The sequence below is a fragment of the Ostrinia furnacalis genome, unplaced genomic scaffold (assembly GCF_004193835.3).
Source record: "Ostrinia furnacalis isolate ACB-3 unplaced genomic scaffold, ASM419383v2 OfSCF4239, whole genome shotgun sequence".
In the NCBI taxonomy this organism is placed as follows: domain Eukaryota; kingdom Metazoa; phylum Arthropoda; class Insecta; order Lepidoptera; family Crambidae; genus Ostrinia; species Ostrinia furnacalis.
In genome coordinates this window covers 214,517-286,605 of record NW_021134478.1, presented here as the reverse complement: position 1 = coordinate 286,605, position 72,089 = coordinate 214,517, and the positions used below count along the sequence as shown (strand labels likewise).

The window sequence follows — 72,089 nt, the reverse complement described above, 5'->3', positions numbered from 1 at the left end:
TAAGGTTCGACTTCCCTCCGTTGCAAAGCGGATGACAGGTGACAAACAATTAACTCTTCGTAGGAAGTAAAGAGATCAGCAATATCTATAGGAAGTTTATCAGAAAACAAAAATACCGTTTATCCGTAAAAAAGTATAATTACTCGTAAATCGTATTCAACTTGACCAAGGAGTTAGCGGGAAACTTTTCACTTATCTTCCTTTAGTAGGAAAAGTTTGCTGTCAGTGATAGCAGTCGAATCGGGATTGCACGAGCCGCGACTGTGCTGCTGGGGTGTCCTTGCGGCCTTGGAATTTAAGAACTTATCCGAATACTAGCTTTTGCCCGCGGCTTCACCCGCGTAAAATTTAGTTTGTCTCAGATCGTCATAAATTATAGCCTATATGTTATTCTGAGTTAGAAACAATAACACTGTAAAGTTTCATTAAAATCCATTCAGTAGTTTTTGCGTGAAAGAGTAACAAACATCCAGACATCCATACAAACTTTCGCATTTATAATATTAGTAGGAAGTAGGATACCAATAAAAGCTTCGACCATTTAACTTTATGGGTACCACACATAAATTATTACCATAACTAGTATTGACACAGAGAGTGTCTACTATCTGCTGCCAACTAAAGAGTGGAATTCTCTGTAAGTCCCTGTATTTCTGAACTCTCCGAAACAACTGATGGTCAATCTTGGGTAAGGTTGTTAAGAGCAAGCCCATTCATACAAAGGGGGTATATCTACATAATTTTCTATCTTGAATTATTTAGCTTGAATACAAACATATTTCAATGTTTTATTCTCTATTTGTTATCAACTGCGTGAGCAACCGATGTTTTTTATTAAATCAAAACGGTGAAATAACTAAAAATAAGTCCTATCAAATTCATAATAGAATTGTACCCTACTCCAGAGCAGTCTCAGTGACAGTCAATTAGATGGCGCTAGCGATAGCTTGGCACCATTGAACAGGACATACTATACACCTTAAAAGTATTCGTGAATAACAACAATATTATTTTAGTATCCAATTCATACTGAATGATTTTCTACGTAAGGTTTTGAGTAATAATTACTCGTACTATGGTACTCGTAACGCAAGTGTATATCCTACTTATCATCAGTTTTATAGGTCTACTGGCCTGCCTCATGCTTCACTTAGAAAATCATCATCATCATCATCATTTCAGCCATAGGACGCCCACTGCTGAACATAGGCCTCCCCCAATGCTTTCCATGTTACCCGTCGTCGTGGTCGTGGTCATGGACATCCACCCACAAGGTGGACCGACGACATCATAAAGGTCGCAGGAAAGCTCTGGACGCAGGCCACTACCAACCGGGTAACTTAGAAAATATTTGGTCATATATCACGCCAATGCCAATTGGTAGCAAGACGTGTAAGTAAACTAAGCAATCAATCTTGCTTCGGAACTTATTCGCGTTATAAATAACTTAAAGAATTGATTTCCCATATTCTGTGACATGGATTAAAATGTTTAAAAGATGACGAAAATGATAAAATTAGCCTAGCCTAGCCTAGAAATTAGCACGGCACTAAAGAAATATATTCAAAACTGCCACGCGGTCTCGTGCTAGATGGGCGTCTTAAAGGCCACCTTCTATCAACGGGAGCGGGTGGTAAGTAACTTGCTTCTGAATTTATTGTAACTTCCAACTTTTTTATATTTTTAAACCGGCAGACAGTGGTGACTGAGTTTGTTGCGGCGCTTCTTCTCAGCACTTGCCAAATGTTTGTCTTGAAGCGCTGGTAGGGCAAAAAAAGAATGAGACATGTATAGGCTCCTTAAAAGTATTTGACGATTTGCAAGTACTAATTTAATTAGTCTAAACAAATAGAGAAAATTTTGAATTTGATGTTGATTTAAAAAAAAGTCTATAACAACGTATCATTCGGATTACACCAGTTCTAACCTTTTTAGGGCTGATTTTTCAATCGTCGGATAACTTTTAATTGAAGAATAAGTTTGGCACATTGACAGTTTTAGTATGGGAAATATGTCAAAATGACAATTTTATTCTTCAGATAAAAGTTATCTGACGATTGAAAAATCAGCCCTTAATGATATAACATGTAACCTTACTGGTTTCTTCAGACCCGTATACTAAAACCTTGGCAAAATAAATTAAGACTGAAACATAATTTACTTCCACGAAGAATTTCGACCGATCGCATCTTAAACCGTCTGTTCAAACATTTATTTGTTTAACCCCTCGACTGTAATGCTAGTATGTCTGGTATGACGTCGGACGCGAGCATTCGCGGGTTAATTTAGCCAATACCCGCGCCGCTTTCATTTATAACATTCCGAGCATTCTATCGATTTCAATTTCGTTGAAGAGCTACGAACAAAGGATAACCTTTCTAAATTGTTTTTCATATAAAGTTAAGTTTTCTGGTGTAGAGATAATAATTTTGTGACATTTTGAGACCAGGAAAACCATGTTGAAGTATATTTCCTCTTTTCGTTACAAATAGGCTCTTTCCTTCCTACGAATTGAATCGACGGAAAACTACTCTAGGCTTTTACCCTTACGCGTTGCTAGGCACCTCACATTTTTATAACACCCCTTTTTTCTCAAGTTTTAATCTAACAGTACGGAGTAGTAATCAAAATTCTGTTTACGAGTACGTTCTTAATTAATTCTGTGTAAGTTTCCAAAATAACCTACACTGACTACGAAAATTTACTTCTATACTACGAGTTTTCGTAGTCATCCAAGTTTCGTAGCTCTTCGTAGCACGAACGCTACAGCCATTGTACCGCAGAGTAGCATCGATGGCTCGCGCATTCCGGCGACACGAGGCTGGCCGATGTATTTTGTGCATTATTGGCCTAAGTATGGATGGTAACATTAAGGTCAATGCTACGACACGAAACCTTAAAATTATACGATGTTTTTAAACAAAACAAAATAAAATTGCTTGTAAAAAATGTTGAATGTTGACATGTTTTTGTTGATTGTGTAACATTAAAACACGCGCTGGAAACCCGGCTTAAAATAGGGACAATATTATTTGATCCTCTAAAAACTAATTGATCTTTTTTGTATGTGCACTTTTAAAAATAAATGATGTTTTTTATTATATTTTATCTTTATATTAATTATTGGGTCTATATTAGTTGATCTACGGATAAATTATGAATGATCTTCATTAAAGGTAACATAATATTCATGTTCAATATACTCTTTTAATATTTGGTAAACATAAATAATATTTGATCCTCTTTTTTAGTTATTGATCTTTAATTTTGTTAATTTGATGATTTTTATATCAAGTTTGCCTTTTAATATTGACTAGCGGCCGCCCGCGACTTCGTACGCGTGGATCCCGTTTTACCCCCTTCATCTATCTTACGCGGGTTAGATTTTTTCATACAAATGTTTTTTCCCGTTAACTCCCGTTCCCGTGGGAATTTCGCAATATCCTGTTGTAACTAAGCTTTAAGTTTACTAAGGGACCTGCATGCCAAATTTCAAGCGTCTAACTTAAGCGGTTTAGATTTTTTTATACAAATGTTTATTCCCGCTTACTCCCGTTCCTGTAGGAATTTCTGGAATTCCTTGTTATAACTAAGCTTTAAGTTTACTAAGGTACCTACATGCCAAATTTCAAGCGTCTAACTTAAGCGGTTTAGATTTTTCATACAAAAGGATTTTCCCGCTAATTCCGGTTCCCGTGGGAATTCCTAAGTATACTATAACCTGCCCAGGAGTATGAAGACTAATTGTACCAAGTTTCGTTAAAATCCGTCGAGTAGTTTTTGTTTCTATAAAGAACATACAGACAGATAGACAGACAGACAGACAGACAGACAGACAGACAGACAGACAGACAGACAAAAATTTTACTGATTGCATTTTTGGCATCAGTATCGATCACTAATCACCCCCTGATAGTTATTTTGAAAAGATATTTCATGTACAGAATTGACCTCTCTACAGATTTATTATAAGTATAGATCACCTAATAAATACATTTCGATCTATGTATAACTTAACTTTAAAATATATTTGATCTAACAAAAAATATTTTTGGTTAATATTTTTTATTAAAAAATATCTTTTAATTATTAATTTACGCGGTACTTTGTGGTTGAGTGACAATCGTCCGTCATTGGTTACTGAGATGGCCAAGGGCTTAGCGGCCAATAAGCAAGCAGAATGGTACATTGCCATGTTTGTTTAAATTACAAGCTTTGCTTAGTTTGGGAATAATTTCTTACTTCTGACATCCCTGAACCCGATATCATATTTTTTGCCTCTTTATTTTTTTCAAATCGCAAGGTTAATTTTCTCTTAGTATACCGATCTCGACCGTGATCAGTGACCATAAAGTCATCTGTCAACGGGTCGATTAGACACGATAAAAGCACTAAACGATATTTGTTTACTTTTAGTGCGACATCGGGTCGTAAGGACCTGATAAGTTTTTTTTTCCAAATATTTACTGTGTTTGACGAAACAATTGCAAAACAATATTTATATTTCGTACTACTGAAAAGACCGAATATATCATCCCGCACCAACGCATCCAGCACCTAAGGTCAATTCGACCCGATAACGCAGTGTGAACGTGTTAAGTATGCTTTTTTAATAAAAAAAAATCTTTAAACATCAAGTGCCTTTAAAAAGTTTCCATCCTTTGACTAAAACTTAATAAAAATAAGTACCATAATATAATTATTTTGATGATTATTTGATATAGACAAAAAATAATTTATACAAATCGAATTATTTAAAAAAGTATCACAATATTGAATATTTGGTGCTCATTTCTTTTATTTTTGAGGAACAACAAGTAACGATCAGATATAATTTTTACATCTCAAATTTTTTTTGCGTAGTTCAAAAGAGGTTAAAATATCGATCGATTTCATTTATTTTATGTCTCAAAGAAAGAGGATCAATCATTAAAATAGATGACCATTTAGATTTTTTTATTCGCCGTTTTTGCTAATTTAAAAAGATCATTTAAATACATGCCCTTAAAATATTCAATGTTTCTCAAAACACAGTCTTTCACTTTGGTTCTCCTACGGATCTACTCATTTCTGATTCGATCACGCAGGGAAACCGAGCATAGCATGCTTCATCGCCCTTTGGGTGACCTTGAGCCTTCTTATTATAAGGCGATAGTAAGCGACCACGTCTCAGATCCGTATGTCATCACTGGCATATGACATACTGATCAAAGTCCCCCACTAGGTGGACTGATGATATGGTGAGGGAGATGACTGGATGCGGCCGGCACAGGACCGGTCGTTGTGTAAATCTTTGGGGAAGGCCTTTGTCCTGCAGTGGACGTCATTTGGCTGAAACGATCGAACAAACAGGTCTTTCAGGAAATGAGCCCTCACACACAACCCGCAATAGCGAATTCTATGCGTCATTTCCCTTGGCATTTGTCTTAATTTTACGTGTCACTGGCTAGAGGTTACGTATGAGTCGTTGGACTAACTGTTGTGTTTTTATTATGGAGGAATTATTAAGCAATAACATTGTCAACACTAATAAGTATATTGTAAAGGCTACAATTTGCTTTATGCGAATTTCGTAAAGTGAAATGAGCCAGCATATTGAGGATTTTTCCTACGAACAAAATTGCGAAAGTCTATTGACGAATTATACTTAAACAAACTGTTTTTGCCTAAACGAAAAAAGGACCCGACTTCATTGAATAAAATGAATAGGTATTATCTAAAGGGGGACAAAGAGAAATGAAAAAATAAATTACCTATCACCTGAACTCGATTATAAGAATCGATTCTGATCAAACGCGCCGATCCATCACGGCCGAGCAAACAATCGGGTAGCTGTCTTTATATCTTTCCTCCTATGTAAGTACCCTCATTTATTATGGCTTTGTTGAAATGAAACTAGTTAATCTATTTAGACAATATTGCAAACAATCTATTAGTTTATTAGCCAACGATTTCTATAATACCATCAAACTCACAAGCGGTTTTTTTTACTTTTCATAACTTTCGCATTTATTATTATGAAGGAATATTAAATCTATCTATCTATCTATATAAATAAAAATAAATTGATGTTCGTTAGTCTGATTAAAACTCGAGAACGGCTGGGCCGATTGAGCTGATTTTGGTTTTCAAATGTTTGTCGTAGTCCAGGGTAGGTCTAAACGGTGAGCAAATACGCGCGCGATATTGTTTTTCTGTGACAGACAAAATTCCACGCGGGCGAAGCCGCGGGCGGATGCTAGTATTAAATAAATAAATAAATATCCTTGGACATTTTACACTGCGCCTCTAGTTAGTCCCAAACTAACTAATTACATCTTATAGTTTAAGTTCTACAACATACAACTTTAGCCTCCAAGTAAAAGACCTATGCAATTTTACTAACGTGGGGTACTTACCTAAACGTGCTGTTAAAAAGCGTTCTGTTATTATGATACCCATAGTTTGTGGCATTAATATGGCATTATACTACCTAGATCTATCTCAGTGACGGCAGTGTAACCACGTACGGTTTGTCATGTACAGAGATGAGCAACAATATCTAGCTACATAACATGGCAGAAGCGTCGAAATAACGAAAACAAATCGACAACGAACCAAAGCTAAATTGCAAAAGGCACCGGACACCATAGCTTAATATAAATATCGTCAATTCCCCCCACATTCAATTTGTGGGAATATAAAAACGAGCAATTAGCACCTCTGACCGCGCCGTAAAAGGGAGCGTAAATCAAAACTCGAGTTTTCGCGGAATCGTTTCGCCGCTCTTTATGACTCTTTTAATATGTTATCAGCCGTGGTTTATGTACTTTTACGTATTTCGATACGAAATTTGAAATGAGATAAGATGAGACTTTTTATTGATTTCTTTAACGGCGCTACGACGAATAGTGTTTAATAGGTATTTCTTGGCTGATTAGTACTAGACTATAGAAAAGTTTCTTACTTATCCCTTCAAGCCAAGCATATCGCGACACAATAGAAATCAATTGTTACGCGGTCCTAAGCGATCGCTTGGAGTTTGATAAGCTAACTATGGACTTTTTCCCCCCACTGTAAGCGCAGACCACCGATTTTTCGTCGGCCGAGAGTTTAGTCGGGCAGTTAATCAGTATGAACCTGTATGGAAGTGCGCAAGGTGGACCGACGACATCATAAAGGTAGCAGGAAGGCACTGGGTGCAGGCCGCTACCAACCGGGCAACATAGAAAGCATTGGGGGAGGCCTAATATGTTACCTATGTTCAGCAGTGGAGGTCCTATGGCTGAGATGATGATTATGAGTTACTTACCTATTATTTTAGACTGTTGCCCCATCCTGAGCACAAAGCTGGCTACGCTCATGCGCACATATTATTACGCTGATTTGATTTTCATACAAATTGAAATCGAGCGCAACTATCGTCCAACTAAAAGTCGCGCCTAGGCTAACACCTGCATAGTGAGAGTCTAAAACTTGGCCTCCGATGAAAACCAACCACTAGTGAATATCTAAATTTGCTCTCTAGGTAGTTTTCTAAGCCTCGCTGTTCCGAGTTCTAACTGCGCCTAATGCAAGCCGCTATTTGTATTTATTAAATAGATGCAGCAGCCGTAGATATAATGTGGAGAGTCTTTAAAAACTCATTAGACATCAACGATGCTAACGACATTCAAACGCAGGCTCTCCCGGTGCCGGTACACAAACTACAGCCAGATCTTTCAGTTTCATGAAATTATCCATGGAATCCAGAAATGGTCAACTAGCAGGTACCTATACTTATACTTACCTACGTAAATAATAATACAAAATCCTAAATAAATCTCTGAACAAGATTTAGAAAATGTAGGCACAACGACTGAGAGCTTGCAACATCATCATGCAATATTATCTTTTAGCAGTTGACTGCCATAATTTTTATTACTACTATGGATAGCTTACCTTGCTGGCAATTTCTTCTGTACTTCAGTCCGTTCATGAGTTCACAACACAGTCACAACCACAGTTCACTTCACACATAGGGATCACCGGTTTCTAGCTTTCTTCTTACGATTTATGCAATATCAATAAACGTAAATAATTTAACGCAGCTAAGTAAATCAAGACAAATAGGTTAGGTTATCCTCACTGCTTTACTTTCAAACTAGATTTTTTTTTCACTAAGTAAACTATAACTTTCATCAAGGCAAACTACCCTACAAAACTTTTATTTATTTTTACCTACATAAGGATAATAATATCACGTATGTAATAACTAGCATATTTTAAGAATGCAACAGCAAACTGTAAACAAAATATTTCCTATGATTACATGCCTTATTTTATTAAAATCAACAGAAATCTAGCGGCCAACGGGCTGAAGCAACCAGCGGAGGATTCCGTCAACTGGGACCGCAATTAACTGGGACCGCGGTCCCAGTCGCCGGATGCGTAAAAATTAAATAATTTTCTTCCGGCAACTGGGACCACTCATGGATTTTAGTACTGTACCGATTTTGGATTGAATAATATTTTCTTTAAAGTTATCTATGAGTGGTCCCAGTCGCCGGAAGAAAATTATTTAATTTTTACGCATCCGGCGACTGGGACCGCGGNGTCATCTTATATTGTTAATCACAAATTCAATCTGAACAACTTCAATCGTGTAAAAAGTAGTAACACGAGTCGTACCTCTTGACACAATAAAAAATTGAAAGAAGCCTCCGGTACACTTTGTTAAAAGTAGACATGTATCAATATACACGAAAGAAAACTCAAAATTGGTTCACAAAGCCTTACTTGTATCATTTGGCACAAAATTATTTTCTTTTCTATACGTCGTAGAAACATACCGATTAGATACAAAAATAGCTAATTTTTCAGAGATTCACATTATGTTATAAAGTCAATTTTGATCTAAGTCGAGTTAGATCCCTTTTCACTGGGGGTACAGATTTAATCTGTAGACGAATTAACGTCATGTCCTATTAAGGATGTAAAGATATCAGCAACAAAATATCGATTCTTGTATTAGAGAAATCTAACATCTACTTTTCATTAAGTAATACATTAGAATCGACACTGACACTGCTCAAATAAACTGAAATCTGTGTTTTATAAGCCCCTAAATGCTACTCAGAGATATAAGCAAACTTGTGCTTTATTTAACGTTTTATGTATAAATGAAATGACAACTAAGTTTTCGAGATCTCATCACGTGTAATAAGACTATATTTTTGTTCATCATCATCAACAGCCCTTTACAGTCCACTACTGGACTATGAGCCTCCTCCACTATAGTGGAGGGTTTTGCCATAATCTCCACGCTTGGCAGGCGGGTTGGAGATCGCAGTTTAAAAGATTGATGTTTTTCAGAGAGCGCTGCTGCCCATTCTCTGTTTGATGTGTAGTCCCTAAGTCGCCTCTTACGACACCCGCGGGATGAGTAGGGGTTGGTGACAAATGTATTCTACTTATATTTTTGTTAAAGCATAATTATTTACTTAATTTTACGTTCACAGAAAGTGAATACATATTTCTTGTTATCGGCCAGTTTAAATTAAATTGCTTCGAGATTTCGACGCTTCTTTGTAAACGTTACAAGTTTATGGAATAAATGACTATGGTCTATGACTATGACTAAGTCAACATCGATAACTTTTGGATACATTTTGGTACATAATCCCATCCCTAGTCTAATAAACTGTCAGGTTGACAGTTGATAGTGTCAGCTGACTGTCAGTTTGATTCGGTCTGTCAGTGTCAGTCAGTTAACATCAGCCATCAACCGTCCATCTGGTTTACTGCTAAAAATCCAACTATTATTACCAAAGTTCTTACAATACAAGGTCAAGAAGATTGATTTGGCTGATAACAGTGCACTTATCTATGTTTACCATGTTCATGTTGTGTTGATACGGCCATAGAATGTCTCTCAAAACTATTTTGCGGCTTCGGTAAGTGACCACTAGTTTTAATAGTCTTTCCGACGAGATTTCTCTCGTCTTTTCCTCTAACCCTACCCTCTGACCAAGCAATCATGCAGATAATAAAAGCAAGAAATCTTTAGACTGACATAACCTAAGTTTTATCAATATTTGGTGATGTTGCTGATGACATAAAAAATATTCAGTTACATCAATTTCATCAACCCAACTATTCCATTTCTAGCCAATTGAAACTGTGATTTATTTAACGTTTTATGTATAAATGACAATAATATTTTACGTCTTGGAGATCTCATCACTGACATGAAAACATTTAGTTACATCAATTTCATCAAGCCAACTATTCCATTACTAGCCAATTGAAACTTTTTAGTTTCAAACTCATAAAGTTTTATCAATTCACGATTTAAAGTGGGTACTTTTCCAAGTCAAATAGGTCATGGCAACTTGTAACCCACGCCACTCACAAGAGTGGCATTGTGCCTGCTGTAATAATGTGGATTTCGTTTCCAGTGAACTGGCCAGAAGTAGAGTAGTGAATTTCACTCCAGTGGCTATCCGAAGCTTTAGCGAGAACAAATCTGAAGATCAACAGCAAAGATGGCGGAGAAACTGGAAGATAACTGGATCGGTTCTACTTGGCTCTGTTCTTATTGGGTCTGCCATTACAGGTAAGTTTTATTAATAAATTCTATTATAATAATAGTACATATTATGATACAATCAAATAACGTTACACTGTACTAAGCTTTCATGTCACCTTATAATCCAAATATTAACATTAGTTAAATATTATAAGTAAATTCGTGTAATATTTCCAGAAAACAACAAGTAAGTGACCCCGTAATTAATTAAAGGAAACTAATTGGATTTGTTTTTACATTTCATTAATGAAACTAGCATACCTATTGATTTTGTTGACAAATGTTTACCATAACTAGGTACCTACATACCTACCTTTTATGTCTGTTTTCAGACAAATTAGATGTCAAGCAAAAGTTGAAAAAGAGTAAGAAGGAAACAACTGAAGCAGCATGTGAAGCCGGTGTCAAACGACCTGATCTGCCCACCTTCAGGGCCGAGGAGGTCAGCAAGCATGATTCCAAGTAAGTATTGTGAAGAATCTCAAACCAAAGATGTTCTGTTTGCTTCTTTGAAACTGTAAGGTTATTATGTAGTAATAGACAATTTGACACCATTCCCCAATAATTCTAAATCACAACTTTTCTAAAAAGACATTTCATTCTGGTCTTAAAAACTTAATTAATTTTAAATTACCTGTAAATTACGATTTTTGGTCGCATTGTAATAGAAAAAAGTAGTTTAATTGAGTTGACAAAATAGTGACGTCACTTGCTTGTAGTGCCATACAAATTCTATGGGAGAGTTTCGTTTTGACAGTTTTAAAAAGTACGTCAATTGATTGGTGGTGTCAACATGTCTATTATCTCAAAGAAACTATTTTAAATTTGTTTTAAGTAACTGTCCTCACCATAGGTTATCTGGAAGAGATCGCTTCATAGCGATAAGACCGCCTAGTTGTACCTTGTGTGTTCCTTTTCTTTCTGTTCTGTTCTTTGGTGTGCAATAAAGAGTATTTATTATTATTACTCCAGAATTAGTACTTTTGTTTTTCTTTGAACAAATATGATATGCTGTTGCTATATTGTTCACTCTGCCTTATCTGTTTACAATACAGATTACATAATTACATAGCTATCTGTGCATACTTATTACGTCAAAAGTAGATATAACCACTAAAATGATTTACAATAGTTTCTTGAAGATAGTTAATAGTAACAGCCATTAAACATCCATTGTTTTCGAGGAATGCGTCATGGGCGACAGTATTTTGAATTGCCAGTGATCTTCTAATAAAGGTTTTACTAATATTACGAGAATTACAAATGTGGGAAAAAATGTATATAGAATAGAATGAATACATACAATCGAATGTTCGTTCGTTCGTTCTTTTCAGCCGAAAGACGTCCACAGCTGGACAAAAGCATCCCCCAAGGATTTTCACTAAGACCGGTCCTGCGCCGCTCGCATCCAAGCACTACTTCACTAGATCGTCGGTCCACCTAGTGGGAGGCCTGCCCACGCTACGTCTTCCGGCTCGTGAACAATAAAATGTACCTAGATTTAACGCTAAGAACTATGTAGAATCTGATCTACTAGTCCCAATACAAAACAATGAGTTACATCAATTTATCACAGGCATGCAATAAGTGTAATAATAAAGTTTTTATTTAACTGTGTTGTCTGATGTGCTGTCTATCCACAGGAAAAGTTTCTGGGTGACGTACAAGCACGGTGTCTACGACGTGACCAAGTTCCTGCCTTCCCACCCGGGCGGGGAGCAGATCCTCAACGCGGCTGGGCTCAGTATAGAGCCCTTCTGGAACGTCTACGGCATGCACCTGACGCCCGAGGTGTTCGGCCTGCTGGAGACTTACAGGATAGGTGTGTATGACTTACAGGATAGGTGTGTATGACGCGACCAGTTCCTGCCTTCCCACCCGGGCGGCGAGCAGATCCTCAACGCGGCCGGGCTCAGTATAGAGCCCTTCTGGAATGTCTACGGCATGCACCTGACGCCCGAGGTGTTCGGCCTGCTCGAGACTTACAGGATAGGTGTGTATGACGCGACCAGTTCCTGCTTTCCCACCCGGCCGGGAAGCTGATATCAACGCGGCCGGGCTCAGTATAGAGCCCTTCTGGAATGTCTACGGCATGCACCTGACGCCCGAGGTGTTCGGCCTGCTTGAGACTTACAGGATAGGTGTGAAGAATTTATACTGTACTGCTTGATTAACTCTAATAATGGTAGTAGTCTTTTCTACAACTACAACTGTGCTGCAACTATTCCTAGATGATGAGACTAATGAGGGCTATCGTTTTTATTCTTAACAGTTGGCACCCCTGGCGATTGACAGGACCTTACTCTACAGTGGCGCCATCTTGATGAGTGCAAATGCGATAGTCCTCCTACCACTTTAGCGCTCACAAGTTGGCGCCACTGTCTTCGCTACTAGCAAGTGACAGGACCTTACTCTACAGTGGCGCTAACTGGTGAGCGCTAAAACGATAGCCCTCATTGCATCCATTCTCACTGCTGCTGCTACAACACGTCATGATCGACAGAATAATAAACTGATCGGTTGGATGTCTTAGGCCCTATTACATCATCATTGACGAATTTTTTTAGAATGATCATTCAATGTCTCATCATACTTTCCAGAAAAAAATCAATTGAAGAACAACTTTACTAGTATCTAGTCTAATATGTAGATTCATACAGCAGGTTCTGAGCAACGAGACGTCTAATCTGTAAGTTAGGCCTACTCGTAAAATTAGTAGCGGGCCAGTCAACCTACAAACATCCCCAGGTTAAATATTTTTCATTTTATGGTCCTTCGAACCGGATAAAAAATTCGAATACGCGCTAATGAAATCCGTATACATTTAAGCGATTATCACACTGCGCCGCGGTACGCGGGATGACAGATTTAATCATTATTTGCAAGTACCTCAGTTTGTATAGAAAACACGCGCGGCACAACACACTGACAATGCGTCCGCGCGGGATTTTTTATATGAAATCACGCGGAGCGCGGCGCAGTGTGATAATCGCCTTAGCCTTATTCACTAACCCCCTTTTCTAAAACATGTCCCCCACCAGGTAACCTCCACGACGACGACGTGGTAGACCACTCGGACGACGAGCTGTGGGTGCGCGAGCCCTACCGCGACAAGCGACTGCTCGTCAAGACTGCCAAGCCTTTCAACGCCGAGACGCCGCCACAATACCAGGATGCGCACTTTGACACGCCCAAGTAGGTATATCTGATCCCTCTGATAGTATACATATGTACATTATCATCTAAAAAGTGGCATAACCTCGTAAGACTTGCTGTTCCATCATTTAGGTTGCANGAATACATACAATCGAATGTTCGTTCGTTCGTTCTTTTCAGCCGAAAGACGTCCACAGCTGGACAAAAGCATCCCCCAAGGATTTTCACTAAGACCGGTCCTGCGCCGCTCGCATCCAAGCACTACTTCACTAGATCGTCGGTCCACCTAGTGGGAGGCCTGCCCACGCTACGTCTTCCGGCTCGTGAACAATAAAATGTACCTAGATTTAACGCTAAGAACTATGTAGAATCTGATCTACTAGTCCCAATACAAAACAATGAGTTACATCAATTTATCACAGGCATGCAATAAGTGTAATAATAAAGTTTTTATTTAACTGTGTTGTCTGATGTGCTGTCTATCCACAGGAAAAGTTTCTGGGTGACGTACAAGCACGGTGTCTACGACGTGACCAAGTTCCTGCCTTCCCACCCGGGCGGGGAGCAGATCCTCAACGCGGCTGGGCTCAGTATAGAGCCCTTCTGGAACGTCTACGGCATGCACCTGACGCCCGAGGTGTTCGGCCTGCTGGAGACTTACAGGATAGGTGTGTATGACTTACAGGATAGGTGTGTATGACGCGACCAGTTCCTGCCTTCCCACCCGGGCGGCGAGCAGATCCTCAACGCGGCCGGGCTCAGTATAGAGCCCTTCTGGAATGTCTACGGCATGCACCTGACGCCCGAGGTGTTCGGCCTGCTCGAGACTTACAGGATAGGTGTGTATGACTTACAGGATAGGTGTGTATGACGCGACCAGTTCCTGCTTTCCCACCCGGGCGGCGAACAGATCCTCAACGCGGCCGGGCTCAGTATCGAGCCCTTCTGGAATGTCTACGGCATGCACCTGACGCCCGAGGTGTTCGGCCTGCTCGAGACTTACAGGATAGGTGTGTATGACACCATATTTAACAAAATACCACACAACCTTGTCGAATTGCCAATAAACAAATTTAAGATACATATAAAAAATACCCTTATGTCCAAAGGGTACTACAAGGTTCGAGACTATATTGATGACAAGGATGCGTGGTCAGTTCAGTCTGCACATATTTGATGTACTTAAATTTGACTATTCTTACCGTTAGATAATTCCTGGCAATAAGTGGTGACTGAGTTTGTTCCGGCGTTTCTTCTCAGCACTTGCCATATGTTTGTCTCGAAGCGCTGGTAGGGCCCAAAAGATAAGGAGACATGTAAAGTGCCCCATAAGGGCTACCTTTTTCTTTTTTTATTATTTTCTATTGACGTTCATAAGTGCCACTTGTGGTCTAAACTGAATAAATATTTTTGATTTTGATTTTAGACCGAAGAGTAAATTTTGTCGACTTCTAAGTATCGCCGAATGTGCTTTCAGAAGAACGAAAAGTTTGTAGTAGTAAACGCCGAGCACTTCGAGTAAAAAAAAATCTATGTTAGAGATTTTCTTTTGCATTCATATTTTCAGGGGCCGTAGATAATAGTGCATAGAGCTTATTTTAGGTGAAAAATAATAAAAAAATATTTTCTCTTAAAAGAACATTCGGTGTTACAGACTTTAAAAAGAAAAAGTAAATAAATTGTATTTTATACTTTAAATAAGTAATTTTAATTAAGTTTTTAGACTAAGTAAATCCTAATTTTAGTAGGTATACATTTTAATATTGATTATCAACCATCATCAAAACTAAACCTTACCGCGACGAGATAGAACATACACGTGTTTTTGTTCGCAGCGAATTATTTTACGTGCGCCAACACATGCCTGTTCCAGACCTTGACGCCAGCCGCCACAGCGTTCGCGTCATCGTCAAGGACCGCGGCGTCAGAACGAAGGACTTCACGCTCGAAGACCTGAACAAGTTCAAACACGTCACCTTGAGAGCGGCGTTGATGTGCGCGGGGAATCGACGCAGTGAAATGAACGAGGTTGGTGCGATAAAACTATTTGTTTAGCTGTCTTAGCGTCAAGGACCGCGACGTCAGAACGAAGGACTTCACACTCCAAGACCTGAACAAGTTCAAACACGTCACCGTGAGAGCGGCACTGATGTGTGCTGGCAATCGACGCAGTGAGATGAATAAGGTTGGTGCGTTAAAACTATTTGTTTAGCTGTCTCATCGTCAAGGACCGCGGCGTCAGAACGAAAGACTTCACGCTCGAAGACCTGAACAAGTTCAAACACGTCACCGTGAGAGCAGCATTGATGTGTGCCGGCAATCACCGCAGCGAAATGAACGAGGTTGGTGCGTTGAAACTATTTCTTTAGGCGCTAAAGTGTCCGCGTCATCGTCAAAGGCCGCGGCGTCAGAACGAAGGACTTCACTCTCGAAGACCTGAACAAGTTCAAACACGTCACCTTGAGAGCGGCGTTGATGTGCGCGGGGAATCGACGCAGCGAGATGAACGAGGTTGGTGCGCTTAAACTATTTCTTTAGCGGCTATAGTATTTGCGTCATCGTCAAGGTCCGCGGCGTCAGAACGAAGGACTTCACACTCGAAGACCTGAACAAGTTAAAACACGTCACCGTGAGAGCGGCACTGATGTGTGCTGGCAATCGACGCAGCGAGATGAACGAGGTTGGTGCGCTTAAACTATTTCTTTAGCGGCTATAGTATTTGCGTCATCGTCAAGGACCGCGGCGTCCAGAACGAAGGACTTCACACTCGAAGACCTGAACAAGTTCAAACACGTCACCGTGAGAGCGGCACTGATGTGTGCTGGAAATCGACGCAGTGAGATGAACGAGGTTGGTGCGTTAAAACTATTTCTTTAGCTGCTATGGCACTTATGTCATTGTCAAAGACCGCGGCGTCAGAACGAAAAACTTCACGCTTGAAGACCTGAACAAGTTCAAACACGTCACTGTGAGAGCGGCGTTGATGTGCGCGGGGAATAGGCGCAGCGAGATGAATGAGGTTGGTGCGTTGAAACTACTTCTTTAGCGGCTATAGTACTCGCGTCATTGTCAAGGACCGCGGCGTCAGAACGATGGACTTCACGCTCGAAGACCTGAACAAGTTCAAACACGTCACCGTGAGAGCGGCGTTGATGTGCGCGGGGAATGGGCGTAGCGAGATGAACGAGGTTGGTGCGTTAAAACTATTTGTTAATTTTGAAAAGTTAATATACGTATCGTTTAGCTATCTCAGCGTAAAGGACTGCGGCGTCAGAACGATGGACTTCACGCTCGAAGACCTGAACAAGTTTCAACACGTCACTGATGTGCGACGCGGGTCCCAACAAAAAGTTTTTGTTTGTGAATTTGAATAAGTTATTTTTCATTATACCAGGTGGGACTTGCAGTAAAAAAGGGAATCAGTGACGTCATATTACCCTTTGTCATACAAAATTTTTGAGGAAGGGTTCGTGTTCAGTAAGCTTTGACAAATGTATGACATTGCAGTGTTGTGTATGTGAATAGGGTGGTTACCCTATTTTATCGTTGAATTTGAGGGTTTCATTCCATTATACTTTTGGAAGATGGAGATACTAAAAAACCTGCTGTATGTCAACCGGTGTTCGCAAATGAAATTGATTTGATTAGTGTCTATCTTTGAGACATAATTTATAATGTACCCCATTCCCTATTCCCCATTCACTAAATTACAACTGTGAAATTAAATTGGTGGAAGAATTAGCGTCTGTCACACAGTTTAAATGTAACTAGTATAGACTTTAATGATCCCTATCTTAATACAGCTCCTATTGTTAAATGTATTTTTTCGTTAAGATACCATGAGCATTGTTAAAGACACAATAAAGTTATTTATTTATTTATTTTATTTATTCCCCTCGAAGCAGGTGAAGCCGGTGAAAGGCATCAGCTGGGCCGGCGGCGCCATCTCCAACGCGCGCTGGGGCGGCGTGCTGTTGCGCGACGTGCTCGTGCACTGTGGAGTCGATTTGGAGAACACCGAGGGGAAACACGTCATTGTGAGTACACTACAATGAGAGATGATCAATCGTCTGTTATCTATAATAATATTATAAAGAGGAAAGATTTGTACCTATTTTTGTATGTTTGTAATGAATAGGCTCAAAAACCACTGAACGGATTTTGATGAAACTTTACAGTATTATTGTTCATAATATAGGCTATAATTTATGACGATCTGTGACAAACGAAATTTCACGCGTGCGAAGCCGCGGGCGGAAAGGTAGTCTGTTATAACTGAGGAATAGACTTGTCATTTTGATATATTTCCCATACAGAAACTGTCAATGTGCCAAACTTATTCTTCAGCTAAAAGCCCAAGTAACATTTTACTCCATTTAAGAGTTCACATTTAGTTCCAATGTGTACTTAAAGCATTAGTACAGTTCACTCGTGATGTATAAGCTGTATTATTGCAATTAATTACACCTATACCTGTCTAAGGGACTTATAGGAGTGTAGACTAGTGTAGAGTTATACTTTTATACGATTGTTGGTGTTATAATACTCTAACAACTATCCTTTAGTCAGCCGTCTGACTAAGAGCATTATAGGAGGGTAGAGATACGGCAACCGCTGTTTAACGGCCTACTTGTACGATGTTATAGAGCTAGCATTTTAATAGAACACACGTGGTCATTTATAAAGCCAAAGGCTGTTATGTTTACTTGTTTTAGACTGTTATACAGCTAGTAGCTGTAGTAGGACTTGTTTGTGTTAATAAAATAACCTTTTTTTACTATCTGTACAAAAGTGTTTCAATGGTTCGCATGTGCACTGTAGGCTGTTAAAAGGACTATATGTGTTGTCCATTAACATCAATAGCAGTTTATTTGTCCACAAGTACTACTCTTATTTGCTTTAAGCTGAAAATGAATGTGAATGTGATATTCTATTACACTTTTCCCCAAGCCTGTTTTTAGTTGTATTTATGGTGGTTCTGTACATGATGCAGAGGAAAATATTATGCCTGAACCTGAAAGTTCCCTTCAAAATATACAGATATCAGAGTGTGATGATTGCAGTTCTAGTGATAGTGAATACAATTTTGATTTAGACAATTATTTAACCTTTAGCAAAAAAATAAGAACATGGGCTATTGAAAATCGTATTCCTCATTCCGCTTTGAATAAATTGTCAGGCATAATAAACGAATTTAAACCGGGAACACTACCGTCTGATGCTTTAGGTATTCATACTTGACTATTAGTACCTGGGCTAGGCGATTTAACGGACATTAATAATTTTTATTGCGGATCTCTAAAATTTCAGTATTTGAAAGAATTAAAGATACACAATTGACCTGAACTAGGTACATCTTAAAGCTGTACATAAGTTCACATTAGAATAAATTTATAGACATTAGCGCTGTAGTGGTACAAATGTGGAACTTAATATAGATAACAGCATTCTAACAGAACACATGTGAACCTAATATACGCTCACCGCATTAAATTGGAGTTATAACAGTTCACATAGCCGTATTTCATTTCCACCATTTTGTTCTACATAACCTAAAATATTTACCAAATAAATCTCCAAAATTAATGCAGATTTATCACAAAATTCGCAGATAGAGCGATTGAGTTTTGGTTTCATGTTATAATTAATTACCGTAGTATAATTATAATGCCAATACAATATCAAAAACTGAAAATTGTAGATTTCCTCTCAGCCAGTTTTAAATATTTTAAAATGAATATCGCGTTTTTACAGAGGCGCGTAAATATTTTAGCTGTAAATATGTATACATTTCACGATAAAGTTGCATTCCCAATGGCATTAACATTATTAAGTATTTAAAACCCGTGTTATTATTTGCATAAATGATTATATTATCCGCCCGAGTTGTTTCCTCTTGGCACTCACGTACAAATACCAAACTAATATTAAAATGTGGAAATAATTTAGGACACACGTGAACTTTATGTAGCATTGGAGTACTTTTGTCGGACTTTATAACTTTGAAAGCTGTGCATTTAGCCACTTGTTACTCTTTATTGTCCTCACGTACGTTGTATGGTTCACACTGCGTCCCATATAGTGCCGTAAGTCAGCCTTAAGTACGATGTTACTACTTAAACTGCTATTATAATGCTATTATACTGCTAATGTACAGCCATAGTGAACTTAAAGCTGTCTAATTTGTGCCCAAACTGGTTCTATAAAAGCATTATAGCAAGCTATACAGCTCGTATACAGCTGACATACACAGCTTGTGGAGTACATGTGAACGACTATTGAACTCTTAAATGGAGTAAAATGTTACTTGGGAGTTATCCGATGATTGAAAAATCGGCCCTAGGTATCTGTTGTGTATGCTCAAATTGTGGACTCAATTTTCTTTAGGTGGTTTCATAGATGAATATTTAGCATATTTATTGCAAGCAAATCTAACAAAAGAAAAACAAAAATGTTTAAGGTTCTGTTAATGAATATAAGTACGCGCGAGCGATAAGGATGGGTAGCTTGGGGTTATTGTACGAAATTCTATCTGCTCGGCGACCGGACTTTAGTAGTTAGGCTAGGCACACGCACGTGACGTCACGATCAGCTAATTCAGATTCTTCTTTTTTTTTTAAATAAATAAATATTTGGACAATTTCACACAGCGCCAGCTAGCCCCAAAGTAAGCAACTTAATGCTTGTGTTATGGGTGCTAGCTTAACGGATATACTACTTATATACTTTTTTTTAAATACATACATATTATACATAGTAACACACATATTCTGAGTATATTCTTTCAGTTCACAGGCTCGGACATAGACGCTACGGGCGTGAACTTCAGCACGTCCATTCCTCTGTCCATGGCGGCCGACCCCACCAGCCGTATATTACTAGCTACGACGATGAACGGCGCCGCGTTGCCGCCCGATCACGGCTATCCGTTGCGCGTCGTCGTGCCCGGCGCGCCCGCTGTGCGCAGCGTTAAGTGGCTGGGTAACTCACTCTCTTGCTAACTTACTCATTCACTCGCTCGCTCACTCACTAAATCAGTCAGTCACTCGCGCATAAACCTCACTCAAAAATACTATTTACGGGTGCCTTCAAATTAGACGCTTGAGGAAGCGCTACTGGCAGAACTGTAGCGCGCAAGTCACTAATAGTTTTCATACAATTTTAGATGCGCAGTTGCAACACCACTACGTGCTAAAAGCCGTGCAGCTGTTGCACTTCTAGAAATTGTATGAAAACTAGTAGTACAACACTTCCTCACGCGTATAATTTGAAGACGAGCATTATTACTATACTGGAACTCTGTAATTTAGAGCAACATGTTTTTTGACTGAATTTACTACGTAGTACTACCCGTTCGCGCTAAGTTTGCCGGTCTGTGGAATGCGCGTCCCCTCCCCCAACCGCGATTAAACGCAATTAGTTAGTGATTAAACGTAATTAAGTGTCTTATTTTACGCAAATACACAATTTTTATCAATGTTAATAAATAAAAAATATTTTCAATATAGTTTGCTATATGTAGTTATAGACGCTTTCCTTCGAGTAACGTCATATAGCCAGCGGCAAACTTATCGCGAACGGATAGTACGTGTACACGTGAAGGTTACCACAAACCACATTCTAACATTCCATTCCATCTCCAGAATCAATAACCATCTCTGAAGACGAGAGCCCGTCGCACTGGCACCAGAAAGACTACCGCGCATTCAACCCGTCTAAGACGTGGGAGACGGCGGACTTTGCTACCGCGCCGCCGGTATACAGTCTCCCCGTCACGTCCGCATTCTGCCGGCCGCAGTCCGGCGATACGGTGCCGGTTTGCAGCGGGCACGTGGTGGCTACGGGTAAGTGACGTCATCACAAAATCAAAAATCAAAATCAAAATCCAAAATATTTATTCAGTTTAGACCACAAGTGGCACTTATGAACGTCAATAGAAAATAATAAAAAAAGAAAAGGTAGCCCTTATGGGGCACTTTACATGTCTCCTTATCTTTTGGGCCCTACCAGCGCTTCGAGACAAACATATGGCAAGTGCTGAGAAGAAACGCCGGAACAAACTCAATCACCACTTATTGCCAGGAATTAGGTATCTAACGGTAAGAATAGTCAAATTTAAGTACATCACACGTCGCGCTGGTTGCGTAGGGTGCCAGCCCCGAGTGAGCACGTGGTGGCCACGGGTATGTGACGTCACCACACGCTGCGCTGCCCGCGTTGAAAGTGCCAGCCCCAAGCGTGGTAGCCACGGGTAAGTGACGTCACCACACGCCGCGCCGCCTGTGTACAGTCTCCACGTCACGTCCGCATTCTGCCGGCCGCAGTCTGGCGATACGGTGCCGGTTTGCAGCGGGCACGTGGTAGCCACGGGTAAGTGACGTCACCACACGCCGCGCTGGTCGCGTAGGTTGCCAGTCCCGAGCGAGCACGTGGTGGCCACAGGTAAGTGACGTCACCACACGCCGCGCCGCCGGTGTACAGTCTGCCCGTCACGTCCGCCTTCTGCCGGCCGCAGTCCGGCGATACGGTGGCTACGGGTAAGTGACGTCATCACAAAATCAAAATCAAAATCCAAAATATTTATTCAGTTTAGACCACAAGTGGCACTTATGAACGTCAATAGAAAATAATAAAAAAAGAAAAGGTAGCCCTTATGGGGCACTTTACATGTCTCCTTATCTTTTGGGCCCTACCAGCGCTTCGAGACAAACATATGGCAAGTGCTGAGAAGAAACGCCGGAACAAACTCAGTCACCACTTATTGCCAGGAGTTAGGTATCTAACGGTAAGAATAGTCAAATTTAAGTACATCACACGTCGCGCTGGTCGCGTAGGTTGCCAGCCCCAAGCGAGCACGTGGTGGCCACGGGTATGTGACGTCACCACACGCTGCGCTGCCCGCGTTAAAATGCCAGCCCCAAGCGTGGTAGCCACGGGTAAGTGACGTCACAACACGCCGCGCCGCCTGTGTAGTCTGCCTGTCACGTCTGCCTTCTGCCGGCCGCAGTCCGGCGATACGGTGCCGGTTTGCAGCGGGCACGTCATAGCCACGGGTAAGTGACGTCACCACCACCACGTCGCGTAGGGTGCCAGCCCCGAGCGAGCATGTGGTAGCCATGGGTAAGTGACGTCATCACACACCGCGCCGCCGGTGTACAGTCTGCCCGTCACGTCCGCCTTCTGCCGGCCGCAGTCTGGCGATACGGTGCCGGTTTGCAGCGGGCACGTGGTGGTTACGGGTAAGTGACGTCACCACCACCACGTCGCGTATGGCGCATTTTCATTAGTCGATAACTCGTTCGGTATACAGCATGCGGGAACTCCCCGCATGCGAGATAACGACCAATGAAAGTTGCAAGTCGATACGCGTTCGGTACAACGCCTGCGGGGATTCCCCGCATGCATTATACCGACCGTGCTATCGACCAATGAAATTCATCAGTCGATATACAGCTTGCTCGCACCCAGAATCTTTTTTTCTTTTTCTTCAGTGAGGCTAATAGTTTCTTCTTCAATAAGCCACATACAGTCAAAATTGCTCCACATAACATTAATTGATGATCCATGGAAAGAACGTCTGTCTCAGTGCCACCCTCGTTAACAACTGGCGACGATGTTCTCTCCCCGCATGCGGATCATATCGACTGATGAAAACGGTTCCCCGATTGCGGGCCCTGTGACACGCGTTCTAGAAATCTCTAGGGTGCCAACCCCAAACGAGCATTTGGTAGCCACGGGTAAGGTAGCATAGCTACTCAGGCATTCTTCTATTGCTAGCCTACGATGCGCGCCAAGATATTGTCGAACATTTTATCGATTTAAGATAAGCTCATAGATTTATCAAAGCGCTGATAAGATCATAGCACGCACCTTATGCTAACGCATTGCTAGTGAACAGGATAATATGGCGCTTTTTTCTACCACCTACTTGTAGCTATCTTTATAAAGTCTTTGGAGTATTGATGCATCATAAGGTTAATTACCTAAAGCCCGGTCACAATTTAGAGAAGCATTGGGAAGAATTGCGGTAGCTTGGGGTCATTGGACAAAATTCTACGTGCCCGCAGACCAGTCTATAGTATATTTCTCAGCGAAAAAGTGCAGTGATTTTTTATACAGGGTGTCCCAAAATTAGCACTAAACTTGTTCGATGCGTCAGGTCCAGATACCTCCAGACAGTGTGCTGTGCTAATTTGGGGACGTCCTGTATACTTTTTAATTTGCTTAGTTAATTCACTTGTTTAACGTTGACCCATCTTGTATATTCAAACCATCACCAGGTTACGCTTACTCCGGCGGTGGTGCCAAGATCCTTCGCGTAGACGTGAGTGCTGATCAAGGCAAGACCTGGATAGAAGCTGAATCGACGGCCGTGGACCCAGCACCACACAAGCAGCACTACTCCTGGATGCTGTGGAAAGCTAACATACCCGTGGATAAGGGGCAGAAAGAGGTAAGTGTGAAGAAATACTGTCTTTAGCACTTTTTACCAAAGTAAACCTGGATAAAGTCTGAACCAGCCATTGTGGACACCATATCTCATAAGTAGCAATACTCCTGGATGCTGTGGAAGGCTTACATACCCGTGGATAAAGGGCAGAAAGAGGTAAGGGTGAAGAAGTGCCGTAACTAAGACACTCACAAGCCATTTGCTAAAGAGACTGCTCCTCATAAGTAGCACTGCTCCTGAATTTACTCAAACGCAGGTATAAAGGACAGCAACACAGCACATTAGAGAAAATGGCTTCTTTATTTGACGCGTTTCAGCTCGGAATGACAACTTCTCAAAATGACAACCGGGGCGCAAAATGTCCACTTCTCGAAATGACAACTTCGTAAAATGTCAACTTCGCTAAAAGACAACTTCTCATAATGTATTTTTCTCACAATGACAAATTCGCATTTGGTCTACTTCGCATAATGTCAACTACTTGTTGATATTTTATTTTCATTATTTCTAGAGTTCTAGTTCTTCTAGAGTTGTCATTATGTGAATTTGTCATTGTGAGAAATAGACATTATGAGAAGTTGTCTTTTAGCGAAGTTGACAAATTTAAGAAGTTGTCATTTCGAAAAGTGGACATTTTGCGCCCCGGTTGTCATTTTGAGAAGTTGTCATTCCGAGCTGAAACGATTTGACGGACCAATGTGAGTGCTTCGGAGTAATACAATACAACATCTGGATAGAAACTATTTGTGGTCTGTGGAATGTTTAGAGCGGGTCCAAAGGGCTTAGTGTGAGTTTACATCAAACTTCGTCATTAGTGAGCGCGTATAAAAATACATTAAATGTATGAATTGTACAGCGCCCCTAGCGGAAACTTTCAAGAACTAAAATTTTCATATATTTTTTAACGCGTTCACTAGTGGGGACATTTGATGTTTAAACTCACATTAAGCCCTCTGATGACGCGTGTTTACTCGCGAGATCTAGCGAATCGAGTCGAATGAGGCGCATAACTCATTGGCTCAAATCGACTATTCAGCTAATATGGCACCTCGGGTCAGAATATGGAACCCGACCCGAAATACCCGTGGTATTCGAACCTTCTTCTCTTGATGCTAGTTGACTGTTCATCATCTTTGCTTTTCCTCTTAATTCACCAATAACTCTGAAAACAGGTGGAGCTCTGGGTGAAGGCCACGGACAGCAACTTCAACACGCAGCCGGAGAAGTTCCACGACATCTGGAACATCCGAGGCATCCTCAGCAACGCCTACCACAAGATCAAAGTCAAAGTACAACATCAATAGTTTGTAAACACCCTGTATAGGCGCGGACCCGCGCTACCAGAATAAATACAAATGAGTAGGTCATCTTCATAGAAACGCACCGAGCGCGGTTTGTATGTGAGCGCAGGGTCGGACTGGGCCGGAAGGGCCCGGGTGGCTGATAGCAATCCCGAGGCCCGAGACTAGATCATGGTGATGGGATACTATCGAAAAATACTGAGATACACAAATTGAGATAAACAAACTTTAAAAAATTTATTACAATACTAAAATAAAGTAAAATAATAAGTAGGTATTTACTAATAACAAATAATAATATAAAGCTAGCCAATCAACATTTTTTTTTTCTTCCAATTACTTATTGTAAAGAAAACGTAATAACTTTTAAAGTAAGAGGTATAATATCCTGTAAAAACAGTAATAATGCTAAATAACAGACGATACTAAAAAAATACATAAAATACTCAGAAAATGCCAACAAATAATAAAAAACGATAGCTACTTTTTGAAAAAAATCTGCTTTTAAATTCGTGTATTTTTGGTTATTTGATAAATTTCTCCAAAAAAAGCCCCTATAACAGGTGGTTTTTATTACTTTGCATTATTCTCTATCGTATTACCTTTGTAAAACCAAAAATCGCATGTCTCTATCCCTATCACAACATTTGCTATATTATGTTTTTGTGACGAGTGGTTTCCCCACAATAGTCCAGCGGCGGCGGGGTTCAAACCAGTGTTCCTTGGATCCCGAGTCGGCCAGTCTGACATCTTCACCGTTCGGTATTGTAGCTTTGTTCTATAGTTCAGGATTCTATGTGAGTATCTACTGCTTGACTGCCAAAAATCCAACCAATGAAGGCCAGGGCATCATGAAAGAAACATAAATGGTCAAAGCCCTCTTTCCCACTGGGCACTTTAGGCACGTGCTCAGGGCCCCGCGACGGAGGGGGCCCCCGTCTGTCCGTCTCAAAATACCTTCTTCTAGATGACAAGGGCCCCCTTGATCCGTAAGTGCCCAGGGCCCCTAGTAGGTTAAAGAAGGCCCTGTGTTTACATAACTTTTTGTCCTAAATTAAATTAGAGAAGTTATACATAAGCAAAAAGGATTTTTTTTTTTGCTTATAACTTCTTCAATCTTTAATTTAAGGCAAAAATTTATATTAACATATTTGTAGGCAAAGCCATTTTCTACAAATTATGACTGTACAATTTTTTTGTACGACGCATAGTTTCCGAGCCATGCACGCGGGCAACCGTAGCACAGGGTCCACGCTGCGCGGGCCCCCTGTGCTACGGTTGCCGCATGCCCCGCAACCCAGGCCGTTGGGGGCCCGCGCAGGCTGGGGCCCGGCTGGCAAATGCCACCCCGACTGTATGGCCAGTCCGACGCTGTGTGAGCGCGCCAATATACGTATGCGGCGCGCACGCACACGCTGACAAAATTCGGCGCAACCACGACTGGCTCCCCGCTAATCCCGCAAAATGTTGTCAGTGTGTGCGTGCGCGCCGCATACGTATTGGCGCGCTAACATACAAACCGCGCCCGTGCGTTTCTATGAAGATGACCCACTCATTTGTATTTTCTGGCGGTACTGACGATACACCATCCATAGAGCAAAGACTAATGATCGCACACTTTCACGATCTCTTCACTTGCTTGCGCTTGACCACAACCTTATTCCGCGCCTGAAATTCGAACGTCACGGCCTGTATAAATTTATAGAAATGTCACTCCATGATGAAGAGGTGAGTTGACGATTGATGATTTCTGAAATACAATACCTATTGCTATTGCGATGTCACTTCCGAATATTGATATATCTTATTTAAAGTTAATTTAAATATAAAGTCTTATGTTTTTCCAAAATGGCCAAAGAACGCTTTTAGTCAAACTCGCCAATAATACCTACTAATTATAAAATGGTTTTAGTTATAACTTCGAACAATTGGTTAGGTATCTTATTTTCTATGATTTTGTGTTACATTTTCCGTTAATATTTACATTCTTAGGACTTGAATAGACAAACATGAACAAAAGTATTTTAGCAAAAAGATCAGAGATTATTATTTTGTTTTATTTTCATACATGAAGTTTATTTATTTTAAAATTAAATGCATGCAACACACAAGTACATGACAACTGGAATATTCTTAGATTTTAAAGTTACATACATAATTTATTTGGGTCATTCCACAAAAATATGTCAACTCTTAGTCCGCGCCACATTTCACATGAAATATTTGTTAATATTTTATTCCAAAATTGTTAAATAACAGCTCGCAATGTGCTTTATTCATCACCCATTTATATTTTTTGAAACTATTTTTAAAACATCTTAAATTCCTTTTGAATGACCCAAAACGTCATTCCCTAGGCATGTCCGTACTCCAAAAGTTTGTGTTTTGGGACCCACATTTATAAAAACATCAACTTTATCCTTTGTTTTAATTAACGAATAATCTATTTAAATGTATATTACACCAAATTCTATTAATATTTTGCGGTTTCAATAAACAATAATTTGATTTTCTTTAGTTGAAAAAGAGTCTACAGTTTTTAGCGTCATTCCCTCGCCACGCACTGATTTTATAATTTTGCGCTTTAATATGTATTTAGAGTGAATGACATTTAGTTGAGTTTAAAGTACGATACGAAGTTATCCTCAGACCATACTGGCTTTGCGGTAGCCGTTTTTTGAATAAGTGCAAACGTGCCAGTTGTTGCGGAAACATGTGTTAATCCAGTCACTTCGTCAGTCCCTAGTTGAGTAGCTTTATTGATTATAATAGGAAATTGTATATAATTTAATAGTATTTACGTGTGGTTTTTTGGCTATTTTCGGCACATCGTATTAAGCATCTTATAATATAAAGTTAATCTGCATTTGTGTTAAGTTTTACTCCAAATCGTCAGTCCCTAGAGCGTCAGGCCCTAGCTTTAAACGGCACTTGGAACTAAATTACTAGTTAGGGAATGATGTTTTTTATATAGTGATAATAACAAAACAACTACATTATGTGTATTAACTTATCTATAAATGTTAAGGTTATAAGTTTTATACTTTATTAGAAGTCATATTGGAGTAATGTAGTATGAAAAAATTGAAAATTATAATTTCTCCTAAAATAAAGCATAAAGTGACTGGCCCTTTTAGACATAACATAATTAATTAATAAACAATAATTTACACTAATAAAGTATTCAAAAGCATCTTAAAAAAGTTACGGACAAAATGACGTCGAAAATATACAGATTTTTATGGAATGACCCATTTACTAATAATATGAGTTGTAGTACTTGTAGTATAATAGGCTAGTTGCCTAAAAAAATTTTTTTAGTCCGTAATGTTTAATATCAAAAAATATTGGACACATATTATTTTTATTTGTCAATCTAACAAATAATTACATAGTTATGGTGCGTTGAAGTTGCGCACGACGTCACAACGTGCGGCATTTTTAAGCAAGCGTTGACGTCACGGGCCTCTTCTTATGAACTTTGGGGCGCTTTATCTCTTAAAATTTTCATTAGTTTGAAAAAGTGAAAAATACGTGTAGAGTATTTTTTGATAAGTTAACTGACGGACTAATTAAAACTCTTGCTTTTTGACCCAGGCAACATCCCCATTGTTACATAATTATATTTAAAGATTGTTATATTGTATATCTTGTAAAACGTATATTTTAAGTAGTTACATAATTTATATTTTAGTATACATATTATATTTTTTTAAATTGAAAGTTCTATGTAGTAAGTTTGTTGTAATCATTGGCCATAATATACACCTATTATCTGAATAAAAATAGTAATAAGAAGTCAAATGTTTATTTTATTGCTATCAGACACTCGGTCCACAAACCTTTTACGGTATGAAACTAATTACATATTTTTAACTAAGATGTGCCATGCCATTCCGATAATTCTGTTATCTTTTGTTTTACTATCACCCGGTTGCGTGAAGGAGGATTTATTTAATATATTTTTATTTGATTTACATTTAAATATTATAGCTAATGTAAATATCAACTAGATAAATAATTTACTATTTTGCCGTTAAATACGTCATTTATTTTTCTCCTAAACAGGATCTCAAATTCTCCGTAGCCCTTGCGCTACCTATCGGTAGATAAAGTAGATATTTTCTCGACTTTTAACCTCCTACTTCAAATTAATAAATACCCACTAGCACAATTATTGTGCATGAGATAATGGTCAACTAAACTTTATCAACACGCCTAATCACTCCATACATTGTTGTGGACTTTACATTATACGAATATCATCTCGTAATATTTTATGTAAATGTGAGCTACTTTTATCTCCAGCTATCAAACTCCAAACTCCGAACCGGTTTACAAGTTAACTGACCTTCGCGAGCGAAACATGTTCGCGACGAAACGCCTTGTGAATCTAATATTGGGTGGCAATAAAATAAAAACTTCGCAAACTTTAGTGCAACGTTACAAACATGAACATTTACAAGTAGAAATCAGCGGCGAAAATCTCAAGTTCCCCTACGTGTGGTTACGAGATAACTGCCAGTGCGAACAGTGCTTCCACAAGACCGCCAAAAGCCGGATATTGGATTGGACGAAATTCGACCTTAACGTCAAACCAAAAGACGTATTTAAGGACGAAAACTCCGTGAAAATATGCTGGACCGACGGACACACCTCACAGTATAAATTAAACTGGTTAAAATTCAGAAGTTTTACGCCTAAAAGTCAACAAAAGTACAACGAGACAATATACAAACCGCCGAAAATCACGTGGAACAATGAAAACTTCGCTGAGATATTCAGTAAGCATGATTATCACGAAATATTGAACTCTGATAAAGCACTCTATGACTGGTTGCATAAACTTTCCGTGTATGGAGTTGCGCTGATTCAAAATACACCGGATTCTGAAACTGCAGGGGATGCTATTGTGGATAAGGTTGGCTTCACGAAACGGACGCACTATGGAGTCAAATTCATAGTTCAAAATGTTCCTAACACGAGCAATGTGGCATACTTATCGAGTAATTTGCAAATGCATACAGATTTACCCTATTACGAATACTGCCCTGGAGTGAATTCTCTGCACTGTCTAGTGCAGACTGAAGGGCAAGGGGGTGATAATCTTCTGTCTGACGCACACTACGTGGCTCACTATATGAAGGAACATCATCCAGACCAGTTCAAAGTATTGACAGAAACCGAGGTTGAATGGTGCGACATCGGCACGGAACACGGCAACGATTTCTTTAAGCTGTACAGAGCTCCAGTCATCTGCCTTGACAGTAAGGGTGAAGTAATCAGGGTAAACTTCTCCATTCCCCAAAGAGGCAGTCATTTCCCTGGACCGATAGAGAGTGTGGTGCCCTGGTATGAAGCTCACAGTTTATTCTTTAAGCTGAACCAGCGTTTTGCTGCCAATTTCAAGACCAAGGCTGGAGAGATACTGATTTTCGACAACATCAGGTTGCTCCACGGTCGCAACGCGTACGAAGACAACGGCAATAACGTCCGGACGCTGATAGGCGCGTACGTTGACTGGGATGAGGTGTACTCGCGACTGCGCTGTCTGACAGTCAAATTGAAGAATGAAGATGGTATTTAGTCATTGAGAACAATGACTGTTCATTATAATGAAAATTTTATGTGTCCTTCATTAAAATATTTCGTCCAACTGTAATCATTCACAAATTAGTAGATTCCTTAATAAATTCTTATGAATGACTTTGGTGGTTGTTATCTTCTTCTTTACATCTAAAACTATGTAAAATATTGGTAACAGAGCAGGTGAAGATACGAAAAATAATCGTAGTTGTAGAATACAGATAAAGCACACTATAACCTTATTGTAGGTTTATTGTTGTACCACACAAGACAAATGATCCCAGACAAGCTTAGAATAGTTAAAATAATGGTACATAATATTATTGTGTAAATAGATCTTATTGTGCAGCCAGACTGCTAAAAGCAGTTATTTAAAAAAATAATGATTCAAATTAGGCAAAATTAAAATACACATTATTTAATGGCATAATTTATTAAATAATTCTTAGTAAATATCACAGTATTCTATATAAAAGCTATATTTAATGTAAATCTACTGTGGTTGAGGAGGCTGCAGGTATGGCCTAACAGGCACCGGCAGAGACAGGTAGTTGAAGGCTTTGCCCAATTTCCCATAATGCCAGACATGTGACGGAGCTCGAAAGTTATTTTTTAGGGTACCTATGCCTCATCTTCTGATAAGGTGGCCCCAGAATATGCAACACATTATGCATATCCTGCCCAGTTTTAATACACTGGTGTTTCATATTTCCACATAACTTTCTAACCTATAGTTTCTTATTGGAAAACTCCTAAGTGGGATGATATTGTCCATGTCTTTCCTCTTCCCATTTACTTCCACCAAAGGAAAATCTTCAAATACTGGATCGAGTGCCATGGAAACCGCCATAGCTTCATTTGTGTGGATATGAATAGTAAAACTAGCATCTTCCGGTAAAGTTTTGTATGTATCACATTTGGCTAAACAGAGGCAAAAAGCTCGTAAATTCTGCTCGGCTTGGATTAAATACGCGTCTGATGTCTCGTCATAGTCTTCAGTTCTGTGCACATCAAATACGAACTTCATAACAGCCGCGTAGTCAGCGTCGGTGATTGCAAATACCACTCGACTTAGTTGACCATTCTTTAGACATTCCCGGATGCTTTTTAAACACAAATCAATATATTGCCTTATTTCAGGATGAATGCAACTGTAAACAACCACATTGTACTTTTTTCTAGTTTCAAAAACGCTTTGTGGGTACACTGAAGTGTAATAAAGTATGCTATGAAATGCAACCGCTAGGAATTCCACAGTTATATCTTGAAAGCAAGGGTCCATTTTGCCCACAGAGCACGTAATAACTTCTACCGTTCTACCTATACGAAATTAATTTCCAATCCAAAAATTTTACACTCAACACACAGTTTGTTTTTGTGGTTGTTTTCACTTTGGTTTTCACATTGTTTTGGTTTTAAAAAAGTGACATTGACATTTAATTATTTTTTTAATAAACTTGACAGATTATAGATCAACGTTCCATATTACGCACATCTCAATCTTAAGTTAGGCCGGCCCAGAACAAACAGTGAAACGCAACTGCAAAAGATGATTCTCATGAATGAAACTGAAACTGAAAGTTTCAAACTGGTCGCGTCATGTGTGGTCTCTCAACGGACGCTATGGCAGAAACTTAGATAGATGCAACTATTGATGTGCCGTTCCCGAGAACGCTCTCTCAACTGAGAATATTCTCGGGAGCGTTCCCGGGAGCGTTCTCCTAAGTGAGAAAGGTTGAGAATCATGTTTATCAAATGGAAATAAACAAACTTTCTTAAGTAAAATAGTATTAAATTAAGTCAATAGATAAGTGTATATTAAACAATACACTCTATTTGCAGTGAATGGCTATATTCTCAGTGTTCCTGAGAATATTCTCGGGAACTTTCTCGGCAATATTCTTGGCAACTGCACCTTTATTATATTTTATTTTTTTCGTGGTGAAATGTCGTTTTAATGATATGTAAGATGACAGAAATTTCTTTTTATACATAATTAAATAATGTAACTGTCCATTTTTTCGTTTTTAACACGCTCTTATTAGGTCGTCGTGTATGTAACTAACTATGTAATGGAATCTTAGAATCTGAATTACACACACTTCTAAGTATTGTATCATCATGAAACTTGGCAATTACTATATGTAGATTAGAAATGACAATACAATATTGCGGTACCTACCAGCTGGTCTGATGAAGGGACTGGAAGGTGGCCAAAAGAACTCCTAAACGAAACGGCGGAATCACATCGAGTTTGAGTTCATTGGATGTCTTTTCGAGATCTTTAAGTGCTAGATAATGTTCAGGGTCCTAATGATGGAGTCAGGAGGTAGCCATAGGAACTCCTAAACGAAACGGCGGAAACTCATCGATTTTGGGTTCGTTGGATTTGTCCTTTCGAGCACTTTATTGTTAGATGATGTTCAGGGTCCTGATAATTTTTGGCTTTTTAGTGCTGTTAGTAATTAAAAGCGTGTTACCTATTAGTTTTTTAAACTATTCTTATTTGACATTAAGGGCATATTCACAATCGCTTAGTAAGGGCCTGTTTCACCACTTCTGGATAAGTTGTGGATAGCCTGTCTGACGAATCATTTGACACATTTTTATAGAAAATAAGTGCTAGCTAGATTGATCCGACACTTAGAAGAATGGTAATACTCCTCTTCAAAAAAGGTGACAAAACCTTGTTGAAGAATTATAGACCCATTTCGCTTCTGAGCCATGTCTATAAGCTGTTTTCGATAGTCATTACGAATTGTCACGCTAGCAGGCTCGACAACTTTCAGCCCCCCGAACAAGCCAGTTTCCGAAAAGGCTTTAGTAACTACCATATACCATAATAATATACGCAACGGCAGATTATACGGAAGATCAAGGAGTATAATCAGCCACTTTGCGTTTGTGGACTATGAGAAAGCCTTCGATTCGTTTGAATAATGGGCAGTACTTCAGTCTCTTCAATTGTGCCAAATTGACTATTGATACATTAAAGAGTTGAAAGGCTTGTACAAACACGCCACAGTGACAGTCCGTTTTAAGATCAGGACCCGAAACCTATCTAGTTGCAGCGAGGGGTGAGACAGGGAGACGTCATCACCACCGCCCTGGAAGATGTTTTCAAGCTTCTGGGCTGGAGCGGATTCAGCATAAATATCCACGGCGAGTACATCACCCAGACATCAGACGATATCGTAGTCATGGCTGAGATCGTGGAAGATCTAGGCACAATGCTCGATGGCTTCAACAGAGTCTCTCAACAAGTGGGTCTCAAAATGAACATGGACAAGATTTAAAAATCATGTCTAAAGACCGTGTTGCACCCACTCCTCTATAAGTTGGAGACTCTACACTTGAGGTTGTTGACAATAATGTATACCTGGGACAAACAGTCCAGTTAGGTAGGACCAACTTCGAAAAAAAAAGTCAATCATCGAATCCAGCTCGGCTGGGCAGCCTTTGGGAAGCTTTACGATATTTTCACGCGGCTTCTCTGTCGCGTCGCCACTCCGCTTTAAATCCACTTTGAATCCGCTTGCAATCCGCCAGGGTGGCAAGGGCCTTAAAACTCAGAGGCACACTGATGTTCAAATACCGTAGCCGAGTCCTAAAGCCGCGGTACGCGTTCGCCACGAAAAGAGTGAGCAAGACAGCAATATCTCACTCACACGTTTCATGCCTTGTTTATAACGACTAGGCATAACGCCCAGTTAATAAAACATCGAAACATTACAGATAATATCACATATGAACAACAAAATAAAAATTAAAACTAAATTCATTCTGTCGAGAACACTGAGAATATTCCCGGGAGCGTTCTCGGTTCTCGAGAATATTCTCACTGGGAATATTGCCGGGAACGAGAACTTTCTCAGCGGCACATCTCTAGATGCAACTCAAAAGTAACTAGCAGTTGCGTTTCACCGTCTGTTCTGGGCCTTAAAGTTGCATGCGATTCCGCACAGAGCACGCGATTCCGTATAGGGAGGGTAGTTGAACGGAAAGCATAGTCGATCTTTTTTTATTGGTCTAAATCACTCCAAATATACCAAAGGCTTTCCATAGACGAGCAGATGTGTGCAACCAAAATGAGTCATTACCTTAGATTAATATTAATCTAAGGTCATTACATAAAACAGTACATGCCAAATAAACCTCACAAGTAGGGGTTTTTTTTTATTTATTTTTTATGCATAACAAGGCAGGTATTTGACCACAATCGCACCTGATGTTAAGTGGGGTTCAAGTTGTAAGTACCTCATCACATTTCAGATTAGAACTTGCTGTAAACCCTCTGTAAATTGGGTCTACCTGCAAATGGCGCTATACGTGGTCGGCCTAGTGGCAGCAGCAGCACCATACAAGGAGAACTTGCACTGAAGAAATTCCGAGGACCAGCTCAACCAATCCCATCGAAAGATGTCAGGTTAGATCAAACATCTCATTGGGCGTTATTTTGGCTGGACAAGCAGCAGAGGTGCAAATTCCCAAAATGCTCAGGGTTTACTTTCAAAATGTGCCAAAAATATATAAAATATTGTGTACCTATCATTATGTGATACAAAAAAAAAAAGTAATTATACAGGGTGTGGCGTGTATTATATAGTGGTCCAAAGCAAAAGGATCGATACACTGTACACTGCGGTAGGTACACACACACCAATGTGTACGTTACTCCAGCTGGAAAGTAGCTCCTAGAGTGATATGAGTAGAAGGTATAATTAGTTCCCAACATGGTGTAAATGTGCGCCGAATTAGAGATTAGTGCGTGCTGTCGTTTTGGTACAAAATGAAAAAAACGATTCCTGCTGGAGTAACGTTGTTCTAGCAGGAAAATTCTAAACGAATGATCGGAAAGAGAAAAACTGTGTACGAGCAGATAGCTTATATTTGTTCTATTATGTGAGCTGAAAATGTGATTTGTGCGTCTTCAGGTTTTCGAGATATTGCATTTCCTGCCAGGGTAACGTTTTGCAGAATGCTCTATCTCAATAACCGTTATATGTGCGCCTATAGAATAAACATACACGAGTAGCTCTTGATTTGTGCGTATATGTGAAAGAAACATGTTTGTGAAAATATTTATAAATATCAAGTAATCGAGCTTTCTTCAAAATCCGAAAAAATCGTGTAGCGCCTGAATAACAAAACATACAAGCTCACTGAAAACTGTATTCGATCCTTCTTAAGACGTATTATAACCATAGAAAGTTTCAAAAACGCACATTCATGGGTCATTGAATAATATCACTAAAAGTAATTACGACGGAGCTATAACTTTGACGTCAAAATACAAGGAATCAGCTACACCAAGATGAGCGGATGTTAACCGTATAATTAGAGCGTTTATTGAACAAATATAAAATACAATATTCAGCTTGGAATGTATCGCTTAAAAAAAGATATGCATAAAAATATCAAATTGTAAATACCGGCTGGTTATCCGACCAAATTCGAATGCATACAAAAAAGCGACGGATTCATACTTATCGACGACCTTCCACATTAAGCGTATTAAACTTAAGCTGTTGTTAGTACAGTCGTGTTCAAATGTTTTAGGCAATTAATAAATATATAGTATTATTTTAGATCAGTCTTTCCCAAAGTGGGCGATAACGTCCCCTTGTGGACGCTGCAGGCTTAAAGGGGGGCGGTAAGAGACCCAGAAAAAAAATCGGGACGTTGTGCAGAAGCTTGGGAGGCGTCATCTACTAGGAGGACTCTTAAACACCGACTGAGCTCGACTCTTGACTACAAAAATGGGGGGCGCTAATAATATTTTATTCTCAAAGTGGGTAGTAGACTAAATAAGTTTGGGAACCGCTGTTTTAGATGGTTAAGGGGCTTTACTAGGGGAAAACGGCAATATTGGACCTCTTTTCTATTTCCCGTTACTTAAAGATATTTCGCACAGAAATTTGTCAAAATTCCACGTGGCCGCATTGAGTTATAATGTACTACGTAGTAATATTACTTGATTCAATGCGTGGCCGCGAAGCCGCGGGCGGATAGCTAGTTTTTTACAAAAGCTCAAGACGACCGTGTTTTACAATAAACGTTCCTAATAAAATCACAACGGACATCGCGGCATCGGTATTTACCTCTTCGATACAGTCAGGAGACTTTTAGATTTCAAGAAAACTTAAGCGCTCCTGCTCGCGACGCCGCCACCGCGTCGCCGCCGCGCCGCCGCCGCACCGTCGCCGCGCTAATATTTCTATTAACTTTCCGATAAAAATGTGAATGGCGCTTACGATGTTTAGTTTCGAGCTCGTTGATAGACACCCTTATTTTCCTGTGTACCCTTGGCTGTTCCCTTGATGGTACAGTGGAAAATAAATTTTAACCGCTGTACCCTTGACCGTAAAGATGGGTTCATGGTTACACGAGTTAGAGTAGGCGCACACCGTTGATTTTTCGTCGGCCGATAGTTTAGTTGGGCTGTTGATCAGTATGGGCATGTATGGGAGTGCGCACACTACGCCGATTCGATTTGGCCGATTCATCATACAATTTGAAATCGGGCACAACTATCGGCCAACTAAAAATCAACGGTGTGCGCCTACTCTTCTGGATGACGAAGAATGACACGCTCGTTTTCATACTTTTCATTCTATTTAGGTATTTGACATGCGGTATCTATTATTTAAATCTATGTGCGGAAACGTCACGAAATCTGAATCTTCATTGACCGCCGAACCCCCTATATAGGCCAGTAGAATTAAACACAAAAATTGATTAAATCGGAAATAATTCCTACAAAAGATTTTTTTGCTTTAATGGCTTCATTGGTTGCCTATTAAGACTCTCCTAAGTTTTCGACTTCGACGGAGTTGTGCTTAAGTGGTGGGGGCCCCCGAAAGAGGCGTTTTTTCGGTTTTCCGGTTATACCGCGTAAAGGACTTACCCTATCGAAAAGTGGTCTTCATGACGGTTGAAGGGCACTTAATCCTGCATTGAATAAAACCAAATTCAAATGTTTTGGACAAACCGTTCCCGCGCTAAAATTCGGAAAAGTAGAAAATTTACGTATAATTAATGACCCTCTCCACGTCCAATGGCTTGTTACCCACAGGCTTCCAAGTCTTGAAAAGGGCCACCTCAACCAGTGTAATCCTATCAAGGCTTACGAGCTTGATGCGCCTATCCTTGTGCGTCCCAGCCGTTCCTTAACTGCGGTTGGTGCAACTCTTCCTTGCACTCTCCTGAACGACCCTCTGTGGCTGTCCCTCTTCCTTGCAGCCTCCTGCACGACTACGTTGCCTAGCCGTATGCCTGGTCCAAGGTTCGACGCCATAAAATCAACTTCGCACGCGTGAAAATAGTTTAAATACTTTTTTCCGTGCTTGCAACATTTTTCTTTACTGCTTCGGCTCTATTAGTCGTAGAGTGATTGTATATATCCTATAGCCTTCCTCAATATCAAATCGTAGTGAGGCGGGTCGTTACATTCCCTCTAATATGGTCGAGTGAAGCGATGGCTGGTTCACTCGTCATGTCTGTGAACAGGCGCTGCTTTCGGGGACTGGTCAATCCAAGTTATTCAAATTTATGTATGCGAGTCATTTCTACTAGTATCTTAATATGTNCGTACACCATACCAATAGGTATTTAAAAAATCATGTTAAATGGTGTTCAAAAACTAAAGGTAGAGTCAACCGATTTGCTAGTAGTGAGTATTGACTTTCGAAACAAAACTAATTGTTTAATATTATTCAGTTCGTAAAAAAATATTGGAATAGGTACTTAGTTAATACATAAATGAATTCAATTTTGTATTACAAAAAAATATTTTTTTTTAACCTTGAATTTTTTTATATGTATGCTGGTTGGTACCTCAGTGTACAGTGTATCGACCCCAACCCCTTTGCTTTGGACCACTATTTAAGGAAATACAACAATATCCATTCTTATCATTGTCTGTCACAGAAAAACTATCGCGCGCGTCCCTTTTTAAAAAAACTGGGATAAAAACTATCCTATGTCCTTTCCCGGGACTCAAACTATCACTATGCCAAATTTCATCAAAATCGGTTCAGTGGTGGTTCACATTTATAATACTAGTATAGATAAAATATTTTTTTTACTAACAGAAATAAAATATGTTTTAATTAACTTAAATACAATTTATTTTACAATAAAAGTTCTATTGATTAATGAAGCTACAGCAATGTTGAATCCATTTATTTATCGGGGATTGCCTCTAGTCCCTGCAACAAAATAAAAAACAGATTTAAAGATAAAATTAAGTTTAATAGCGAACTTATGTAGGTAGGTACATACCTAGCCAGGATTTATATTGTCATTATTTATTTTAATAATAAAAGTTCTTGGTATGTTTAACTAATAATAAATTAAAACTCACATTGACTTTGTAAGGGTTCCCAGTGAGCCTCAAGTCACGCTGGTATGTGATGCGGTCCCATCGCTGGAGGAGTGTGCGTCTGTAATGCTGTAGAAAAAGATCTATTGTAAGTAATGTAATTAAAAATTGTTCAGTATTTGCTTATTTCTTTCACTGTTCGATTACATACTGGTTTATCATCCTATTGTAAAGATTTAAATACTGCAAAATAAAGTACCTATTGGTTGATTAACGAAGGCGCAGTCGTTTTTTTATCTATGGTAGAAGAAACTAAATAAAAATATAATTCCTGCTCTGTGAAAATCTCTCCAGTGAAGTTGTTACCTAATCGGTAGGTTATTATTTTTGTCACTTACATTGCCCAGTGTCAAGTTGTGAATGTGATAAAGACCCCATCCAGGCAGGCCTAAAGCCGCTGTTATTATGAAGAAACTCGGCAGAATTTCGTACCACATATTTACAAAAATTCGAACAGTGAACTCTGCAAACACTTTGTTTTACAGAATGACAGTTTCATGCACATTGCCAGTAAAGAATATCAATTCGTACCAACAGTGTGACCCATCTGAGTGCCAAGGTAGGAATTATTTAATTATTGTGGAATATGGAGGTAGTTATGATTTTTTTTGGTTTCTTTACGAATGAGGATCATTTCGATTTTTAGCTGTGAATGCAGATTTATAGGGCTAAGAAATCCTTAATACACAGTGCAAAAATTTTTGTTCTACGACAAAAATTGACGAAGTTATGGCCAAATTACTAAAAAAGTTCACTGACCGCCCGGCGCGGGGACGATGACGTCATTATATCCGATCCGAACGCTGCCGGCGTACTGCGTGGATAGAAAATATTTTTTTCTAACCAAATTATCAGTTTTAGAGAAAAACTTGTAATGACATTTATATATCAGAATAAAGTAAGCTATCGATAGGTAATTTTAAAAAATGGAAATTGTGAAAAATAACGCAAAAAATCCATACGCTCATACGATTCGATGGCACGCAGAGACGCGATTGGGGTCTCCGCGGTGGTATATTTGGCGATTTATTCAAATAAAGTGTACATAAGTGTTGTTAGAGTCATATCTTCTTCCAAGTAAAATATAAAAATGTATAAGTATTAATTTATTTACTTCTAACAATAAGGTATAAATTCTAACAATATGACATTGCTATGAAAATCATTTCGATGTACACTTAAAAGTTAATACCTACCTGTTATTTAGTTTTTCTGAGTTAAACCTATGCACCTACCTATCTATTCGCCGTTCCCATGGGCGGGCCAGCTGCTGCAGGAAGGACAGCCGCTCCGTGCTGGAAATCTATTTAATGTTCAATACAAACAATCATTAAGTTACACTCACCCCAACCGCGTCTCCGCATTGCATCGAATCCTATGAAAATGTGGTTTTTGGACATAGCAATACTTATTTTTCACAATTTTTATTTTTAAAAATTACTGGTCGATAGGTTACTTTATTTTGAAGAATAAATGTTATTAAAAGTTTTTTTCTAAAACTGATAGTTTAGCCGGAAAAAAATATTTTCCATCCCATTAGTACGCCGGCTGCGCTCGATTCGGATATAATGACGTCACGCGGCCTTGCGTACGTTGACTTTTAGCGGCAAAAACGGCCTATGTTTATTACTTAATATCTTCATAAGTAATGGTCCGATTTGGATAATTCAAAAAGATATATCTTTCTTATGTCTTAAAGATTAACGTAGATACTAGTTTTATTGAATTTTCTACAACAGTACTGATCCTCATTGGCAAGTTAATTGACTGTGAAGCAGAAGGTCCCAGCCGCAGTCACCTCGCCAGGTAGCTTACCGTCTTTCGTAATCCAACCGAAACTCTTTAAAACTTAAATCTGAGTTTATATCAATCTTACATTTCCTAAAATCAGTTGATGGATCCACCATAGTCCATAGCCGGGTAATGCAAGACTTCCAGTAATAATTACAATGGAAGGTAATATCTCGAACCACATTTTCTGCGCAACAAATTGGAGGTAATCTATTTCAATAAATTCTAATATTTTATTATTTTGTCTAATGGCTTCAATGGTGCGTATTTTTCAAATATTTTGGATAGATGTCTCACCGATTCTGATTTCAATCATTTGTCATTAGTTTGAGATTTCAAATGACATGGTTCGTTTATAGTCTAATAAAGACTTCTTGATTTACTGGCCTTTACTTTTTGTTAACATCATCATCATCACTTCAGCCATAACTAGCATAGGAAGGAAGTCCACTGCTGAACATAGGCTTACTCCAATGATTTCCACAAAGGCCGGTTGGTAGCGGCCTGCATCCAGCGCCTTCCTGGCTCCTGCTAACTTTATGAGGTCGTCGATCCACCAAGTGGGTGGACATACTACGCTGCGCTTTCCAGTACGTGGCTTCCACTCTCTTCCACTAAAGAACTTTGCTGCCCATCGGGCGTCAGTTATGCTCGGTGTTTCTTTACGGGATCGAATCAGCCCCCCAAGACAAAATGCACTTTTTGATCGAATCGAAAATCGAATCCGTCAAAACTCCATCCAAAAGACGACATTGTTTTCGACCACTTTTCGACTGGTTTATAATGTGCAAACGAAAGTCGGTGACATAGCCCAACGGATTAATAGCAAGCTGTGGGTCTAGAAAAGTGCACAATAAATTGCAAACCAGTCGAAAAGTTGTCGAAATTAGGTCGAAAGGCCTTTTTTTGTATGGAGTTTTGACGGATTCGATTTTCGATTCGATCAAAAAGTGCATTTTGTCTAGGGGGGCTGAAGTGGCAATGGTGGATAGGCATCTAGACACTGTTCGTGCGGAAATAGTACAGGCAAGCCTGAAATACCAGGAGGAACTAGAAAGAAACTCATGCTCATGCAAATGAACTCGCACAGGCCTTAGATAGAGAAGGTGGACAGTACAATCGACTAAAAAGACAAACAAGGCATTCCCAGTGTCGCCCAAAGATACTACATAACTAAAATTGTTAGTTAATGTATTGAATTCATTCTTTGGCACTTGTATTGTGTATTTTGGACATTAAAATAATTACGCAAAACAAAAAGACTAGTTTTATATAGTTGTTTTTTTTTAAATAATCACATCTCCAAAACCTACCATGTTTAGTTTATTATTTCATTACAGCAACACTAAATATCGAATCATCAAAAATGGCAGACGGCCCGATCGACTGTGATTTCCCCGTTTGGGGATTATTGCCGAAAAAAGAAACAGGAGTTGTCTCATTTTTAAATAAAAACCCAACTTATGATGGAAGGGACACCATTATCGCTATTTTGGACTCTGGTGTGGACCCAGCGGCATCTGGACTCAAGGTAAAAAATGTGTCTTGTCACGATTATTTAGTTGATTTTTTTGTTAGTTTATTCGAAATTAATGGTTATATTTATTGTTTTAGGTCACGCCCAGCGGGGAGACGAAGGTGATTGAGCGTTTTGACTGCAGTGGATGCGGAGATGTGGATACCAGTACGGTTATTAAAAAAGTTGTTGACGGCTGCATCACCGGCGTTACCGGCCGTAAACTGAAGGTATATCATTAAATTCTCGACTTTCCCACTTTTGAATTGGCTAGATAATATTATAATCCGACTCGCACGTAAGATTTCGCGTTATTCTTCATAGTTTCCTTGTCAGCTACTGAGACCAATAGGGTCATTGACTCTTGAACTGTCATGTGGTACAGCTGTTTTGTGTCATCAGCAGTCTTACATAAATTAAATAGGTATCTACCTAAAGGTCTAAACTGGATGATTATAGTAATGTGCTGGATCTTATTTAGGACCAGTCCCAGTGCAGACAAAAAATAGTATGTAATATTTGTAAATTTTTTGAAATATTTTAGCTGTAACAGTGTCTTACCTGCAGATGTGCTGAGCTGCTTATAATTGCATTTACTTAATATTTGATTGCTATCAATCATGTACCTAGTTTAAATCTGGGTTACATACACATTTTGATAGTATTAGCAATCCCTGTTGCTATACAATAGTATTAATACATGGATTATTACATAATTTCTGTGTAAAAACTAGTGACTCAACTTTATTGAATGTTATAACACAAATACATTGGAGTACAAGTACATGTTATCAGGGGAACCATTTTGGTGGCAATTTAACTGAGTACATTCTGTCATTTAACAGTTTTTTTAAGAATATGCAATCAGCCCAGTTTAATCAGATTTGATGTTGTTTCTTCGACTTTTGGGAGATTAAACATAATAAACGGATTTGATTTATTTTGTAATGATAGTGGTTAAATTTTATCAAAAGTTAAGTGGTTTACTTTTTACACTTAGTATATTTTTTTGGAGTCCTTTTAAATCGTTTGTTCCTGTTGAGTCACACCATTTTGTGTAACACTGTTACCCATTAGGTAAAAAAAATACCGATTAGTAACATTGTTTTTGCATTTGTTATCAATTTTGCCTATCAGATACCTGAATCATGGAAGAATCCAACTGGCACATGGCGAGTAGGCATACTGTACCCGTTCAGCTTATACCCGACGAAGCTGCGGGAGCGTGTGCAGGAACACCGCAAGGAGCACCTTTGGGACGTGGGCCATAAGCCTGCATTTGCAGAAGCCAACAAAAACTTGCAGGAATTTGAGGCTGAATTAAGTGAGTAAAAAAGAAGCACAGCTAAGTGTAACCCTATTTTAAACCTTATTGCTTTGCGAAAGTTTTGAAGATATTGAAAAGGTAATATTTCTTTGCTTTTTGTTAGTAAAGGTTGTTAATAGCTTAGTGAAAGATTTGAAGCAGGCCTATGTCAAAAAGAACACAAATTGGAATATACTGTAAACAATGTCCATACACTCCAGAAATTCGGAATAATTAACTGTACAAAGATAGGTAGTCTTTCAACCAACATGTAATGTCACTTTTCAATAAATTATTAAAGTACTAACATTGATATTCGCTATGTTTGTTATTAGCGCCGAAAGGCACGAACCTGAGCCAGGAAGACAAGCTGCTGAAGGAAGAATTGGAGGCGCGCGTGGAAGTGCTTCAGAATGCAGAGAAAAAGTACAATGACCTCGGACCTACTTATGACTGTGTACTGTTCCATGATGGCACAGTGTGGAGGTATGTGGTATTTGTAACTTGACAAATTGCTATTCTCTTGTTCTCACTGTAATGTAAAAAAGCGGCTACGATTCTGTTGCAAAATAACACCTAATACAAGAGGATTTAAAGAATATGATTTGTAGAATAAACTTCTGCTGTCTTATGTCTTTCCCAGTGTCTCAAACTACCTCCACACCAAGTTTCGTGTATGTATTTGTAAAGCAGGGTACTCATCTAGCCGTGTAGCATGTAATGTATCAGATACTGTATCAAGTGAGTACATAGGCACCGCAGCGAGCTGCTCGCGCGTGGTTCGCAGGGAGATCGCAGCGACCCGCCGAGTGGCGGTATCACTGCGAGCACAAAGGCGACTCGCTTTAGGATCCGGGAGCTCGCAGCTAGATACGCGATAACCGTAGACGAGCCGTACTCACTTGAAGGTTGGACACGTTACATGGTACGATACGTGCTACATGGCAGATGAGTACCCTGCCTAAGGTCAGCAGAGTTAGACTCTACGTTAAAACTTATGTCGCATACGCCCGCCTGTTACTTGCACCACTATACTCGGCGCAAATACTCATGGCAGGCGTGTTATAATAACACTCACACTGGTTATGAGTGAAGTCACACAGAGGCAGGCGTAGCGTTGTTTATAATACGTAATAATTAATAACATAGGCTCAAAAACTGAACTCCGAAAAACGTTACTTCGAAACTACTGAATATCGAATGTCCTTTGTCTGAGTAGTGTAGTGTCGAAGTAAAGTCATATCGATATTCAGTAGTGTCGGAGTAACGTAATGTCGAAGTAACGTTTCTCGGAGTTTACTTAGGTAGCCAGTAACATATTGGTGAGTATACATCTCTGCTTCAAAAACTACTTATGACCATCCCTGCCAGGAGTCTTTGCGTCGAGTATGCAGCTGTCGTTCGCGTGTCGACCGCTTTCCGCCGCGCGTGTTGCACGCTGTCGCGACACTACTGTGTTACTATTTTTCGATACAGACACGCGTGCGTGTGCCCGCACGGGTTTTAGCATAGGCCCTTACATTTCGTTCGTTTCAGCCAAATGACGTCCACTGCTGGACAACGGCCTCCCCCAAGGCTTTCCATAATGAACGGTCCTGCGCTGCCCGCATCCAGGCTCTTCCCGCGACCTTTACCAGATCGTCGGTCCACCTAGTAGGAGGCCTGCCCACGCTACGTCTACCAGCCCGTGGTCGCCACTTTCCTGCCCCAACGGCCATCGTCTCTACGAGTTATGTGCCCCGCCCACTGCCACTTGATTTTAGCAATTCTGTAAGCTATGTCGGTTACTTTGGTTCTCCTGCGGATCTCCTCATTTCTGATTCGATCACGCAGGGAAACTCCGATCATAGCCCGCTCCATCGCTCTTTGGGTGACCTTGAGCCTTCTTATGAGGCCCATAGTAAGCGACCACGTCTCAGATCCGTATAGCAACACACGTAGGCCCTTACATTTACATTTATAATATTAGTATATTTCGTCTGCAGAGCATGCATCGACACATCAGAGAGCGGCGAGCTGTCCTCAGGCCCGCTGCTGGGCGAGTACTCGGCGACCCACGAGCACGCGCAACTCACGCCGCTCGACGAGATGACGGTCTCCGTCAACGTGCACGACGCGGGCGCCACGCTCGAAGTGGTCGGCATGTGCTGTGAGTAGTACCAGGCCTGTTCATCTCCGCGAGTTTACATCGAAAGCAAAACACGCACGATGGTCCACCTATAACAGGATACTATTCGACAAGGCCTCACATACGAGCGAACATTGACTCACGCACACGTATTCTTGTGTATGATGGAAGAAAATAAAGAAAATGGTGTACTAATACTGTGCAGTATTTAACTGCCTAAATAATAATAAAAACACAGAATGTACTTTTTTAAGATGCCTCAAGACACTGAGAGGTAAATAAGTAGTTAATATTATTCATGATAATTCATGCTAAATCATGTATTTCCTCCGCCATTTTCCGCAGTTTGGCACCTCACGTCACATCAATTTACCGAAGTCAGCCCTATAGCTTCAGCGCAGTGCCGATCACTGACGTTTGTCAACAAAATGGTGCTTGACTCTTGAGACAGGCTAAATTACACCATATTGTTAATGACATTGAGCATACATTTTTTTAAATACCTTCGCGAAGTAAAACTTCTGTACGTAGTACTTATTATTATTCTGTGGTAGTACATACATCATCAGACATTTGAGAATAATTACAACGTGTATAATATTCGTGAAGATATAATAATTGTCGATATCTACACTACACCACCCGCAAGGTGGACCGACGACCTGTGATAAAGGTAGCAGGAAGGCGCTGGATGCAGGCCGCTACCAACCGTGCGATGTGTAAGTCATTGGGGGAGGCCTATGTTCAGCAGTGAACGTCCTGTGGCTAAAATGATGATGATGATTCCGATTGTCTTCGACTGCTGGACGATTGTTCACCAAAATCAAATTCAAATCACATTTAGCTAATCTGCCGGGCCAAGATGCGCGCTCGGATAAATCTTATCGATGTTTTAGATGACAAATGCATGGGCTTATCGCGTAAAAAAAATTGCGCGATAAAAGCGCCGTGGCGCGCATCCTAGACCTACTGGTCGATTATTATATGTAGGACTAACACGCTATCCCGCATATTCTATGAATGTACAAGATAACTGGTGCTCTCTGAGGTGTATCAAGGAAACGGGTTTAGCGTTCGACAGTATATTGACAACTGTCCGCGATCGGGCGGTGCATCGCCCGCGCATACATAAGTATAAGTACATATGTATAGATTGCTATAGACTACAGATATTACACTTTCCAATGAGGGTTTTCGCGTATGAAAAATCCGCCAGATGGCAATACGTAGACGCGAGGTCCAAATGCTGCATGATTGGTTATTTTTGACATGACATTGACAGATATGTCAAAATCCACCAATCACGCAGCAGTCAGACCCCACATCCACGTCCCGCCATCTAATGGATCTTTCATACGCGAAAACCATTACTTAAAAACTCATGAAGTCATTGCCTATCTTTCCAGCAACCCACGGCACGCACGTGGCCGCGATAGCAGCCGGTTATTTCCCTGACAGTCCTGAGCTCAACGGAGTAGCGCCGGGAGCCAAGATCGTCTCACTAACCATTGGAGACAGTCGCCTGGGTTCAATGGAGACTGGCGCGGCGTTAGTACGAGCCTGTATCAAGGTCATGGAGCTGTCCAAGACCATGAAGATCGACGTCATCAACATGAGCTACGGCGAGCACGCGCACTGGGCTAACGCTGGGTGAGTTGATAAACTTAAGCCAATAAGACAAGTGGCAGCTATAGTTCCAAAATACTGGACTGTCCTATCGATGACATTGACAGCGGGGCGCCACCGTCAATACCGGATCGCTGGTTCCGATTTTTGCCATGTTGGAAACCATATATTTGAACGATGGTAGCGCCCCCCTGTCATTGAGTTTGGTGGGACAGTTCAGCTTGGGTCATCTATAAAAGGAAATTGGACCCTAACGACATGGCGCTAAGAGCCAAGATCGTCTCATTGACCATTGGAGACAGTCGCCTGGGTTCCATGGAAACTGGAGCGGCGTTAGTGAGACCCTGCACCCAGGCTCTTCCCGCGACCTTCACTAGATCGTCGGTCCACCTAGTAGGAGGCCTGCCCACGCTACGTCATCCAGCCCGTGGTCGCCACTCGAGAACTTTTCTGCCCCAACAGCCATCGTCTCTACGAGCTAAGAGTTGGTAGACTAATCTAATGAGACAAGTGGCTGATAAGGGCCTTCGCTAAAATTCACCCGTGCGTTGTTTAGTATTATCATAGAAACGCGTGAGTTTTAGCGGAGGCCCTAAAAGGAATTGGGAATACAACTGAGCTGTAGCGCCAGGTGTTTAGATAGTGTCGCTAACCATCGGCGAAACTACGAGAGACAAGTGGCAGCTAAAGCCTGGTTCAGACACGCGCGATAACCGAGCGGTTTTTGGGTGGTTCTCAATGGCGAGATACTGAGGCGGTTACCTTACGGTTACGGTTTGATGCAAATGTACGAGAAATGCCCAGCAACGCGCGGTAACAGCTGTGTCTGAACCAGGCCTAAAGGAAAGGGGAATTCCATGGATTAGTAAGCGCCAAGATAGTGTCCATTGAATAGTTCGAAATCTCAAACAATATCAAGACAAATATTCATTTTTGATCTGTCTGATAGTCTGGTGTTGAGCACGTAGAATTTTGTCCAATGACCCCAAGCTACCCATCCTTATCGCTCGCGCGTAATTATGTTGCTCGCACATTCACTGCGGGCCCGTCGCACAGTCGCGACAACAATATAATTACGCGAGAGCGATAAGGATGGGTAGCTTGGGGTCATTGGACAAAATTCTACGTGCTCACAGACCGGGCTTTAATAATAATAATAATGACCGCCATGTGGGATGTTGACTCGACGATCATTGTCCCGATAGTTGTCTCGGCAAACGGGCTAATAGCGAAGAGCTTCGACCAACATCTAAAGAAGCTTTCGCTAGATGGTTGGCTCAAGGGTCAGATTCAAAAGGCGGTGATCCTCAGCACGGCACGCATTGTCCGGAGGTTCCTCAGCCTGTGACCCTGACCACCGGTAGCTTGGGCCCTGCTCCGCTGCCAGCGGGTTAACTATTTTTAAGATTTTTGTTTTTTAATGTATTTTTATTTTTTGATAATTACATTGTAAAAAGAAAAAAATAAAAATAAGAAAGAAAAATTAATAAAGAAGATAATAATAATAATGAATTTTTCTTGTTCGCAGCCGAGTAGGCGACATAATTTGCTCGGTGGTGAACCGGTACGGCGTGTCGTGGGTGGTCTCCGCCGGCAACCACGGGCCGGCGCTATGCACCGTCGGCGCGCCGCCTGACATCGCTCAACCCATTCTCATTGGTAAGTCAGTAAAAGTATTGGTTCCCAAACTTATTTCAGACGCGCCCCCTTTCGATCATACAAAAACATCGTTTATTTATTGGTATATTGAGGAATATTGCGAATGCCCCGTGGTTCACGAGGAATGATGAAATACACGAGTACTTGAACATTGAAACCGTGGCCACAGAAATAGAGCGATACAAGAAACTGCACATCGAACGTCTTACTCATCACCCCAATCCACTCGCCTATGGATTACTGGAGAATGACAACGTGGTTAAAAGGCTAAAAAGAAACCACGTAATTTAAGAAGACAGCTTAGGCATAGGCCAGCTGCTCCTTAACAATAAAATGACACTCAACATATCTGATTATAGTCTGGCGACTGAATGCAAAAATCATTATCACAAAAAAAATATTGGTCGTATCGAGCAGTCTAGAATGTATTCTCTCAGCGGTCGCAGGTTTTTTATACTTAAGTACACAGATAGCTCGCGCCCGCCACTTTTTGAACCAATGGTCTAAAGCTTCAACCACACCAAATCGCCATCGCCGGCGGGATCATAAGCCAATGACAGGTCGCGCGACCCATGACAGTTCACGCGACCTGTCATTGGCCTATGATCGCGCCGGCGATGGCGATCTGCAGGCGTTGGTGTGGTTGAAGCTTAAGTCCAAGTAAAAATCTTAGCTGTAAAGTGGTAGCCATTTGTAGTTTTCTGAAAAGTCTGAAGATTGGTTAAATGCTTGAGGAAAGACAACATGCTGCGATGTTCTAAGCAGGTGAAGAGAGGTGATCGACTCACGATTTTTGTAGTTAACGTAAGAAAGTGATTCTGAAGATAGCGTCGTGTGTGAATGGAGCGTGAGTATGTGGTATCGTGAGCGCCGGCCGGCGTGACTTATCATACGAGTTAATGCACGTTTGTTTCGAGTTGTAAAGTGTCTTGATAAGAGGAGTACGGCTTTATCGTTTATGGATTCTTTTGTCTGCCTCATTATCATTATTATCATCATAATCTCAGCCAAGGACGTCCACTGCTGAACATAGGCCTCCCCCAATGCTTTTCATGTTGCCCGGTTGGTAGCGGCCTGCGTCCAGCGCCTTCCTGCTACCTTTATGATGTCGTCGGTCCACCTTGTGAGTGGACGTCCCACGCTGCGTTTTCCGGTACGCGGCCTCCACTCCAGAACCTTGCTGCCCCACCGGCCGTCAGTTCTGCGTACTATGTGCCCTGTCCTCAGATCATAGAAAGAGAATAGATATGAAGTCGCGCGTAACTACAACGAGAACCAGTGTCCCCACATTTCCCCCACCACAGCTCCCACACACACATTCAACTGTGTAAAAACAAAGCGACTGAGAGTCTACGACAACATGTGCAACCGGCTTAAAAGTGCTGTGATTGGCCAGAAGGCGTGCCTTATGGCCAATCAATGGCCGCGTGACGTGACGCACACTTTGAAAAAAGCAATTAGAGAGAAGAAAGATAATATGGAGTCGATAAGATATCGATACTTTAAATCCTGGGGGCAAGGCTCGAAATTGGTTAAAAAATTGCTTGTATGAAAACCTTTTTATTATTATATGTTATTATTATGTTCTTTAACGATTTTTGCATAAAGGAGTCAGTTCCATTTTGTATGGACGAAAACTCAGAATCAATTATTGGGACTAAATGAAGTTACCTTATATTAATTTACCCCAACCAAAGCTCAATGTCGTTATCGATGGAGTATAGAAGTTATAGACTGACAAAGTTTGTATGAAAAGTCATGGGTTAAGTAGGTACTTGCGATTTTTACCAGTATTTACAATATTGGTAATATATTATTATTTACTTTAATAATAATAACAGGATCACTGTAATTATTATTAACTACTATCGCGCATTAACTTTTTAATTATGGCGAAATTCGTACCGCCTATGTTTATCAAAAATAATGCCTATATTAGGCTTTCAACTAGCTCTTATAGTAATTACATAGTTGACAGTTACTAATCCCTTCTACTATTGTTATTGTTTTTGTAAAAACTTAAAAATCGCAAGCAACTCATGATTTTTTCATTCAAAATTAGAAAATAGAAAATAATAATTTACTTCTATTTATCGATAATAGGAAACCGTATTAGAACACGAGCCCTGCACTATGTTACGACCGGCACATGCGGCCGTACTGTGTATTTTCACGCGTCAGTGGATATCGGAAGAAATAAAATACATTGCGCAGTAGTTACGCATGACATAAAGTGGTTGCTAACTAAATCGTCAATGTACAACGTGTTTGAATTTTTATCACCACTAATTTCGATATCGCAGTAAATGTCACGGCACTGAATTCGTTCGTAAAAATGTTTAGTTTTTTTTATTTATAAGCAAAATACCAATGGATTTGCAATACTTACATGTGGTAAATGACTTCATTGTTCCTGTAGTTCTTCGTTTCACTTATGTTATTGCACGTTACGACGCATTATCCAACAATATCGGAGAACATTTCCTCAGTACGATTGAATCGCGACTAACCTGGCGTCGCGGGCGATGTTCGTTTCTGGGCATATCGCGGAGACATGCGCCACGCCCCCGTTTCACATCTATTCCCTTCTATGATCTGAGGCCCTGTCCATTGCCACTTCAGCATGTCGGGCTATGTCAACGACTTTAGTTCGTTTACGGATCTCCTCATTTCTGATTCGATCTCGTAAAGAAACACCGAGCATAGCTCTCTCCATAGCACACTGCAACTTTGAGCTTCTGTATTTGTTTGCCTAAAACCAGTTTATTTGTCTAAAACTAGTTGTTTTGTCGGCCGTTTGGTGTAGTGGTTCGAAACGGACTACTATTCCGGAGGTAGCGGGTTCGATTCCCGCACAGTACAAACATTTGTGTGCATGAACATATTTGTTTATACTGGACTGGGTGGTTTCTATGTATAATAAGTATGTATTTACAAAAAAAAAAGTATTTAAGTATGTTTATATCCGTTGTCTAGTACCCATAGTACAAGCTTTGCTTAGTTTGGGACTAGAAGCGCAGTGTAAAATGTCTAAGGATATTTATTTTCAACCGACTTCAAAAAAGGAGGAGGTTCTCAATTCGACCCGTATGTTTTTTTTCTATGTTTGTTACGCGATAACTCCGCCAATTATGAACCGATTTGAACAAATCTTTTTTCGGCGTATAGGTAATACCTCAAGGGTGGTCCCATTTAAATTTAATAATAGAAAAAACAACCCCCAAGGGTGGAAAATTGGGGATGAACTTTTTTATACGCAATATCTCCGCCGATTATGAACCAATTTGAACGATTATTTTTTTGTTGAATAGGTATTATCAAAAGGGTGGTTTCATGCGAATAAGAAAATATTTCACCCCCAAGGGAAAAACTTTAGGGGTGTACCCTTTTCTCTGCGAAATCTTCGCCGATTATGAACCGATTTAAACGATTCTTTTTTTGTTGCGTAAATAATCACAAGGGTGGTCCCATGTGAATTTGAAGTTGTTTTTTTTTTTTAAAGTTATATTATTATTATTTATGTTCCTAAAATTTTCACAGGTGTGGGAGCTTATGTGTCCCCTGAAATGATGTCAGCAGCGTATTCCATGCGGACGAAGCTAAACGGTGGAGCCTTCAGCTGGAGTTCGCGCGGGCCCGCGTGTGACGGCGCGCGCGGCGTTAGCGTCACCGCGCCCGGCGGCGCCGTCACCTCCGTTGCGAGGTAAGGAGTCATGCCTTCGGTGACGTCACACTCCAAACCTGCGGCGGCTGCGGCGCCGTAATTTGTAACTCGCGTCGACCGACGGCCGTCAGGGTTGACAGCAATCCGAATGTTAAAAAGACGCCATTCTTGTGGCGGAGTTTTGGATCGTCGCTGTGTAGGTTTGTTGTCGACACGACAAGAAAAAGAAGAAGAATAGACGCCCATAATAAACGATCCACAAAGCTCAAACCCCGCGCGGCACGTTTAAAATGGATCGTGTGCCTAAAAGCATCGCGCCATGGGAGTGCACTGAATCCAGCAGCAAGGAGAAGTAGCTAATTTTGTGCATTAAATTTTTAGGAAGGAATCGAATAACTTACGGAATAAAAATTGTATTTGTAAATTCTGTTTACAGGTTCACATTGAGAAATTCGCAACTTATGAATGGTACTTCAATGGCAGCACCACACGTCGCCGGTGTAGTAGGTAAGAGATATTTTAATATCGAATTCAATTTCTTTACCGACCCTGTGAGCACTTTCACATTTAGGTGATTTAGCAACGCGGCAAACGCGCGGCAGACGCGCTGCCGAAAATGTAATACTATGTGACAGCTGATGCATGCTTTCACATTATAAAAACGCCGCTGCCGCGCTTCAGTCGCGCTTCTAACGCCCTAATGCTCTAAAGCCTGGTCCGTGAGCACGTAGAATCCCGTATAATGACCCCAAGCTACCCATCCTTATCGCTCGCGCGTAATTATATTGCTGTCGCGACTGTGCGACGCGCGTCCGCAGTGAGTGTGCGAGCGCGACAGCAACATAATTACGTGTGAGCGACAAGGATGGGCAGCTTGGGGTCATTGGACGGGATTCTACGTGCTCAAGGACCAGGCTTTATATCTAAAGTTCCTAAAAATATTAATGATGTTTTTCTCTCCCAGCGGCCCTGATATCGGGTCTCAAGCAGAAGAGTCTGCCCTATTCGCCGTACTCAATCAAGCGGGCGCTGGAGAACGGCGCCAGCTACCTGGCGCACGTGGAACCCTGGGCGCAGGGTTGCGGCCTTGTTAATATTGAAAAGGTAACGCAGTTTGGGGAGGGTTATGTTCAGCATTGTATGTCCTATGGCTGAAATGATGTTGATGATACGAATGGCATATATTTTAATATTGTACCTACTCAACACTGTATTATTGTTATATGTAAAGTTATATGTCGTTGGTGTATCTTTTTCAATAAATAAATAAATAAATAAATGTGACTCAGCTGGTACGTAAACGCTCGGAGAGTTTAAGGCTAAGAACTGACGACGCGATTTTCACCCCCGCCCGCGGCGGTTGTGGAATTGCGGTTTTATTTCAAAACTCAGGGGACCGGTTATTTGCGACGTATGCGGCGCGAATGACCAGTTTGACACGATCGTTTTAGTTCTTTGATTGAGACCTTTGTCCAGCAGTGAATATCATTTGGCCGAAACGAATGAAATTGTTATCTTACATTTACTGCATTACCTTGATTTTTCAACCGACTTCAAAAAAGGAGGAGGTTCTCAATTCGACCCGTATGTTTTTTTTTTCTATGTTTGTTACGCGATAACTCCGCCAATTATGAACAGAGTTGAACAAATCTTTTTTCGGCGTATAGGTAATACCTCAAGGGTGGTCCCATTTAAATTTGATAATAGAAAAAACAACCCCCAAGGGTGGAAAATTGGGGATGAACTTTTTTATACGCAATATTTTTAATTTTTAGTTTTTTTTTGTGTTCACGCATTTGAAGTCGGTTTTATTTTTAAAAAAAGTTAATTATCTAAATAAAATATGTCCTCCACAGTCGTTCGAGCTCCTCTCGACCTACCACGACGCACCAGAGCGCGACGTGACTTTCGGCATAACAATAGGAGCGCACGGCGGCAAAGGCGTGCTACTGCGGCCCAAGCCCGGCGACCACGCGCGCGACCTTGGCATCTCCGTTGAACCACACTTCGCGGAGAACCACGCCGACGAGACCAGTGAGCAACCACCTTTATATTACGTCGTAAAAAGCTTTTAAAGCCCGCTCTGTAAGCACGTAGAATTTTGTCCAATGACCCCTAGCTACCCATCCTTATCGCTCGCGCGTAATTATATTGCTGTCGCGACTGTGCGACGGGCGCCCGCAGTGAGTGTGCGAGCGCGATAGCAACATAATTACGCGCGAGCGATAAGGATGGGTAGCTTGGGGTCATTGGACAAAATTCTACGTGCTCACAGACCAGACTATAGACTAAGAGGTAGTGAACGCCAGACCTACGTAATTTTATAAAAGCTGAAAGTTTGTCAGCGTATGCTCCCAATATAGGTTAGAATGTTGGTGAATCATGAAGTTTGGGTCATCGTGGCTTTGGCAGCTAGCCTAAAAAAACTGTCTGGCAAAGAGTTGGAACTGTAAAAACTGTCTGGCTGATAAGGAAACTACTTCTTATTATTGACCTAATATTTTATATAAAAATCAGCTTTTATGGTATAACGTCAGCCTAACTTTTACGGTGGCTTTTTAGGGTTCCGTAGCCAAATGGCAAAAAACGGAACCCTTATTATGTATATTCAATAGACTGTTATTCTACTTACGTTATACCAAAAAATCTGATTTTTATGTACAATATTTGGGCAATGATTAGAAGTTGTTTCCACATCAGCCAGACAGTTTTGACAGTTCCAACTCCTTGCCAGACAGTTTTTTAGGATAGCTTTCAAAGCCACGATGACCCAAACTTCATGATTCACCAACATTCTATCCTATATTGGGAGCATACGGTGACAAACTTTCAGCTTTTATAAAATGACGTACAGTATCCGGCAATAAATATTGCACATCGACCTTTGGAAAGAGAATCGGTTAATTTCGGCTCGTAGAGCGTTATCTCTGTCGCACACTACCTACATGATTGACAAAACGTCATTGACAAAACATTATTCAATGAAAATATTGTCCGAACCCTTTGTATTTCTCTTCGACAAATACTTTAACACATTGTGAACTACTTTTCTTTCACGACTATAAAAAGTTTTTAGCAATTTTATTCACAAAATCAATTGCACACATTTTAAATAAAGTTGTTTACACTTCGACAAAACGTTATTGTCAGTCCTTGTTCAAGTGCGACAGTGATAACGCTCTACGAAACCGAAATAAGCCGATTGTCTCTTTCTAGAGGTCGATGTGCAATATTTATCGCCGGGTATTGTAGGTCTGGCGTTCACCAGCTCTTAGTCTAAAGCCTGGTCCGTGAGCACGTAGAATTTTGTCCAATGACCCCAGGCTACCCATCCTTATCGCTCGCGCGTAATTATAATTGCTGTCGCGACTGTGCGACGGGCGCCCGCAGTGAGTGTGCGAACGCGACAGCAACATAATTACGCGCGAGCTATAAGGATGGGTAGCTAGGGGTCATTGGACAAAATTCTACGTGCTCACGGACCAGGCTTTAGATCGTTTAGTCCACGAAGACGCGCCCCACCATTCTTCCGCTAATGTTTGAGTCTTATCGGTACACATTAAAATCATCCATGAGTGCACACGCACACTACAAAATGACGCTCGGATAGCTCGGATCAAACTCCCCGCACCCCGCGCTTCCCTCGACCAAAAATTGGTGAGGTGCGTCTTCGAGGATGAAACGATCGGAACGGTCAGTGGGCAACGTGAGATTCTCCCCGCTAAAAGGGCCGAAGGTGTCCTCCTCCAATGAAATGGAGTCGCGAGTTATTGTCCTATAGTTCCAAAATACTGAACTGTCATATGCATGACATTGACAGTGGGGCGCCACCGTCAATACCGGATCGCTAGCTCCGATTTTTGCCATGTTGGAAACCATATAGTTGAACGTTGGTAGCGCCCCCCTGTCATTGAGTTTGGCGGGACAGTTCAGCGTGGGTCACCTATAACTTAGACGTTGTGCATAGACAACAGTGAACAAGCCCTATTGAACATTGGAATGGACTGAATTCTTTTGTCAACGACCAATTTCGTTTCTCTTTTGTTATTTTTCTCTCACGATTTGTTTAACTTTTTTTGAAGGGACAGGTTGGCGCCATCATTATTTGAGCTACTTTCTGACAAATATTTTTTTGGTTTATAGGCTGTTCCAAGAAATCAAGTTGTTTTAAGATTGAAAAAATACCTTGTACTTATGGTATGAATATGTTTTATTCATGTTACAGTTACAATACATCACATTGTATCACTTGGTTTCATTAATAAGAATAGAATAAATATTGTTAGCAATATTTACCAATTAATCATTAGTCAAGTATATTTTAGTAAAGTATTGTGTAGAATTACATGGAAATAATGCATTGCAGATTTTTCTTTTGCTCAGTTTACTCGTATATATTTTTTTGCAATAATGAAAGTAAGTACCCAATAGTGTTGTTGGATTAAATCGATCTTTATGTAGAACATTGTGTGTTATGCTCATTACTTAGAGACGTTATTCAAAACTATAGTAATTTCTGTCACTCCCAAAATGTATTACGTGCGGGGTAGATCCTCACTTACTGACAGCAAGAAGACAAGCTAAACAGGTGTGTCGTTCCAGACACATCGCTGATCCCGAAGCAGATCGAGTTTGGGCTGCGACTAGTGCTGACCTGTGACGCGCCGTGGGTGTCGCTACCGGCTTATTTGGATATGAGCAACACGTCGCGACCTTTCGCTGTCAGAGTGGATACGACAGCGTTGCCGCATGGAGCTCATTATACCAGGTAAATGGATTATGCCCAGCCGAGCTAGGATGCGTGTCGCGATAAAATGTTATAGATTTTAGATGACAAGTGTATGGGTTTATCGCGTAAAATCGATAAAATGGCGCGATAAAAGCTTATTGCTGCGCGTTACTTACTGATCACGTACAAATACAATTATAGTTTTCAAAACAGTGCCACTACGGTTGTAAAAAGAATACGATTACTTCACGATCATGAAAGTATTCGTGCTCAGAGGCTCAAAGCACTGTAGTCGTGTGGGATTAACAGTAATTAAGATGAGGTGACGCCTAGCCTATTTTCATGTGAAAATTATGCGTTTTTATATCAACAAGACGTGCTGTCGACTCATGCTACAGTTAAGTTGGCGAGAACTAAAACTTCACAGAGAGCTTAATATTTTTATTGCTCCCAAAATGTTTATACGTCAATTGTGTTAGCTGCAACCGGAGGTTCCAAGAAAAAGCAAACTTTATTTAATTAAATTTAATTTAAAAGAAAGAAATTACAATTAAATTAAAATTAGCCTAGCCTAGTGACACCGTCTCGAAGTATGAAACGAATATGATTATAAAATAATTAGTAAAATTAATGAAACGTCGCCGCTGTCGTCATGAGAGGCGCATTTTGCTGATGCTGCTCCTCGCGGTCCATAGTGCAGTTTCAATGTTGATTTGGGTAAACTGGGTCATCGTCGATGCAGCGATCTTCATAGATTAGGCGTACGTAACACGTCGACACACACGTATCATCGTGTCATTTAGTCTGCACTTCAAGTTTTTACCTGAGGCAAATATAGGATTTGGTCCACACTCCTTGAGGTGGCCAGATAGGTTGGGTAGACATTAGGTTAGCATATTCATACTTTATGACATACAAGGGAAAAGTGGGGCCTTTTATGCCAATAAATGATCAAAATAAATAATTCCCTTTTCCAGTATAAACGCATACGACGCGTCGTGCACAGAGAAAGGCCCGGTGTTTCGCGTGCCGATCACAGTGCTACAGCCGCAGCCGCTGAGTTACACCGCCTCCGCGCCCGACCTGGCCGTCTCTGACGAGCTGTTCCGACCTGCTGCCATCAAGAGGCACTTTGTGATCGGTGAGCATATCCTCGTTTCAACTAGACTACTGCAAGACAAAGATTTTGCCCAAGGATTCCCAATCAAAAGATTGAAAGACAAAGGTCTTCCCCTAAATATTTCCATTCGGTCTTCCGCTGCCCCTATCCAGGCACTTCTCGCGACCAGGCCAGACATAGCTCTTACAATGATGGGCTTATAGAACCTACAAGCGTTATGCCCCGCCCATTACCACTTGCTAGCGCCACCTTGGTTGAACATGTAATATTACCTATTGTTAAGTTTTGTTTCCACATCATTTCTGACTCTAAGGGCCTTGACACACTAGCGGATTGCAAGCGGAGCAGCGGGCATACCGCGGTCGACAAAATGCTTTCAAAAAGCCGCGCCTCGCCGCCGCTCCGCGTTGAAACCGCTTGTAATCCGCCAGTGTGGCAAGCCCCTTAGAGTCAGGAATGATGTGGAAACAAAACTTAGGAATGGGTGACATTACATGTTCAACCAATAGGTGGCGCTAACAAGTGGTAATAGGCGGGGCATATAGCTTGTAGAATAATTCTATAAGCCCATCATTCTAAGAGCTATGTGTCTGGCCTTAAAGCCGTATTTATTTCGGGATCTAAAATAAATCTCAACATACCATGCTCATTGATCAGTCTCTCCTTACCAATGATACGACGTATCTGAAAAGTAAGCATCTGAAGGTGTCCACAGTGCCTCCGGACGCCACGTGGGGCGTGCTCAAGATGTGGACCAGGGAGCAGGACAAGACGGGCCGCTTCCTCGTGCACGCCATGCAGATTCTGCCGCGCCGGTCCTGCCGCTGCCACGAGACGCAGAAGATGCTAAACGTTACCACCGACGCGCCCACCGTGCTGCCCTTCCAAGTCATGGTGAGTTGCCATTATAACATTTTAAACTTTCGCGTTCAATTTCGACTTAACACATTGATGGACAGTAATGTCCACAGGCGTTCAGGTAGTAAAGGATGATATGACAGAACGCCTATATAAACGTCATAGTTTTTACTCATTTTACATTGACACTACTCACCTCACATAGGCAATGTATGTGAATAAGTGTCGTATTGGGAAGATATTCATAACCTGTACTGTCCAACAAAGTGTTAAGTAGTGTTGGCCGTTTGGTGTAGTGGTTCAAAACGGACTACTATGCCGAGAGGTCCCGGGTTCGATTCCCGGCCGGGCAGAAATTAAAATGATGAATTTTAATTTCTGTGACGGGCCTGGGTGTGACTATGTATAATATTTATGTATTTAAAAAAAAAGTATATAATTAGTATATTCGTTAAGCTAGCACTCATAACACAAGCATTAAGTTGCTTACTTTGGGGCTAGCTGGCGCTGTGTGAAATTGTCCAAAGATTTATTTATTATTATTAAATAGAAAGACACGGGTCTTTCTATTTTAACTGTCATTATTGTTAGCAATGGTAAAGCCCGGTCTGTGAGCACGTTGAATTTTGTCCAATGACCCCAAATTACCCATCCTTATCGCTCGCGCGTAATTATATTGCTGTCGCGACTGTGCGACGCGCGCCCGCAGTGAGTGTGCGAGCGCGACAGCAACATAATTACGCGCGAGCCATAAGGATGGGTAGAATCAGAATCAGAATCATCATTTATTTGCTTTAAATGTGGTACAGAAGATGGATACAGTAAATGGATAGCTTGGGGTCATTGGACAAAATTTTACGTGCTCGCAGACCAGACTAGTCATTCTACCATTTTCTTAATTCACTGATCATCTGATGCAGGTTGACGCGATTACACAATGCATATTACAGTTGTTACCAATTTATCATAGCGGACGCCCTATAATCATTTATAACTTTGAATGTGTTAAAATAATTGTTTTTTTTTTAATTTTATGACGTGTCCTCTTAAGAACAAAACTTTCTGGCCAGTGAATATAATTTAAAAGTGGCTATTTCTTCCTCCCAGGGCGGCGCGCCGCTTGAAATAGCCATCGCGAAGTACTGGGCGAACATCGGCGAGGTGACCGTGTCCTACGAGGTGGAGTTCCACGGCGTCAAGCCCGACTGCGGCCCGCGCCTCGTGCTCGCGGCCGCCGACGGCATGCGAGCGGTTACCCTGCGCGCGCGCCGGCTACACGACTTGCAGCCACATGCGGTGTTGAAGTATGCTGAGCCGGTTTATAGGTGAGTCTATAACATGTGAGTCATGCCTATTTTCACTATCAATCCCTAATTTTTAAGTAACCCATATGGTAACACACAACAAGAATTTTGCTTTCATAGGGATCACTTAAAAATTAGGGATTGATGGTGAAAACGAGCTTCAGACTACTATACTACTGTTTCTCATTATCACCGCACCTCGTGTGAGCGCCGCCGACGGCATGCGAGCGGTCACGCTGCGCGCGCGCCGGCTACACGATCTACAGCCACATGCCGTGCTGAAGTATGCTGAGCCGGTTTATAGGTGAGTCCAAACAGACTAGTATTATTTACTGTTCGTTATAAGGCAAAACTACAGGAAAGCGTTCAATGCGTTAGACAGTATGCCCGCGGTCACGCTGCGCGCGCGCCGCTTACACGATCTACAGCCGCATGCCGTGCTGAAGTATGCTGAGCCGGTTTATAGGTGAGTCTATAACATGTGAGTCATGCCTATTTTCACTATCAATCCCTAATTTTTAAGTAACCCATATGGTAACACACAACAAGAATTTAGCTTTCATAGGGATCACTTAAAAATTAGGCATTGATGGTGAAAACGGGCTTCAGACTACTATACTACTGTTTCTCATTATCACCGCACCTCGTGTGAGCGCGGCGGATGGCATGCGAGCTGTTACATTGCGCGCTCGCCGGCTGCACGATCTACAGCCACATGCGGTGCTGAAATATGCTGAGGCTGGCTGAGCCCGTCTACAGGTGAGTCACCCTATTATACTAACTGCTCGTCATCAGCTGCGTCCACACTGGGCGCATTGGTTCAGAGTCAAGAGAGATAAGGATGGGTAGCTTAGGGTCATTGGACAAAATTCTACGTGCTCACGGACCGGGCTTTATTAATAGGGTAAACGCTTCTACATACTTGTCATCATCACCGCGCCTCGTGCTCGCGGCTGCCGACGGCATGCGAGCGGTCACACTGCGCGCGCGCCGGCTACACGACTTGCAGCCGCATGCCGTGCTGAAGTATGCTGAGCCAGTTTACAGGTGAGTAACTATTATACTAAAGCCCGGTCTGTGAGCACGTAGCATTTCGTCCAATGACCCCAAGCTACCCATCCTTATCGCTCGCGCGTAGGTAATTGATGTCGCGACTGTGCGACTGGCACCCGCAGTGAGTGTGCGAGCGCGACAGCAACATAATTACGCGCGAGCGATAAGGATGGGTAGCTTGGGGTCATTGGACAAAATTCTACGTGCTCACGGACCAGACTATACTCGTCGCATTATAATCGCACCTCGTGTGAGCGCCGTCGACGGCATGCGAGCGGTCACGCTGCGCGCGCGCCGGCTACACGATCTACAGCCGCATGCCGTGCTGAAGTATGCTGAGCCGGTTTATAGGTGAGTCTAAAACTAGTATCATATTAGCTCTCACAGTTACTGCGGGCGCCCATCGCACAGTCGCGACAGCAATATAATTACGCGCGAGCGATAAGGATGGGTTGCTTGGGGTCATTGGACAAAATTCTATGTGCTCACGGACCGGGCTTTAGTAATAGAGTAAACACTTCTACATACTTGTCATCATCACCGCGCCTCGTGCTCGCGGCTGCCGACGGCATGCGAGCGGTCACGCTGCGCGCGCGCCGGCTACACGATCTACAGCCGCATGTTGTGTTGAAGTATGCTGAACCCGTTTATAGGTGAGTCTGCTTATTATACTACTACTCGGCATTATGATCGCACCTCGTGTGAGCGCGGCGGACGGCATGCGAGCGGTTACCCTGCGCGCGCGCGTAATTATGTTGCTGTCGCGCTCGCACACTCACTGCGGCCGCCCATCGCACAGTCGCGACAGTAATATAATTACGCGCGAGCGATAAGGATGGGTAGTTTGGGGTCATTGGACAAAATTCTACGTGCTCACAGACCGGGCTTTAGTAATAGAGTAAGTAAACGCTTTTACATACTTGTCATCATCACCGCGCCTCGTGGTAACTGTCGCGTATGGCATGCAAGCGGTCACGCTGCGCGCGCGCAGGTTGCACGATCTTCAGCCGCATGCGTTGCTGAAGTATGCTGAGCTGGTTTATAGGTGAGTCTAAAACTAAGTCTAATGCCCATTTTCACCATCATTTCCTAATTTTTAAGTGAACCCTATGAAAACAAAATGCCTGTTCTGAGGTTAGGATGTGTTACCATAGGGGTGACTTATAAATTAGGGATTGATGGTGAAAACGGGCATAAAAGTATTATTAGTAGAGTAGACAATAAATAGAGTAAACAATCTTCGCTGTCGTAGTGGGATGTCCTGTGATGACAGTGAAGTGTTGTTGTTGAAAAAAAAATATACAGGGTGTTAGGTAAATGGGTATATGAGCCGGCACTTTTGAATATATTTATTTAGTGCCGTGCTAATTTTAAAAGCGTAAAAATCTGGACAACTTGGATTGACCAGTCCCCGAAGGCAGCGCCTGTTCACAGACATGACGTGTGAACCAGCCATCGCTTCACTCGACCATATTATAGGGAATGTAACGACCCGCCTCACACGCCACTACCCCAGAGACATCAATTATCTGACTTCACCATACCATTTATATGACCATGTTAACATGGGCTAGTGTAGGCTCATATACCCATTTACCTAACACCCTGTATACTGCTACTTGTCATCGTTAGATTCAACTGTAGGAGATCATACAGCGCCGCGGATGGCATGCATGTTTAGACCCGACGTCGGTACAGAAAAGTTCTTCAAGTAGCGACTACGGATTGGAAAGCGAAGTGTAGGTAGGCCTCCCACTCCGAGGAGCGACGATCTTTGATGGTCGTTATGGAAATACTTGAGAGCAGACCTTTGTCGTCTTTTGGTTAAAAATTATATGCTAACCAGACGGGCTAGTGAAGTCTGATGTTTACTCGGTCCCTTAAACACCTTTACAGTATTCATGGGAAGAGTAAGAGAGATCCTATTCTCTTCTGGAATCATACTGACCCTATTATACGAATCTAGGCTAAGTTTTTGTACCGTAACAGATTTGATTCTTAGGGCTGATTTTTCATTCGTCAGATATTTTTTAACTGAAGAATAACATTGTCATTTTGACATATTTCCCGTACTAAAACTGTCAATGTGCCAAACTTATTCTTCAGTTAAAAGTTATCCGACGATTGAAAAATCAGCCCTTATTCTAATTTTATTTTCGACAGGCCAGCAGAGTCAAAAATCACCCCATTGACGGCGCGGGACGTAATCCCGCCCAGCCGCCAGATATACCAGCTCATCAACACATACAACTTCCACGTGCCTAAGGCGGCAGAGGTCAGTCTTAAATAATAATAATAAATAATAAAAGTTTATTTAACAACTTTAACATTTTACATTGCTTACATTGCATTGTTGTACATACATTTCCTTAAAGACCCGTTTAATGCTAAGGTTGTACCGACATACGCTTCAGTTCAGTTATACTTATGTTATTTCTATAATCAAGGAGAAGGTCTCCTATAAACGCGCTAGACCGCCTACAACGTCTAGCCTTTGGCTGCGTCACAATACTTACCATAAAGATGTACTGTTATGGTCTCCTTCAGCCTTTGACGTTGGCGTATGGCATCCATGGAGACCCTACGGTCTCCTATTAAACGCTGTATTCATCATTTTAATTATTTATCTTGTGTTAGTGAACTTTAATTACTAAGTTATGACTAGTTGGCGCCACTGGCGAGTGATTTTATTATACAGTAGCGCCATCTTGGTGAGTGTAAAATGCGGTAGACCTTTGCTTCAAAGTTTACCAGTTGGCGTCACTGTCTTACGCGTTCATAAGTGCCACTTGTGGTCTAAACTGAATAAATATTTTTGATTTTGATTTTTTGATTTTGATTTTTTAGCGAGTGACAAGACTTTACACTGCAGTGGTGCTAATTGGTCAGCGCAAATATGGCAGCTCTCATTCTTTTTGTGAATTGTAGTGTATATAATTTCATTTCGATACCCATTAACATTGTAACTTAAGTTACACGTTTGTTTAACTTTCAAGTTTCAACAGACAATTTAAGTGTAGTTATGAATTAGACTTCGTCATAAAGTTGTGTAACCGTGTAACTAAGTTACAAATGTTATTTATGGGTGTCGATTTATAACCACGTATTTAGGAACAAAGAAAACTCACAAAAAGGTAATAACAATTGATTGATGTATTTACCTACTTCAGGTGTCGCCGATCGTGTCTCTGCTGTGCGACATGCTGTACGAGTCGGAGTTCGAGGCGCAGATGTGGATGCTGTACAACAGCGCCAAGCAGCTTATGGCTGTCGGCGACGCATACCCCTCCAAGGTCAGCCCTGAAATAAGTTCAAAAACTTTAAAAAATAATGTTATGTGAGATGTATAGACGATGACGTGTTATAATATTTCTGTCGCGCTCGCACACTCACTGCGAGCGCGCGTCGCACAGTCGCGACAGCAATATAACTACGCGCGAGCGATAAGGATTGGTAGCTTGGGGTCATTGGACAAAATTCTACGTGCTCGCGGACCAGGCTTTAAATGATTGCATTTTTGGATAGATTCAGTTTATTCTTGTTATTTGAGTGATGATCTAGATCTAAGCATAAGTTACTTTCTTTATATATTATTTGTGATTGTTACTTGTTGTGTATGCCTAATAATAAATAAATAAATAAATTCTGTAGCCTATTGTTGATACCGTTGGATTGAGCTCGTGAAGCACTTTTAGGATCAGTTACGCCGCTATTGCTACTAAATTATTAATAATAACCGGTTATTTCACGGATTCATATCGGACGTAGTGCGAAACCGCTTTAAAAGGTGTTATTTTTCTAATTTGCTCTCAACTGATTATTATTAAACCTTCTATTCCAGTACTCGGTGAAGCTAGAGAAAGGCGAGTACGTGCTCCGTCTGAACGTGCGTCACGAGAGCCGCGCTCTGCTGGAGAAGCTCCAAGAACTGCCGGTGCTCATGCAGCAGAGGCTGGCGCAACCCATCACGCTGGACGTCTACTGCTCGCAGCACCAGGTACGGAATACGAGTACTATATATAATATCCTAACTAATATTATAAATGCGAAAGTAACTCTGTCTGTCTGTCTGTCTGTTACGCTTTCCCGCTTAAACCTCGCAACCGATTTTGATGAAATTTGGCACAGAGATAGTTTGAGTCCCGGGAAAGAACATAGGATAGTTTTTATCCCGGTTTTTGAAACAGGGACGCGCGCGATAAAGTTTTTCTGTGACAGACAAAATTCCACGCGGGCGAAGCCGCGGGCGGAAAGCTAGTAATATACTAATTTATTTATTTCTCTCACAACATAAATTATGAAAAACATTTCTTATAATATATCCGTTAAACTATAGATTGCATTGTGAGAGCTGGTGCCTATTGTAGATTTTAAGAAAATCTGTATTACAGGTCACCAGGCCCACTCTGCGGAATCTATTTTATTAAATACTTATACATTTAAATAATTAGAAGATTCCTAGAGGTACAGAGTGTTGAGTTCTATTGTTACAGTAAGCTGTACCAACCTCTGTGGTCTAGTGGTAAGACCACCTGCATCAGACGCAGAGGTCCCGGGTTCGATTCCCAGTGGGGGCAGATTTTTCTGTTCGGTTTGGTTGATGCTAGGGCTTGTTCTAAGTCCGCCTAGCTAGCTACCACCATCTTACCTAAGTCTGCAGTTAGAGGTAAGATAGCCAGTTCCTCCGTGGTTGAGGATTCCGGGTGAAGCTCGCTTCCACTTTCGGCCTGATCGTCACTTACCATCAGGCGAGATACAGCTTCCTCGTTGTGGATAAAAAAACCAAGAGTTTACATTACACGTCATCGCTGATGAATGAGTGCGTCAATCTGTGGGATGATGATGATCAACCACGTGCCGGACGTGTTCCGCGAATTTGCCGTGCGTTTGCAAAACCGCACACGGTAAATTGTATGACAACTGCTTCGGAATAAATAGACAATTACCAAGTTAGTGTGCAAACGCACGGCAAGCACGCGGCAAACGTCCGGCACGAAACGTCTAAATTGAAAGTGCCCTGAGGATGATAAGGTGGAATCGCTTCCTTCCGAGCGGGTGGTCAGAGATTAAGGTCCAATTTATTGACCATTTTCCGGTTTTCCACTTATCTCAGGACAGGGAACTGACACCGCAATACAGGTTTGTAGGCGCGGCGGTGTTGGCGTTTGCCATAGTATCGTATATATCTGCGCTATCTGTTACTGAAGTCTACGATTAGTCTGTCGATAGATGTCACCACAAATAATGAAGAATTCTAGTTCTTGAAATTACCCGCTACGGGCGCTGTACGATCTGTCATACATATCATGTAATTTTTTTACGCAGTCACTAACGAGCACACCTATGTATGTAAACTCTGGTATGCACTAAATTAGAGGTCTAAAGCCCGGTCTGTGAGCACGTAGAATTTTCTCCAATGACCCCAAGCTACCCATCCTTATCGCTCGCGCGTAATGAGGGCTATCGTTTTAGTGCTCACCAGTTAGCGCCACTGTAGAGTAAGGTCCTGTCACTTGCTAGTAGCGAAGACAGTGGCGCCAACTGGTGAGCGCTAAAGTGGTAGGAGGACTGTCGCATTTGCACTCATCAAGATGGCGCCACTGTAGAGTAAGGTCCTGTCAATCGCCAGGGGTGCCAACTGTTAAGTATAAAAACGATAGCCCTCATTATGTTGCTGTCGCGACTGTAGCTTGGGGTCATTGGACAAAATTTTACGTGCTCGCAGACCAGACTATAGCGCAAACTAAGTCAGTGCCTGGGGTAGGAGAGGCGACACGGGAGGTAGTTTTTGTCAAACGTCAGCGAAACTTCAGATGTGATTTAGACTTTTAATGCTCTCTTTCTCTCTCTCTTCTAATATTTTAGTTATGTCACCCATCTCGTGCCCTTCATATGCCTCAGTTATACGATAGATTTTGTATAGTCTGGTCGCCGAGCACGTAGAATTTTGTCCAATGACCCCAATCTACCTATCCTTATCGCTCGCGCGTAATTATATTGCTGTCGCGCTCGCACACTCACTGCTGCCGCCCGTCGCACAGTCGCGACAGCAATATAATTACGCGTGTGCGTCAGAATGGACGGCCACTACCCATATTTTTTAAAACACAATTACGCGCGAGTTATAAGGATAGGTAGCTTGGGGTCATTGGACAAAATTCTACGTGCTCGGCGACCAGACTTTAGTAAGAAACAAGAACTAAGAGTCTGTCTATAATCTCAATATGATATGAAATTAAATTGTAATTTTAAAATGTTCTTTTCAGGCAACGATAGGCGGCAAAAAGTTCAACTCGGCGTCACTAAACCACGAAAACATAATGCCCATATATTTCACCTCCATTCCTGCAGATAAGTAAGTATTTTTATCTACATTACTTTTTTTTTATAAATATGGCTACAAATATTGAACTTAAGTTAGCTTTAATATCTAATACTCATCAAATAGAGGTGGTTACTTTGCTAGCTTAATTTTGTAAATTTATTGACTAACTTGATCATCTTCTCTTCCTACTTTTCGGTCCATACATTTTGACCCGTATCCTTTAAGCATAGGTCCGTGTCACGTCAAATTGACTAACCCGTATTCCAAAGAGGAATTTATCACTCGATTATCTAAGAAGGGCTGTTGGTAAGAAAACTGGAGACGTTGTTGCTATAGTCCATTCAGCATAATGGTGATTTAGACAGATAAAACGTTTCGTTTGATGCACCCAACTTTCTACGAATAAAAATATTAAGTTGTAAAAATCATAACTTTTTTGTGTTTTCATCTTTCCAATATAACAATTAATAATCTTTCTCAATTAACCTAAACAAGAATTTCAAATAGTTACGAGTAAACTTTTTAAAAAATATTACATGAATTGCATAATGCGTTAATCGGAACTTTTGCTCATAGGGATGGACATGAACAATCGCAACCAATCAATAATCTGTATGGTGGTCATCTCCCCATCGAATCACAATTATTCTCTCAGGCAGGTCAAAGGTCAGTCAGTACGTGTGCGTTTGCCTTGTATGGCCGGTTGTGTTTTATGCGATTTCTCCACGAGTTGTTTGTTATTGTTATTTGTTGTTTTTATAGAATAAAATGCATAATATTTAATTCTTTGTGATTTATTGTGTACTAACGTTTATTCCATATCCAGATAATTAAAATTCGTAGATATAATTTTGGTCAAAATTAAAAATCAAACAAATAAAAAGTCGATTAGACTTCTTAAGAAAATATTCTCGATTCTAAAAAATATCGATTAGGTGTAAAAGAAGCGCCTCACTAAATAGAACTGTCATAATCACTTTCTTACGCTGAATGGACTATAGTATTTGTATTTTCACACGCAGTAGGTACAGTGTCTTTAATTGTAATAACCGCCGAGTGCGGACCGATTGATAAAAAGCAGCACGCACAGATGTAGCGCCATCTATGGTTCATTGTTTTTTTTAATGTATTTTCTGCCATATAGCAATCTGTTCGAAAACAATAAGCCACTTGTTTGGCTGGAGCTACATGTTCTGAGTTATGTTGTCTTCGAGAGCCAATCAATAAGGTTTTTTGCGATTGAAGGATCCGCCAGATGGCGATACGTGAACGCGGGGTCCAGATGCTGCGTGATTGGTTATTTTTGACATGACATTGACAGATATGTCAAAATCCACCAATCACGCAGCGGTCAGACCCCACGTCCGCGTCCCGCCATCTGGCGGATTTTTCAATCGCGAAAACCCTCATTGCTGAACTTTCCAACAAACTCTTCCTGACTCAGTCCACAAATCTTTGGGCGAGATTGGCAATGCCTTGTCTTTTCAGTCGATTGTAATTTGTACTGTAGTCCACCTTCTCCACAAGGCCTGTGCGAGTTTGTTTGCATGAGTTGCCAGTTTCTCCTGGTTGGTTCATTGTAAGAATTAGATTGTCCAGACTCCCGGTTCAGTAAGAAAGGAAGAAGATGGCTCTTTACAAACAGTTGAGAAAATAGAGTGCCCTCATAATAGGCTAGATACAAAATTTCAATTATTTGTCCGTCAGACAGATAAATCAGAAAATATTAGACTCATATTTTTTATTTTCTTTCATAATTAAATAATAACAGTGCTACATCGAGTTGAAATGGCGCGTTACGTCACGCTTGAGTAGAATTTTTACTCAAAAGTGATGTCACGCGACATTTTAAGTCAATATGAAACTAATTATTCGATTATAAAAAAAATTCAAAAATATGTGTCCAAAATTTTTTTATTATCTGTCTGACGGACTAAATAGAATTTCGATTTCATTACCCAGTCGTCATCCCTATTATTATTACTGACAGGATTGCTACCATGTACTATCGGCAACAGTGTCAACTGTCCATTGCCAGTCATGTCATATCGTTCTATCGCAAAGAATCGCCATTTCATTAGAGCGAGAGCAAAAACGGTAATGGATAGTTAACAATGTGGCCGTGTGTACCTTAATTTTGAGTCTCCGATATGAAAGTTTAAAACAATATATTGTTAACCGGTATACCTTCATATTGTATGTCCTCCAGAATTAGCCGGTCCAACCTGACGATAGGCCACTCGCTGACGGGCACCGTGACCTTCGTGAAGGACGAGCACGGCCGCAAGGTGGACACGTACGCGCTGCAGTACGTCGTGTGCGAACCGCCCAAGCGCCCGTCCCAGGCTAAGGACAAGGTAACACTTCGAATCTTCTTCTTCTTCTTCTTTTCAGCCAAATGACGTCCACTGCTGGACAAAGGCCTCCCCCAAGGTTTTCCACAATGAACGGTCCTGCGCTGCCCGCATCCAGGCTCTTCCCGCGACCTTTACCAGATCGTCGGTCCACCTAGTAGGAGGCCTGCCCACGCTACGTCTTCCAGCCCGTGTTCGCCACTCGAGAACTTTCCTGCCCCAACGGCCATCGTNAGACATAAAATCAGACAGTAAAGAGTCTTTACTTGAATCTTTATAAGCAGTGCCAGATGAGGGAAAGTTTATGTTGAAGTCTTTAGTAAGAGCATCATGAGAGGCCTTATCATATCCAGGACTAACTACTGGTGGAGATCTAGGCTTAAGAAATACTGTTTTTTTATATGAACTCCTGCTGGGAATATCGGATGAATTTATCAAAACTGGTCTATTTGTGTTTACTGGGGATGCAGTTGTCAAAACATCAGCATAGGACTTACCAAGAGGAGGGTGTAATTTCAAAGCCTCAGAATAAGATATACAATTCTTAGCCATTGTCTCTTTTATTTGCTTTTGGCGGGAAAACTCAGGACATTTTTTACTAGTCGCAAAGTGAGACCCCGTACACAGACAACATTTAACAAACTCTTCATCAACTGAACAGCTGTCACCCGAGTGGTCATGACCACATTTGAAACATTTGGGAAGAGATCTACACTGTGATTTAATGTGACCATATTTGCAGCATTTGTAACATTGTATAGTGGGGAAAATGTATAAGTCCACAGGCAGAGAATTGTAACACATAAATACTCTCTTTGGAAGTACCTGTCCATCAAATGTAAGAACTACAGTCTCTATGGGTATGTATTCAACAGTGNTACTGGTCGCAAAGTGAGACCCAGTACACAGACAACATTTGACAAACTCTTCATCAACTGAACAGCTGTCACCCGAGTGGTCATGACCACATTTAAAACATTTGGGAAGAGATCTACACTGTGATTTAATGTGACCATATTTGCAGCATTTGTAACATTGTATAGTGGGGAAAATGTATAAGTCCACGGGCAGGGAATTGTAACACATAAATACTCTCTTCGGAAGTACTTGTCCATCAAATGTAAGCACTACAGTCTCTATAGGTATGTATTGAACTGTGTCTTTTCCAATAGTTTTCCTTTTCAATCTCCTTACTTTAAGAATGTTGCCACAACCTATAGGGACTGTAATG

General features: G+C 41.0%; 5 protein-coding genes across 6 annotated transcripts; 3 read left to right on the top strand and 2 right to left on the bottom strand.

Annotated features, from left to right (window-relative positions):
• Positions 1–9,709: 9,709 nt before the first annotated feature.
• Positions 9,710–25,537, top strand: shop (sulfite oxidase). 2 transcript variants are annotated; one of them, XM_028313415.1, is made up of 11 exons: positions 9,710–9,914; positions 10,419–10,576; positions 10,882–11,011; positions 12,193–12,371; positions 13,591–13,744; positions 15,541–15,733; positions 17,611–17,742; positions 20,494–20,686; positions 21,349–21,549; positions 23,986–24,158; positions 25,328–25,537. In XM_028313415.1, exons 1-11 carry the CDS (start codon positions 9,886–9,888, stop codon positions 25,457–25,459), a joined length of 1,674 nt encoding a protein of 557 aa, XP_028169216.1. In that variant the 5' UTR covers positions 9,710–9,885; the 3' UTR covers positions 25,460–25,537. The 2 variants fall into 2 exon arrangements, with proteins under 2 accessions (XP_028169216.1, XP_028169215.1); XM_028313414.1 differs by having other exon boundaries at positions 17,608–17,742.
• Positions 25,538–29,661: 4,124 nt separating this feature from the next.
• On the top strand, positions 29,662–31,124 carry LOC114359123 (gamma-butyrobetaine dioxygenase). Its single transcript, XM_028313379.1, has one exon. It carries the CDS (start codon positions 29,823–29,825, stop codon positions 31,041–31,043), a length of 1,221 nt encoding a protein of 406 aa, XP_028169180.1. The 5' UTR covers positions 29,662–29,822; the 3' UTR covers positions 31,044–31,124.
• A 338-nt stretch (positions 31,125–31,462) lies between these two features.
• On the bottom strand, positions 31,463–32,452 carry LOC114359135 (DNA polymerase zeta subunit 2). The gene has a single exon (XM_028313398.1). It carries the CDS (start codon positions 32,322–32,324, stop codon positions 31,746–31,748), a length of 579 nt encoding a protein of 192 aa, XP_028169199.1. The 5' UTR covers positions 32,325–32,452; the 3' UTR covers positions 31,463–31,745.
• Positions 32,453–39,147: 6,695 nt separating this feature from the next.
• On the bottom strand, positions 39,148–39,951 carry LOC114359121 (NADH dehydrogenase (ubiquinone) MWFE subunit). Its single transcript, XM_028313377.1, has 3 exons — positions 39,764–39,951; positions 39,408–39,494; positions 39,148–39,252 (listed from the first exon to the last, which is right to left on the bottom strand). Exons 1-3 carry the CDS (start codon positions 39,860–39,862, stop codon positions 39,226–39,228), a joined length of 213 nt encoding a protein of 70 aa, XP_028169178.1. The 5' UTR covers positions 39,863–39,951; the 3' UTR covers positions 39,148–39,225.
• Positions 39,898–71,797, top strand: TppII (Tripeptidyl-peptidase II). Its single transcript, XM_028313405.1, has 22 exons — positions 39,898–39,984; positions 42,557–42,747; positions 42,831–42,962; positions 43,870–44,056; positions 44,374–44,524; positions 46,024–46,187; positions 47,573–47,816; positions 49,321–49,451; positions 52,992–53,154; positions 53,552–53,622; positions 54,080–54,219; positions 54,972–55,149; positions 57,718–57,883; positions 58,822–58,985; positions 59,680–59,858; positions 60,930–61,147; positions 64,343–64,454; positions 65,350–65,472; positions 66,021–66,176; positions 68,446–68,534; positions 70,714–70,902; positions 71,734–71,797. Exons 1-22 carry the CDS (start codon positions 39,912–39,914, stop codon positions 71,795–71,797), a joined length of 3,285 nt encoding a protein of 1,094 aa, XP_028169206.1. The 5' UTR covers positions 39,898–39,911.
• The last annotated feature ends 292 nt before the right edge of the window (positions 71,798–72,089 follow it).

Excerpts from the sequence above, each read along its gene's own strand:
- LOC114359135 (XM_028313398.1), bottom strand. The coding sequence starts at position 32,324 with ATGGACCCTTGCTTTCAAGATATAACTGTGGAATTCCTAGCGGTTGCA.
- LOC114359121 (XM_028313377.1), bottom strand. The coding sequence starts at position 39,862 with ATGTGGTACGAAATTCTGCCGAGTTTCTTCATAATAACAGCGGCTTTA. Across the intron at positions 39,495-39,763 it reads ACAACTTGACACTGGGCAAT|CATTACAGACGCACACTCCT; the intron begins GTAAGTGACAAA and ends CTTTTTCTACAG. Across the intron at positions 39,253-39,407 it reads GGAACCCTTACAAAGTCAAT|GGACTAGAGGCAATCCCCGA; the intron begins GTGAGTTTTAAT and ends ATTTTGTTGCAG.
- LOC114359123 (XM_028313379.1), top strand. The coding sequence starts at position 29,823 with ATGTTCGCGACGAAACGCCTTGTGAATCTAATATTGGGTGGCAATAAA.
- shop (XM_028313414.1), top strand. The coding sequence starts at position 9,886 with ATGTCTCTCAAAACTATTTTGCGGCTTCG. Across the intron at positions 20,687-21,348 it reads GCGCAGCGTTAAGTGGCTGG|AATCAATAACCATCTCTGAA; the intron begins GTAACTCACTCT and ends TTCCATCTCCAG. Across the intron at positions 24,159-25,327 it reads TGGATAAGGGGCAGAAAGAG|GTGGAGCTCTGGGTGAAGGC; the intron begins GTAAGTGTGAAG and ends CTCTGAAAACAG.